This window comes from Macaca mulatta, chromosome 12 (assembly GCF_049350105.2).
Source record: "Macaca mulatta isolate MMU2019108-1 chromosome 12, T2T-MMU8v2.0, whole genome shotgun sequence".
NCBI classification, from domain to species: Eukaryota; Metazoa; Chordata; class Mammalia; order Primates; family Cercopithecidae; genus Macaca; species Macaca mulatta.
This window is the reverse complement of record NC_133417.1, coordinates 50,464,504-50,536,592: the sequence shown is the minus strand read 5'-3', so window position 1 is coordinate 50,536,592 and position 72,089 is coordinate 50,464,504.

The following is a 72,089-nucleotide window of genomic DNA, read 5'->3' as shown; positions in this document are numbered from 1 at the left end:
GGAAAACAAAGAATTGTGGACATGTTTGTAATTGATCTACCACAATTGTGTTGAGTTCTTCTGAATCCTTATCTAGTATGAGCTAAACCTGGGTTGTGTGCAATCCATCAGATAATAGTCAAGCTACTGAGTAGGTTTCATATTCCTAGGTTTTTCCATTTCCATTTTTTCTCTTTTTCTTTCAGCCTCTTTCTGGAAAGTCTTACAGTTGAACTCATCCATGTTATTACAACCAAAATTATATCTCGTTAAGAAAATAATAAAAATTATGAAATAAGATTGATGAAAATATCTTGAAAACTCAAGGTTAATAATATTAAATTACAGTGGTAAGGATTTCAATTAGACACTTGGAAGTACTTCCTGATTATTATAGTTTGAGATATTGGCAAGTGATTTAAAGGAAGGCAATGGTTTCTCTAGAGATTAAAAAAAAAATAGACCACTTTATTGGTGGAATGCCTTTAATGAAATGTTGTCAAGCTCTATTGGGTTACATCAGATGAACATTTGATGACCTATAGTTCAAAGAGAGAAAAAAAAATGGCCATTTACAATATTTTAAGTAGCAAGATGGTGTTTAAAACAAATTACGCCATAAAACAAAAAATTCCTCATTATTCCCACTCAAGTGGGAGATATGGAGCATCTTCAGTTTTACATTCTGGACCCACATTTATTAATAGAACTTCCTGTCACCTCTATGGGAATAGCTCAAATAATTAGCCCCGGTTTATCCAGGTGGAGGAATTTCAGCTAAAACTTAGATCAAATTTTCTTGGCTTACAATATGTCAGCTGTTGGGTGAGGCTAAAACCTAAATCCCCAAACCTTTTTTTTTCTAACCTTACTTGTTTACTTGGCAACCCAAGTTTCCTTGTCTTTGCTCTGTCCCTTATCCCAAATCCTTTCCCCTTTCCCTGCTGAGAATTGCAATGAAGTCACTTAGAAAAATAAATGCAAAACTCATGGAATGCTGTACCATAATCCATTGGTCCAAACTAAATGACCAAGAAAATATGACTTCATTATTTTAAATAACTGAAAGAAGAATTACCTATGGAATTTCTATATTTCCTCCTTAGGATAACATAGTTTAATGAAGGGTTAAAATAACAAACCCCTTTGTGTGTGTGTGTGTGTTTTTAATCGAAAGTTAAACAGAGAAAGAAATAGACACAATGTATCAACAACCCGGTTTTAACAATTATCAATTGAAGGCTATTTTTTCTCCCATGTAATTCTGAAGCAAATCACAGTCATCCTATTATTTTATTTTGTTTTTTAATTAGCAATGGCAAATGTGATTTATGATAGAAGAAAAATCAGAATGGCTGTGCTAGACCCAACGGACTTCCCTTTGCCAGTTAAAATTCAAGGCTGAATTTCTGCATTTTTGGTACCTGCAAAGCACTCTGAACATAACATTCTGTCATTCTTTGAAATAGCAAATAGAAGTCATTTACACCAGATGAGCGACAGGCTGGAGAATTGGCATACCTACAGCACAGGATACACAGCACCACGCACCTATTTCAAGGGAATGAAGAGTGGGTGGCCGGAAGAAAGAAACTCTTTTCCCCATTTAACCTGTAATTTGACAACATCTGTGAAGAATTATCCCCAGCATTGGCATCATAATTGTTGTATCTACCATCAATCACCAGGGAGGGGAGACGACTTGAAATAGATGTTAATGGTATTATAGCTTAACAACATGAAAGCAAAAAAATGAGAGGAAAGAGAGCTGTGAGACAGTGCCCAAATTCATCAGGAGATTTGAAAGACACTATATTGTTTAGTACAAAATGAAAACAACATTTGCTTATATAAGAAAAGCTTAAATTCTAGAGACCATCATCTATTCTGTATTCTAGGTGTTAAAAATTCAAGTATTAAGGTTTATATGATGGAGAATAGGTTGTTTATATATTTTCTTTCATTATTGCTTCAGTATGAAAAGCAATATCAATATGAACATTTTATACAGAAGTTGAAAAATAAATGAAACCACTTCCACCTGAATATTATTAATACAATAATGTACTCACATTCTTCCAGGAACCTGACCTCTCAGCAAGCATGAACACATAGAACCATCTCAAATTTGGCCGCTAAGTACTAGGTAATGCCTATTTACTTGCACCTAATATATTGAGAAACTGTTTTTTGGCTTATTGGATTACTGACATTCAGCCAAATACTTTCTCAAGATTGGTTGCCTAGATATAGGATTTAAAGAATATACTGCATGTTACAGTGGAAAAAAAAATTTCTTCTCAAAACATTTTCTTCACTGTCTTCCAAGACATAACACTTTCCTGGTTTTTCTCCTACCTCTCAGCCTGGCTCTTTTTTAGTTCTGTTTCTTGTTTTTCTACATCCTCAGAATTTTTTAATGTAATAAGGCACCTAAACATATATATCAGCTTAGACCTCTCCCTCGAAGTCTAGGCTGATGTATTCAGCTCCTGATATTATCACCTGCAATTGGATATCTAAGAGTGATCTCAAAGTTAACATGCGAAAACCGATCTCCTGGTCTTCTCTCAACACCAAACTTTCCCCTTCCACAATCTCCTCAATCTCAGGGAATGGCATTGCTACCCTTTAAGTACCTCAATCCAAAAGATCTGAAGTTATTCCTCACTCTTTTTCACCCACACTCTGCAAAATATTCTGGCCACTCTCTCCCTCCAGAATACCTACAGAATCTGACAACTTTTCACAAATGCTACAGCTACAGTCATCTTCTTCCGATTATCTCTGCTTGAATTATTATACTAGCCTGATCTTCCCACTCCTGCCCTTGCCTTTCTAGTCTATTCTGTTCTTAGCACAATGAGAAGAGCGATTCTTTTATAACAAAATCAGATCATGTTACCCCTCTGCTCAAAATGACGTATCTCACTAAAAGTTAAAGCCAAGGTCGTTACAATGGCTTAAAAGACACAATGCTCTAAAGGATCTGCTTCCTCTTACCTCTTTCACGTTGACTCCTGCTATACTCCGTACTCTCTTCCATCTCTCCCCCGCTTCACTCTTTATTATTCCTTGAACACTCACCAAAGGTTTTTACACTGGCTATACTGTCTTCCTGGGGCACTTTTCCTCTTGATATTTGCATGGATTATTCTCACCTCCTTCAGGTCTGTCTATACAGACATGGTACATTCTTTGGGTAACGTGCTCACCATGTAAAATTTCATTGTGCTAACCATCACTATGCCTTTTCTCTCCCTTTTTTCTTTCTTTCTTTCTTTTTTTTTTTTTTTTGAGACAGAATGTTGCTCTGTTGCCCAGGCTGGGATTACAGGCACCTGCCACCACACCCAACTAATTTTGTATTTTTAGTAGAGATGGGGTTTCACAAGATTGGCCAGGCTGGTCTTGAACTCCTGGCCTCAAGTGATCTGCCCACCTCAGCCTCTCAAAGTGCTGCGATTACAAGTGTGAGCCACCATGCCTGGCCTCTACTTTCTTATTATAGAACTCATTATCATAGAATCATGTTTTATACTTAATTTATGTTACTTACTATCTGTTTCTCTTCATTTTGCTACAATTTGTCATATTTTAGAGCTACATGGTTGACACGGGCCTAGAAAATTGGATTAAGAATATTAAATATGGATAATTATGTGATTGTTTATAGTCAAAATAGTGGACACTATTCCTTCATTACTATTTTGAAAAATGAGGGAAAAGAGGACCACCAAGCCCTCGAGGACATGCAACCTACAATTTTGTACTTACACGTATGTTCCTAGATGTGGATGGAAGTCAATAACTATGGATGGCGATAGTCTTTTCTTCCCAACCTCTGTTTATATCATTCTGTCTATGGGAATATGCTTTCATGATTAGTGTCTTTGGTGGAATAACAGTGTAGTTATTCCTTTCCTTCTTCCATCAGTCTCATAGACAACATTTCTTAACATAAGAACAATTACTCAAACTCTTTTATAATGACTTAATGCAATTTAAGAGTTAATGTATTTAGGTCATATTTAGTAGATAAAATGTTTTAGGCTGGTGATTTTGGGGTACACCACTCACATCTCTCTCCTTACTTCAAGACTGTGTACTCATTTCCCAAGATGCCAGGAGGGTTGGCTGCTGTTGGCTCAAAGCCAAGACCCTCCCTGCGAATTATCCTAGGTCAGGAGGCTGCCCTATCCATATGCATGCCTTATTCTCAAGAGCCACTGACAGCCAATGACTAGGCAATGAAGTAAGGAGGGGACTGCAAACACTCAGGTTTTTCTCTTCTGTTTGGGCCCTCTTATTTTTTCTACTTAGGACCCTAGCCCCAGGCTCCTTAGTATGGGTGGGGGATTTTGGATGTGGTCCATAGTTTATTTTCTCCTTTTGTCCAACATTGCTTTCTTCACTTCCGTACTATGTTGACTTGAGGACACTTACCAACAAATTTCTTGCACACAAATCTTTACCTCAGAGTCTGCTTTCTAGAACATGACCACAACAGTTAGTGATAGAAATGAGTCCAAGGAAACACACTTCAAAAGGTATTTGGATCTGGAATACCAGCCATCAGCCTGGCAGGAAGGACCCCATTAGTGGCCATGGTTGAAGTAGTAGTAATCCCTGGCATGTGGTTTGGTACAAGTGTTAAAACTCTCACCAGAGCTACACTGATATGGGATATCAGTGGAAGGGAATGCATTGATGGGTTCAATATCCCAGGTGATTGTGAAGGTCAGAAGATGTATTAATTATGAAGACTTTAGAATCAGAAAATTGTTTCTGGGCACTATTGATGAATTTTAGAAAAACAATAAAAGGCCGAGGATGACTAGGCACAAATTTAAGAATAATTGTAAAAATCTGAGAAAATCTGAGGATATTCTTAGCTGTGTCTAAAGAGGTTCTAATCTCCTGCAGCCAGAGCAAAGCAAAAGCTGAAGATCTCATGCAGCACTTAATCACTAAAACAGCAGAATTCCCGAAAAGTTGAATTCTCAATGCTGATACATCAGACACACAAAAGTCAGGGTGCTGACTGGAAAAGAGGATGACTGTAAAACTTTACATTAGAATACCTGGATGGATGCCCTTGATAATCTTGAATTCCCAGTCCCCTGAAATCCTGCATGAACAGAAATGTATCTCTCTCACTTCCTAATATCTAATATTAACCCCTTTGCTTGAAGATGGTATAGACAGTTCTGTCTTGCAAGACAACATACATTCACTCAGAATGCATTCCTATCACCCTTTCTCTATGCTGGTGAAAGGGGACTACCCAAAGTTTTCAGGGATTGCTTGACATAGAGTATGAGTTGATGTTAAAAATCAAAGGCCTATTTAAGTGAGGGTATGGAAAGCAGGTAATAAATAAAGTCCTGGTCTAGGTCAAGTTTACTGTGGGTCATTTGCACAAATAGATGCACCTGGTGATCATAGCTCCAAACTCTGGGTATCTAATTGGAGTAGACACATTTGGTAGTTGGCAGAACCTTCCCATTGTTTCTTCAGTAGAGGTAACGGAAGCAAATTCTTCTGATTAGAGACAATACTTATTCTGTGTGTAATTTGCCTTTTCTGCCTACAGGGCCTTGGCCAGAACCTACTGAAAGCTCTCAAAATAGGAGATCCATAGACACAGAATCCCATATAACTTTACATCAGAGCAAGGTCATGGGATTAGCCAATCAATCACATACTGTAACCCAGAAACTGTCTGCCTGTAAGAATAATGAAATAGTCTCCTGCAGGTACAGATGAAGACCAGTTTGGTGATAATAATGTAAAGAATGGGACACCATACTTCAGGATGCAGTATATATTCGAAACTAATTATCATCGCATGGTGCTGAATTCCCCAATATATTTAATGCATGGGTCCAAAAGCCAGATAGACGTAGGAGTTATTTCACTTGCCATTATATCTGGTAACCCATTGGAGGAATCTGTGTGCACTGTCCCTGTAACTCTGAGATTTGTGTGTTTAGAGAATCTTTTTCTCAGAATAAGAATGTTACTATTGGGGGACAAAGAAAGAGTCTCATTAAACTTTAATCTATGACTGTCATCCAGTTACTTTGAGCTCCTTTTGCCAACAGACCGGGGCAAAGAAAGGAGTCACCATTCTGGCAAGAGTCATTGACTCTGATCATCAGGAGGAGATAGAGCTGATATTGCTCAGAGGAGTCAGGAAAACACACCTGTTTTACTTTGTGATCTGCTGGGTCATTTGTTCAGACAATAAACGGACGAGTGTAGCAACTTTTTTCTGATACGTGTGTGATTATCAGGGGTTCATACCTCTCAAGATATGTCTCAAGTCTGTGTCACCCTACTAGGGAAGTCATTGAGACTAGCAGAGGTGCTGGCCAAGGCGTATGGAATCTAGAATGGGTGTTTAAGGAGGGTAATGGTATCATTGTAGCCCTGAGAGCAGCTGCATTAGTGAAGACTGTATTTCATCTTACTAATCTTATTTTTGGTAAATGCTTACAGGAAAAGTGACCAACCAGAATTATGAAAGAGCTAGATCTAGTTTAGATAAATTACTATAATAAGTAAGTGGGTCTGAGTGATATAAAAGATCAACTTTAGTGGATTTTGTGGTGTAAGGCCCAGATAAACCCTTGGAAATTGAAGTACAGGTTCTCTGACATCCTAGGAATATTAGTCAACAGCTGAATCTCTCTCTCAGGATTACCCTAAATTGAAAGGAGCTGCCTCACCCAAGGTCATCAGCCTGTCTTGGGGATTGGGCCACATTCAGTAACTGTAGCAATAACCACTTAATTAGTCTACAAAATTCAGCCCTTCTGTGTCAATTTAGGATAGGTCTGCAAGACCATACAAATATCTGAGTTCCCTGTAGGACTTGCCAGGGCCTCTGTTATGACAGCATAATAATTCAACATCTCCTTCTACCCAATCCCTTTGTCCATATTTGCTCTAAGGTGTTTATCCAATGATGAAACTTCATAGATACTTCCTGCTTTCAAATTTTTGTCTCAAAACCTGTTTTCTTGAAAACCTGACATAAGAGAGATGGTGATGATTGAGTATCAATTCTCATTATAGACATTAATATTAGTGCTTCTTAGAGAGTTCCATTCTACAAATATACATGGATATATGGATATATTTACACATCATATACATATCTATGTGTTTATATATTCACACATATAGACATAAAACTTTGCTAATATTAGCATTGATTTCTATAGTGCTAAAGAAAGTTGGTAATCCTTATCCTCCTCAAACCATCATCCCCATCCAAACCTTCATGATTCCTATTTCAAAAAGCATGACACTATTATCATCCTAAAAAAAATTAGCTAAAATTTACTTTTTGATGATTATATATCAGGCATTACATTGATCAAGACAATGGCAGTAACAAAAGATAGATCTTAGACAATTTCTTGCTCATAAGAGACCATTTTAAGAGAACACATGGTTCTGACAGCAGCATGGAAAAGTAGGAAATACAACTACATGTATCTCAGAAAACATACACATACTCTAGGGCCCTATTGTCATAGAATAGCTTTAGAGTAAAACAAATTCAAATTTTATACTATTGATTTAATATCTAAAGTGTGTTTATCCTTGAAAAATATAGCAAATATAAAATTCAAGCTCTATTTAAAACCATGTAGCTGTAAGCTAATCAATTGCACAAAGAAATGCCAGGTCTTAAAAACACGAAATCTGTAAGCCAAATATTAATTGACCGGGCCAAAAAATGTTGATGTAAAGAAACAATGTTCTCAAGAAGACCAGTAGTCTGTTCCAGTAGCCTGCGAAGAAGTGTGAGGGAAAATGTTGAAGATCCTCAGACTAGAGATGTAAGAATCTCTGCTAGAACTGTGAAACTAAGAATTGGTTGTTGCATAGGTGGTCTCTGGAACAAGTTTTAATTAAATTGAGTAATAAAAAAACACTGCCCTTTATGGTGAGAAAGAGCTCATAAAATTTTTGTACAAATGCCAGGTAATGTTTGCATTAGTGTCCATGAGGGGTTTCATTTTTGCTGTTTTCGGCTCCATAAAAGTTCCACCTAAGAAAATAATGAAGATCTTAGTCTTCCCGAAGTGTTTTGTGCATCCGACCTACTTCACAAGTTTGTCCACAGTAACTTTGATGTCTAACAAAATCTATCACATACTAAGAAAAAAACATGAGGTGACTTCCAAAACTCCCACTACTTTGTTATTTCTATCCTGAAATGAAATACATTAAAATATTTGTTTTTTAGGGACATTATAATCAACTTTCTGTTTCATGAATAATATTTTTTAAGAAAATATTTTTAATAATATTTTTAAGAAATATATAAACACATTTTTACCCCTTCTCTAAATAAATATGCTTATTTATCCACCCCTTCAAAAACCCAATAATTTCTCCAATCAAATATGTCCTTTGCTTGGACAGCTAAGTTATTTCTCTGAAACCCAGATCTGATCATGACACTCTCCTACATAAAAATATTTCCTGAATCTCCACAACTGAAGACCAACCAGCCTTTTATATCCTCATCATCTCCCTCTCCCCAGATTGCATCACATATTCCAGTCATCTGTAATTATCTACTGTTCTTCAGTATTGTATTTTATCAAACCCCATTATATGTATACAAATTACCTTCTCCAAGGAGTGACCCTTTCTTATTTGTCTTCCTGTACATACAGTATAACAGATTAGTCAAGGACGTAAGTTTTGGACTCAGAAAGAAATGGCTTAAAGTCCCAATTTGCTAGAAATGTAAACTTTAAAATAATTTAATTCATCTTAGTATTTTAATTGATAAAATAGAGGCTAAACACTGCCTTATAAATCAGTGGTGATTGACAAGGTATTTAATACATGGAAATTTTCTATTATGTCTTAAACTTAATGTGTGTGCAATAAACAGTAATTGGCTATTCTCATGATAAAAATAACAGCCCCTCTGTAAATACTTCCTTGATTCACGCTTGCAAAGTTAGATGTTGCTACTAGCATTTCTAAGTTTCTTTAGCACTCTATATAAACTTCTATGATGGAACTTATAATATCATGTTGTTTCTTTATATGATATTCTATCTTACCTCTGCAGTAAATTTCTTGATTTCACCACTCTTAGAAATCTTTAAGTAATTCCCCTTCCCTGCCTCTACCCTTCCTGTAGTATAACTCTATTAAGTAAATCAACAGGATAACATAATTTTTTTTACATATTTGTTTGTCTCTAATTGTTAAGACCTTTTAGGGAAAAGATTATAGCAGAGGCTGGTAGCTGATGGCTAAATATTTTTCCTCTTATTCCTTGTCATACAACTAGATTGTTTCCCAGTCTCACCTCCAGTTAAGTGTGGCTACAGGATTGAGTTCCAGCTAAAACATTGTGAGCTGAATCTATGTGTACCATTTCCAGGCCTGGTTCAAAAAAATTGCTCATACATCATTCTCTATGTTCTTTTCCCTATAGCCTGTTGCAAATAAGCACGGCAATTGTGAGACAACATAATTAAAGACAGCTACTAGAAACCAGAGGTAGACAAACTCTAGGTTCCTGAATCGCTGTTTTGAGGAGGAACACTTATGGCTCGGGACAACTGCTTTGTAAATAAGAAACAAACTTATCTTATGTTAGGTCAGGACTCAAGAAATTTTTTCTACAAAGAACTAGATCGTATTTTCAGCTGTGTGGGTCCTGTGGCCTCTGTGGCAACTACACATCTCTGCCATTGTAGCTAAAGACGATATGTAAATGAATGGATGTGGTTGTGGGCCAATAAAGCTATTCATAGAACTGAAATTTGAAGCTTATATAATTTTCATTCATCATGAAATAGCATTCTTGTTTGGATTCTTTTTTCAATAATTTAAAAAAGAAAGAGTCATGCTTAGGGCAAGTGGTGAACAAAACCAGGCAGTGACCCTTAAGCTATAATGTGTCCACTCCTGTAAGGCCATCAAAACTTAAGGGTTCGTCAGTTACAGAAATTGTTACTAGGTCACAAATACATGATCTGTAATTTATTCATTTTTGTATTCCCAGAAACAATTAAGGCATAGAGTAGGCAGTCCAAAATTGTGCAATGAACAGATAAACAAATGAATGGATGAATTTAACCTACCTCCACCTTCGTCTTACAAACTCATTCAGAGCAGGAGCTATGGCTAAACAAAGTCACATAAATTTCTTAGTGTCTCAATTCTATGTTAGGTACTCTGAATATTTTATATATGTATTTGAGGATAATAAAAATGAATTTAAATTTTAACATGATTAAAAAACACGTAAGAGTCAAAGTACTATATGTGTCAGTATGAAAACCACGAGGATTAAAAGTGGAGTTTCTTCTAATAACCAATGCACTAAGATGATAATATAATAAAAGTTTATTATCTATTTTGATTTTAATATGACCTTAAAATCAAAGACCTCAGACAAATTAAGATAGATGACATTGGGAATTGTTTGCTCTCAGTGTATCCTGATCCTTCCTTTTTAGCACTTTTCTTGATCATAAGACACTCATTTATTTTATTATTTATGTAATACATCTTTGTTTTCCATAAGATATTGACCCATGTGGTGGTAAGTACCATGTATATCTTCTATATTCTCAGTAATTAACCTAGTTCTTGGCATCTGTCAGACCCAATACATATTTGTAGGTGAATGAATAAACTATACATATGATTCTCCTGAATTAGGTAGAGACTAGTTGGAAGAATATTTTAATCACATGAAAATTGTATAAAAGGCAAGTTTTCTTCACTTGACATGGTGCCAAGTAGCTCCAAAAAGGAAATAGTCATTTTCCAAATTCAGAAATAATATCTCTAAATTAAAATGAACAAAAAACATGATTGTCATTCTGAATAAAAACAGTTCTTACATATTTCTAGTAAAGAAGTTCATGATTCTTTGTGAGAAGCAACTATGTCGTTTTATTATATATAAAATGCGGAAAAACAGCTGTTGTTGAAATAAGCTCAAGCAAGTCTGAAGTCTTATAACAAATATAGTGGTCACATTAAGTTTGCTCCATGAGTTAACTCGGCCAGGCCAATAGAAGACATCAGAGGAACTTCAAAAGCCTGAATCACCTAAGCAGGCTGGCAAAGAATGCCATTTTTTAATCACCTTAGGTCGATTTATGAGCCTGGAACTCTATCAAACATACAGCAATTCCCTGAGCTTAATTCAGGTACATACAGTTCCAAGCTCATAAGATTTTAGCCTCAGTGTCATAGAATCAGAACAGAAAATGAAAATACTGCCATATAAACAGAGCATAGTGTTTCAGCCACACATCTCCCTGTTAAGAGAGTATATGGGTATGTAGGAAGGAGAACAATTCTCAGATATATAGCCCACCTAGGTAAAGCACTTTCAAATGTACTTCATTTATTTATTTTAGGCCATTTTTGGCTCGAAATCATGCAAAATTACTGTCTCTAGTTTCATTCTGCTCTTTTGAAATAGTCCAGATTTTGCGCTAAGAGTTTAAAGCCACAGCAAAGAGCTAGGCCAAGAGGGAAAGCTTTTGAAGAGTTCTCACAGCTGTGAAAACACAGGCCTCAGGCTGTGTGTAGAGTTACTTCAAACAGCTGCTTCAGGTGACTAAACACCTTGAGTCTCATTCATCAAGTGTTGTTTATACTGGCTGACAGACCAGACTTGGAGAATTAACTCAGAGAAAAAAGATGTACTACATACCAAGTATGGGAAAGGAACCTAGTTCTTTAAATGTGAAGGAAAAAAAAAAAAAAAAAAAAAAAAAAACCTGAGTAAATGTAAAATAAAGCAGAAAAGGACTAATTTGATTTTATGTTAATACTTCTCATGATATCCTTCACATCTTAATAATCAAAGGGGAAGCAATACTGATGGTTTGCCACTTTTTGATCCTGTAAATAAAATTAAGATGGACAACTCCAACATGCAGGGAAATACCTCAAATAAGTGGCCACAAGACTTCTCATTAATTATCAGTGAGCACAATATTGAAATAGTAGGTATAAATAATGCATTTTCATTATTTTAAAAAGGAAAATATGGCTTTCTTCTTGCCTGGATTCACTGCTTTATTGCAAGTCTCATGAAGGCTTGGCCATAGGGTTTATCACCCAGTATTAAAAAATTCTTTTATCTAATCTATTCAAAAAGGTGACATGATAGTATATTTTAAATCTTGTAACTATTTGCATGGATCAAAAGAAGAATGAAATAAAATGACATGAGTCAGTGTTAAGCAAGTATTACTAGTTAAGTAAGCTTTAAATATTGAAAGCCAGTTTTAATATTTCCTTTTAATCTAGAAATATGTCACTTGGTAATTCTTTCTTTAAAACATCAGGCTGGTTACTAACAACATTTTTCATGGCTTCAGTTCAGCTCTAAGCAGAAAAATCTACCTTCTCCTTTGTGTTAGTAGATTTCATCAGTTTTCGCTTATATTGGCAATTAGTTTATCATTTACCTTATGGGAGGTTTCAAAATTCAGACCTCTTTTCAGCTCTCCCCTACCTTCACCATTCCCTAGTTCATGAATGACATTTAAATATTGCCTCTATTTTTCTGACTTTTTTTTCCAGTTAAAAAATTGCTTTCACTTCTTTTAATCAATGGTCTGTAAAGCAGTTCTCAAAATCTGCTGTGCATAGAAATGACCTGGGATCATATGATATTCAGATTCACCAGGTCTAGCTAGGGCCTGAGACTCAGCATTTCTAACAAGCTCCCATGCAAACACTGATGCTGATGATCCCAGGACCATGCTTTGAATAACAGGGCTCTAAAGCACTAACAAATACTAGTCTTCACTTTAAAGGCTGTTTTCTTTTCCAGCCATACAGAATGGAGACAACTATTTGTTGTCCAACCATTAGAGAAAACAATGATGGGAAACATCATTATCAGTTATCTGATATGAATCAAGAATTCTCAAGAATCAAGAATCAGTACAAAGTTCTACTATCTATGGTAGAGAACTAAAGATTAAAGACAAACATTTTCATACATTCAATGCCAGATCATCCAAAAATATAAATAAGACATAAACATGACAAATCACTTTGCAACTTTCAAGTTCATAGTTCATAATAATGATAACTGGGGAGCTGTGGAGGGAAATCGCCTGGAAAGGGGAGTGCTTGCCACATCTGGGCAGAAACAATGAGGTTAAATGAAAGGATGTAATATTCATGGGTAAAGAAACAAAAGAAGCCAGCAAATTATAAAATCAGGAATGAGGGAGGCAACATAAATAAGAAAAGTATAAAAAAGGCTATGTATTGAAAATTGACTATTCTACAAATAAGAATTTTACAAGGCAAGTATCACTTCATTTCATAGATGAGGACAGTAAGTCCCTATAGGATTTATCAGCTTTTTGATGTTAACACAGGTAGTAGCTGGCAGACATTTAAACCTCATTCCTTCTGACTATAAAGTCCTCCCTCTATTGGCCCTAGGTCTGACTCTCAGAAATAGGACAGATGAAAGGATTTTGTAGGGGCTAAAGACATAGCTAATAACAACAGTGCTCCCAGGAAAACTGAGAAATCAAGCAACTCGAGAGCTTTGGGAAGTGATAGAAAAAGTCCACTTGAGGAATGTAATGGGAAAGGAAGGTGAAAATGCAGTAAGTGATTAGTAGAGGGAGACGAGCATAGAACGAATGATAAATATTCTGCAAAGTGGGTAACATGTGCTGGTTCCTGATAATTAGTTATGCAAGTTTGGCACTGGCTTTTCAGACTTAGACCTTTAGGCATGCTCCCATTCAATCTCAGCTGCTTTATATAAAATAACAGACCAGTGCATTCAAAATATTGAGTAATTACCATTTACCAGTTGCTGAATCAGGGAGTGTGTTAATAAAACTCTATATGGCTCACCTAAATATATCTGGGAGAAAAAACAAAAAAGGTTGGCAAATAGATTCTTGGTGATATTAAAATAACTTCACAAAGAATGCTTACAGGTGGAGTAATTGAATTATTCTCTTAGATCATTTTAAGAATGAAGAGTGTTTCTGGATCACAAATACATCAAAATTTCTCTTGCCCTTGACTTGTGAGACAAAGACATACATTTTATGTACAATGCATAACTATGATTTGGAGAATTGAAGTGCAAAGGGAAAGCAATGTAAATAAGAGAATGACCAAGATATCCTACATGAAAGTTATCTACAGGGACAAATCTCTCTTTGTTTAGTTACAGATATAAGCAAGGCAATAAGGCACTATGATAATTGGAGAGGATCAGCAATAAGGATGCTGTCATATAATGGGGAGGAGGAGTTACAACACCAAAACCAAACAGACAAATGCAAACTATCCCTCTTTATGACATTTCAGTAAATATTGAATAATATTGCTGAATAAAGAATGCTACCATAGTAGCTTGCCGCTACTATGTTGCGGAGTCAGTGGTTTCAATGTCCTTCTCTCTTCATTTCTGTACGGGGTTTGCAACATTAATGGTATCTCATATATTTTGGTTCCTTTTGCCTGATGGCAGGGAAAGAAAATAAAAGTCGGACTTCTACTATATCTAATTTATTTCTCTAAGGTTTTGGTTGATACTTTTTTTTATCCTCTACAAGAATGAAACTTGCTTTACAAAGTAAAATGTAAGCTGGAAAGGAATGCATTCAGGAAAGTCCTTGTAGGGTAGAGTCTCTAAGGAACAGACGGGTCTCAGCCGTCACCCACTTTAATGTGCTCTTGTTTCATCTCAACAAAGGATTTTCTTTCTGCTCTTCTAAACTCTCCATGCGTATCAGGAGACATATTTGAAGCCCTGTATTTTCTTCCTTCCTATTTAAATTCTTAGCAAAAGTTAATTTGCTTGGAGAACTAGTACTTCACAAGAGAGCTTGTCTCACGAGGAGCTATTACGATCACCTGCCACTAGAATTTTTAGAAATTGTGGAATAAATAAAACCCAGGGAAGAATATTTGTGACAGCAAGGAGAGAATCATGTCTATGATTCCTCCACCGAAATAAACAACTGACTTAAATCTTATACAAAGTTGGATTCCAGTTTGTATGAAAACTTTGGTTTACATCGTGGAATTTCTTCCTTTCTCTTGTTTCTTTCTCTAATTTTTTTCCTGCCTGTGCACCTAAGAATATCCCCAGAATGTCACTGAGAAAAACATTTAAGACTGCTGTGTGTACCCTGTAGTCACCAACTTGCAAACAGATTGGCAGTCAGTAGCTTACATGTGCTTCTGATTATGTTAATGAATTAGAGGTCAGGCCCTTTGACTCTTCAGTTGAAGCAATCTGAATCCAGTTAAACGTAAAATTAAACTAAAAAGAGTTTTGGTTACCTCATAATCTCGGCAAAAATAGCTCTTTTAATATATCATGAAATCTGGCATAAATGAGGGTCTCTTCTTTGATCTACGTACAACAAAGCTAGAAAACATAAATTTCCCTAACTTTAAGAATAATAATAAAATATATATTTTACTCACTGAAGCAAATGCAATTACTCATATTTTCCACCTAATGCATGGTAGTAAATTCCGTCACAACTTCACAAGGTGAAAATGGTCAAATATGGACAAGCTTGGCTCCAAGTTTCAATCTGCTCCTTTGAAAGCTCAGCAAGACAGCTGCCTAGTTTTCTAGCCACATCTCGTTAACACATATCAATAAAGTGTGGGTACACTTTAAAGTGTGAGTACAGAGTAGCGCTCCCTAGAATGAGTTTCAAGCCAGCTCTATTCACACATCAAGAAATCGACATTTAGGGGCTATTGGTCATTCCTAGACTCAGTGGAAAGTTTCTGTATGTGGGTGTGTTTGTATTCAACATAGCTACAAAAATTTTTTTTAAAAGAAGACATGATTTTTTTTTTTGAGACAGGGTCTTACTCTGTTGCCCAGGCTGGAGTGCAGTGATGCTATCATAGTTCCCTATAACCTCCCTGTAACTTCTCCTGGGCTCGAGCAATCCTCTTGCCTCAAACTACCAAGTAGCTGGAACTACAGGCACATGCCAACATGTCTAGCTAATTTTTTTTTTTTTTTTTTTAGACACGGAGTCTTGCTATGTTGCTCAAGGTAGTCTCAAACTCCTGGGCTTAAGGGATCCTCCTGCCTCAGCCTCCCAAAGCACTGGAATTACAAGCATGAGCCACTGTGCCCAGCCAAGGAGATGTGATTTTTTAAAAGCCTTAATCAACTGGTAATATACTGACTGACCTCTCAATTTCTCAGGGCCAAACCCACTTATCCAAATCCATGAAATAAGGGAAGGGAAGAGAATAATGATTATCTTAATTTTGTTCATTGTCATGCTGGTTAAAGCAGATAGGCAAGGCCAACTTCTTTAATAATAAAATCAGTTTAATAAAAAATTATCCCATAGGGAAAGAAATGATAATGTGTGGTATGGAAACGGTGACTGATAGCCAATATAACATTTTCTTTTAAAAATCAAGCTATCTTTAAAAGGCAAGAAAGGTTAATTTTACTAATCATGAGGACTTTGATGAATATTGAACAACTAAATATTTTTGAGTAAATTTCCAGTGTCATTATATTACACTAGATTTATTAGCCAAGATTTATTAAGCATAGCAGTGATCTAAGTACTATGTTTGAAATAGTTAATACCCATACCTGACAATGATTATTGTCCCCATTGATAGATGAGAAAGTTGAAGTAGAGAGGCTGAGTAACTTGTCCCATGGGATGTAACTAGAAGGAAGATGAGTCATGGTGTAAAGACTCTTAGGAGTCAGCATTTTTCACTATTAATCACACTCTCCCTCCTAAACAGATAGTGACCCAAATCATTTCTTTACCAGTTTTATTTACATGTTACTCCTAAAGTGGGTGAGAGAGGGAAGAATGATGTCTCAAAATTACATGGTGGTCTGCTGTGGCACCACTAAATTTTGGCAGAAGGTAGATCTCAAACAATAAGTAGGTCACCGAGGTTAGCCACAAGAGACTTCATTGGATCCAGGACAACAAGAATAGTAAAGAAAAGCAAACAGTTAAACACTTTTCAGTCTACATCAGCCACGTGAATCTTATTAAAACCATTTGTGGTGGCTTTATAGTATGTCAGCTTAGCTTAGCTAGAACTACATTTCCCAAAATTCCTTTTCCAACCAGTGCCTGGGTGAGTTGGTCACAACAGAAATTTCATGAAATTAGCTAGGTGCAAGTGAAGGAGCAGCCTTTTTATGGTCTAAGACATTGTCAGGAAGGCCCTGTTGCCACTCTCTTATGTAGTTGCCAATGTTCCAACTCATCTCGTGAGTGGAGAGAGCAGCTAGGCGTATTGGAGCTCTTTCTTCAGCTGTGCCAAATCCTGGGCTAAGATATGTGCAGAAGGGGCTGGGTTACTTACAGATCACCTGCATCGTTGATCCTGGAGGCACTGAGAGACAGACGTGGTTCCAGTTTCACTTACAGGTCCTTATTATTATTATTATTATTATTATTATTATTATTGAGACGGAGTCTCGCTCTGTCGCCCAGGCTGGAGTGCAGTGACCGGATCTCAGCTCACTGCAAGCTCCGCCTCCCGGGTTTACGCCATTCTCCTGCCTCAGCCTCCCAAGTAGCTGGGACTACAGGCGCCCGCCACCTCGCCCGGCTAGTTTTTTGTATTTTTTTTTAGTAGAGACGGGGTTTCACCGTGTTAGCCAGGATGGTCTCGATCTCCTGACCTCGTGATCTGCCCGTCTCGGCCTCCCAAAGTGCTGGGATTACAGGCTTGAGCCACCGCGCCCGGCCACAGGTCCTTATTATTCTTTGGTCTCTTCTACTTTACATCTATTGGCCCTTCGCAGATTATGTCCTTCCTGGCTTTAGGCTTGTCACCAGATGCAGGTATAACAGGCTTACATAGACTGCCTAACTGGAGTTATGTAATGTCTAGTTACTGTACCAAGTTTCTTGTTCTATATTACTTACTGTGGTGCTGCTTCCCTAACTGAACCTTGACTAGGGCACCATTCATGCCTTAAAAATTGCTCTTAGCAAACTTTTGGAATTTGACTATCAGCGATAGCCTATCATGGCACAAAAGGCAAAGGTGAGAAAAATGCACTACTGCTTTAAAATTGGGAGTAGCAAGATAAGAATGCAGCCAGAATAAAGGGCATGCAATATATGAACAATTAAATGAAATGCATCTCATGGCATTTAGAGAATGGTTTCTATTTATCTCATTCTATCTTCGCATGCTGTATAATTTAAACATGCCAAAATTTCATTACAACAACACGGAATTTCCAAGACAGAAATTATCTTGCTCATGGAAAAATAGAGATAACTATAAATATTATTTATTCAGTGATTTGAACCTGGCTGGCCAACTTCACCTCCATGTGGGTGTACCTACACATTAAATAAAAGCGGCAAAAAAATGAATTTGATGTCATTAAACTAGTTAAGTTCCATCTGCAGGGACCCTCAGGACAAATTAAATTTTATCTAACACCACCTACCTACAAGAAATGAATAGAGTCTGCCTAAGGCAGTCGTGTCCATCCTAGCTGCCAGAATCAAACTATATGTGATGACTAACTACTTGTGAAGAAGAAAAAAACAACTTCAAAGAGTTAAGAAGCTTAATTTGTTAAGCACCTCCAACTCTAAAAGGAAACTCACAGCAAGTATCAGTACGGCTAGGTAAACCGTATGGCCTGACGTGCCCTAGATACTCTGCTTTGTGTTTTATTTATCAGGGTAAATATTTACAAATGTCTCTTTCACTATTAAACATGTCTATTAAACATAAAAATTACAAATGTCTCTTTCACTATTAAACATATCCCAGTTTTGAACTAATTACGTAAAGATTGGAGGCCAGAAAAAATAATAAAAATAGCTAACTTGTCTCTACTACAATCCCAGGCATTGTCCTGTGGGATTTAAAGTATTACTTTACTTCTTCCTAGAAAACCCCTTCGCACTATGGGGAAAGTATCGTTAGCACCCACTTTGATAAGGGATCTGATACACATAGGAGTTAGAAACTTGCCAAAGCCCACATGATTGGGAGGAACAGGTGAAAGCAGAGGCCCTTAACCACTCAACAAACTTCACTGACTCTAACTAATGTGAATAGATCTAGACCCCTGCCTTTGCATATAGAGACTGTCAGTCTTAACAAATGAATGCAGGAACAGAAAAGCAAATACTGCATGTTCTCACTTATAAGTGGGAGCTAAGTGATGAGAACACATGGACACAAAGAGGGGAACACCAGATATTGGGGCCTACTTGAGGGGGGAGGGTAGGTGGAGGGAGAGGATCAGTGATATGGTTTGGCTTTGTGTCGTCACCCAAATCTATATCCCACATTTCAGGGGAGAGGCCTGGTGGGAGGTGATTGAATCATGGGATCATGGGGGCCGACATATCCCTTACTTTTCTAGTAAGTATGTTCTCACAAGTTCTAGTTGTTTGAAAGTATATGATGCTTCCACCTCTCTCTCTCTCTCTCTCTCTCTCTCTCTCTCTCTCTCTCTCTCTCTCTCCCCTCTCTCCTCTCTCTCCTGCCACCATGTGAAGAAGGTACTTGCTTCCCCTTCAATTTCTGCCATAATTGTAAGTTTCTTGAGGCCTCCCGGTCATGCTTCCTGTTAAACCTGCAGAACTGTGAGTCAATTAAACCTCTTTCTTCATAAATTACCCAGTCTCAGGTAGTTCTTTATAGCAATATGAAAACAGACTAATACAATCAGAAAAAAATAACTATTGGGTACTAGACTTACTGGGTGACAAAATACTCTGTGCAACAAAGCCCCATAACACAAGTTTACCTGTATCACAAACCTGCATGAACCCCTGAATCTAAAATAAAAGTTAAAAGATCTAAAAAACAAAACTATTAACAAAAAAATAAAATGCATGAAAACTCTTCTAATAGACAATCTTCAGAAAAATAATTTTTAACTCTTTTAGTAGCCTGGGCTATTTAACAATCTTGTTAAACTACCTCCCCCAAAGTAAAATCAATGTACTTTATTGCATAAGATTTTATATTACATTCAGAATATTAAAATAATTTTTACTATTGTTTTTCATAAACAATTTATTGACCCTTTTCTGAAAGCCTTTGAAATTAACTCATAGAGTGCAAATGAACTAAAATTAACTTTTAGTTTGCTTAAATATAATAACAACAACAACAAAATTGTGTCCAGTTTCTGCCACCAAAGTACTCTAATTCCCCAACAACTTTACTAGTTGTCTACACCAAAACATTGGATGATGATTTTTATGGCTTGGCTAGGCCACAGTGTCCAGTTGTTGGGTTATCTATCAAGATATCACTGTAGATGTGATTAACTTTTATGATCAATTGACTTTAAGTAGAGGAGATTAACCCCTTTAGCTTGGGTGGGCCTTATCTAATCAGTTGAAGGTCTTAAGAACAAAAGCTGAGGTTTCCAAAATAAGAAATTCTGACTCAGGAATGCAACATAGATATCCTGCCCTATCAATTTTAGACTCACCAGCTCCACAATCATGGAAGCCAATTTCTTAAAATAAATATTTTCTAAAATGAACAAATAAAAGATTTATTTTATTACATAGAGAGATAAAACTTCAACAGGTTTTATATATACAGTTGAACAATGCAGGGGTTGGAGCACCAACTTCTGCTACTGTAGAAAATTTGTGTATAACTTTTGACTTTCCAAACAGCTGCTAATCGCCCTCTGTTGACTGAAATCCTTGCTAGTAACATAAACAGTTGATTAACACATATTTTATGTTATATGTATTATATGTTGTATTCTTAAGGTAAAAGATGCTAGAGAAAAGAAAATGTTATTCAGAAAATCATTGAAAGAGAAAATATATTTACTCTTTATTAAGTGGAAATGGATCATCATAAAGGTCTACATCCTCATTGTCTTCACGTTGAGCAGGCTGAGGAGGAGGAGGCAGAAAAGGGGTTGTTCTTGCTGTCTCAGGGGTGGCAGAGGTGGAAGAAAATCCACATATAAGTGGATATGTGCAATTCAAACTCATATTGTCAAAGGGTCAACTGTATATGATATATGATATATATACAAACAATATATGATATATGATATATAATTAATTCATTTACTTGGAGAACCCTAACTGGTTCGCATGATCTAGGTAAATTCTGCAAGGTGAGTTCTGCTAGCCTCAGTGGAGTGTCGAGCATTGTTCTTTATATAACATTTATATTAGTCTCACAAATTGAAATATCATTATAGTCGGTTTCATGCTACCCATGTATGTAACAATAAAAAATGACAACATGTGGAATGACATAATTAAACCCCCAAAGTAGTTGACTTAGTGGTTCTGCCTCTTAATATCATCATCAATAATAATGATGATAATTATGACTAACATTTAATGAGTTCTTGCTATAGGTCAGGTATATCCCTGTTATTTCACTTCAAAACAAGAACTTATCGAGGATATGCTATTATTTTCCCACTTTACAGGTAAAAAAACTGAAATATTAGAGTATTGGATAATTTACCAAATCCATGTTACACAAATACAAAATGGCAGAAATAGAATTTAACACAAATCTATCTGATCTCAGAGAGTTGGCACTTGGTCACTAAACTATTTTGAAATTCAGTGCCATGCTAGCCCGAAAGACAGCAAAGTAGACAGGGACTTGAAGTCAAGATTCCAAAGTTTCAGTCAAGTTTAAAAATCTACCAACCATATATCTTTTAAAAACTCACTTCCCTCTTTTAGCTCCAGATTCTCTATTTATAAATAGAAGAAAAAAAGCTGCCAAAAATCTTGATAGAGAGATAAAAATATGTCAACATACAAAAAATAAAGCATCATTTTATTTTATTATTTGCAAGATAAGAATTCATATCTTGGGCTGTTTCTCCCACTGACCACAAAGTGTCCTGGGATATTGAACATTAAAATAACTCTTCCATCGGAAGACCTTAGTTCTAGCACCCAGCATCAACATAATCCCTTTTCATTTGCTAATATTGACACAAGGATCCTCAGAACATTTTTATCAGCATAGCAGTTCTGGGATAGCACCAACACTTAAAAAAAAAAAAAAAAAAAAAGACCTCATTAGATCAGTTGTGTGTGTATAAATATATTTATGTAACAAGTTAAAATTGAGGATTTAAAAAGTTATGAAATGGAACTAGGAAATGGAAGAATAAGACTAAATGGGTAAAGTAATTAAAGGTCAAAACAAAGCAAAAACAAAAACAAAAAACTTTAAAGAGCAATAAATATCATAAAACTAATAAAATGTTCATGTTCAGTAAAACAAGGAGCCAATTTAAAAACAAAAACAATACTATGTAAACACTGTGGTAGGCCTGGGATAAGAGAAGTTTTACCAAATTAGGGAACACACAGGCCCCTTTAGAGAAGAATTTGCCAAGTGTTGTTTCAAACATTCTTCACAATGCACTTACTGACTTCGTTTAGAATATTTTGAGCTCCTGTGAATGTATATGTTCACGATATTGCATTTCCATTATTAGAGTCAAGATGCAATAGCTTCTTTACTTAAATAGCTTGGCTTTTATTTCTCTCTTTAATTGACCAACAGTACAGCCTGAAGGTGTGTTTACACTCAGCAGGAGGAAAGGTAAGAATTCAGAAGCAAGCACAAGGGTAGATGAAATGAACAGGAAAATCAAAGGAAAACACAGGGGAAGCCAAAACAAAGAGAGAAAGAAAGCAATTTATTTTAGCAATATGATGAACTGAGTGGGGAAAAGGTTCTATAATACGGCAACTTGCAGGGACAGATCCAAGTGAGCTTATTAAGTCATTTTATGTGAAAGTCAAATAATAACTTTAATAAATGTAGAGCACTGAAGCCCGTTTGGCGTATCAGTTAAGTATAGTAAATGAAATTGTCTGTTTTGCTTCTATAGACTCAAGATACTTGGGAATAGATTAGGTAAATAGCATCCAGAGAAGATTAGGTAAATAGCCTTACACCAAGGGGATTGTTCCTTTTTTTTATCAGTATATTGAGCCAATGAAGTTCACCTTATAGAGTCAGACTATAGACATCTACATACCATCAGATCATTAACGCTAATAGAAAACGAGTATATGTAAGAGATAGAGATGGAAGGTAAGCTGGGTAAGAGAATACAGCTTTGTGTCTTTGTTTTCAGGACAAGATAGAATGGTATACTAACTAGTTTCCTCAGCTCATTTTGTAGTAATGTTTTTCAGACCTTAGTTCATTCCTCCCTTTTCTACTACAAAGGGAGCATGTGGTGCCACAGCCTCACACAAAGAAAAGAAAACATGGTAGTAAATTATCTTAAATACACCTGAACTTGTGATAGCCAGAGTCAAGCTTTCCCTAGGTTTTTATTTTTTTCACATAATTCTAAGTTTATTTTGCCATTTAAAAGTTTATTTTGGCTGGGATTGAAATTTAATTTGTTCTTCAAAGAAACATAACAATGGAAATACAAAGAGGAAGCTTTTGTTCACTCCCTAGGAGTTCTGAAAAGTAATAATTATAAAATGATAAGACTCTAAATGAAAATGCCGCTTGGAAAGGTTGAGGTTGACAGCAGCACAGACCTATGCGAAGTGAAAAAAGTCACATTATAGTCATGAACATAAATATAACCAGATGATGTAATTTTACATCTACAGATGATTTATTGTATAAATGTTTCATAAGTTTGAAATAAAATCCTTTCTAAGAATAAACGTTCATTCAAAGCCCCAGGAAGAAATGCTTCTCTTGAAAAAAGGTGCTCAGAGATGATATTATTATTACTAAATTAGAATTAATAGTATATTGATAAGATAATATAAACTAAGAAAGTGGATACACGTGCACATTGAATCCGAGAATAACAAATAAATTATTTTGGAAATTTTCATTCATTTCCAGTCACATCATTAGGGCTGTACTGAGCAGGCTGATCTGACCTCAGCCATTGTGCTATGGATCCAAATAACCCTTGGAATTACATACACATTCACATACATACTAAACTCACCATACAAACATACCACCACTGCCGTAGTGACAGCAAGGTTAGCATTTGAATACATCCAATGTCAGCTGTATAATTATACAGGCCGATTAGACATTAGGAGCCAGCTTTTGCCAAAGAATATGGCCTGAGGGTATTTTCTCACTCAGAGTTTCCAGGATGCTTTATGTGTATGGTAAAGTTAAGCCCAGTTCAGAACAGCTAAGTTGTGTAAACGTTTTTCAGCTTTACCTTTCTAGATTTATAAAACTTGCATCTCTTGATTCTTATGTTTTAGGAAAATGGATGGTGCATACACCTGCACACGCACATCCACACACAGGTGCATGTCTTAGAAACCATGTGTTACTTCCTTGCACATATGTACCTCCAGCAAAACTCCACCGAAAAAGCTCTGTGTGGTTGTGCAGAGGCTCATTCTGCATGGAAGCAGCAGGAGGACTGGTTCCCTAATCAAACTTTGTCACTGTCTTTAAAGTTGACAGGTAATATCTCTGCATTACGTGATGGACACAGGGATGGTTTTTCCAGTCTGATTAGCTGATAGATTTCTTTATGACACAGACAGACTCATCTTTCTCTATTTCTATTGTTTCTCTCAGCTGTTTACAGTCTTTGACAAATCAGGACAAATACATATGTCAAACTGTTCCGATTTGTCTGTGTCCCTCAGTATTAGCTGGTTGCTCGCTAAGAAGAGGATTCTAGTTAAGTTTCATTGAAACTGGCTGCTACAGGGTATAAGAAGTATTGAGAGGAAATTTGAATGTTGTAAGAACAAACTTCTTGATCCTCCTCAAACGACCAGATAAAGATAATATGAAGTGTGCCCTCAGCAGTTGCAAACTCATTTAGGGGGTTAGCAGAGTTTTCTATTCTGAATGATACCCACAGGAATCACATGCCTTTATCTTAAGAAGGAGCATAGCTCGATAATTTAACCCTGTGAACAAAGAACTCCAATTTTCATGTTATATAATTTAAAATGTAAACAAATATCTATAATAGCATATCAAATCTAGTTAGGGTAAAAGAGTATAAGTGGGAATAACGAATTATTCTTAATATATAATTTTCTCCATATAGCTTAACATTGTCTCTAGAGTTGCACCCAAATTAGTTATTTTGACTAGTTTTTATACAGGTAAGTTGCCAAAGAATCAACACACAAATCAGAACCATTTCAATTTTAGTTAATATTTCTTCTTGTCATGAAACTACTCTCATATAGATTAGTTAAAACAAACTTTATTAAGATTATATTGTTTATTATTTAGAAACAGGAATTTGTTTTTCTTTTTTTTAAGTAGTTGAGCATCTTAACTATTTAGAATTGAAAGAGGCTTCAGTGGTCATCTCAGAGTAATGCCTACTTTTATGGAGAAGTTGATGTCAGGAAATTTGAAGTGATTTCTTTATTCTTACATCTAACAACAAAATCAGGCCTAGAGCCTTGATTTCTGTTTCCCAATTCAAAAGCACTTTACGTTACTCCATATTGCTTAATTTAAATGTCTTATTTTTGCACCTAGGAGAAATTAGAAAACTTCCAGAATGTGAGGAAGTAGTGGTTAAATGAATTGCTTTTAAATTTCAAAAATAAATCTACTTTTCAGTTGGATCTCTATGCATGCTGATTATGCGACATTGGGCTACTTATTTTATCTCTCAATTTCTTTTTTTTTCCATTTCTAGAAAAATTATAGTAATGCATTGTAAGTTTGTTACAAGAATAAAATTATATCATGCATTTAGTGTATTTACCTCAGTGCCTGACAAATAGTAAGTGCTTGATAAATGTCAGTCAATCATATAGCCCAGGTATTGAAAAACCTTTTTCATAGAAGGAAAGATTGTAGATATTATTATTTCTGAGCCATTGCAGGCCAAAAGCAGCAATAGAAAATACACAATTAAATGGGTGTGGCTGTGTTTCAACAAAGCTTCATTTCCAAAAACAAGAAATGGGTTGGATTTGACCCCTGGACCAATTGTCAATTTCTGATATAGTCTGTAACTGTCAGGTCAGGTATGCTATAATTAACCAAGTGGTAGAGTGGTACAATACCATACAATTCCGATATTTTTTTTTCTATGGAATCCACACTTATGTGGAAAAATATACCTTGACAGGACGTATATTACACGGTTGAAATCAGTTGTGTCATTACTTCTCAAAGATCCATTTAATTGGATTTTATGGTTGTGATTCAACCTGTCAAGACAAATAAACAATAAACGGAAGTTCACATGTTTAACCAAATACATATGCAACCATGGAGCTCACTGAAAATTCCATGCATGTTGTTGGTCACAGAGTTAGAATAGATAGATGTAATAAGTGGCACATGTTCTCTGAGTACTGTGTTGTTTTGTCTATTTCTCTAAAAGATGTATGATTCAAATATGTGGCCCTCTAATGTACCTTGTGGTAATAAAGTTAAAGGTTAAGAAGTTAGCAATTCTACCCTTGCAACTCTCTGCACCTGGAATGCTAGCTCTATGTACTTCTTACCTATAGGACCATGTAATAACACTTTCATCCTTACACACATCATTTAGACAAAATGCATAAATAATTTTAAGGCAAATTGACTAAATTGTGCAGCATCCATTCGCCTCCACTTTTTACAGTAAAAAAAAAAAAAAAATTCTTTTGGGAAGCCACCTCTTTCCATCTCTTATCTTCTATGGCATGGGTACAGTTAGCATAGGCCTTCCTTGGCTTGAGCCACTGAGTAGCGAACAATCTGCTAGGCCAAAGCATGGGTTCAGAAAAACATGGGGCCCATGTCAGAGAGATCAAGACACAATAAGAGTTTTACTGAGATGTCTGAGAGAAAAGCAGGTATCTTTCTTCCTGAAAGAATATAGAGGGTGGAATTGCTGTCATCATGTCATCATGCTCCTTCCACACAATGTGGGAATTGTAAGAGCAGGGGTTGTATACTCTAGGTCCTGGCAATAGCATATGCATTGTACATAGAGACCTTTAAAACAATACTAAAAACTGCAAAAGGAGTGCCTTGTATTATCACTATTCATTGACAATGCTAAACAATACAATCATAAAATAGTCTTCCTGTTGAGGGTAGACTGCTCTGTGGCATTACCCCCAAACCACCAATCAACTCCTTAGTACCCACTGCTTCCACATAGAGGCTGGAATTTCCAGACAAAGGCAACAAATACAATAAATCTTGTCTCGATGATACCACGGAGCTCTGATTCTGGCCTTACCAAAACCAATCCCTGACTGTCAACATTCTGTTGCATAAGAACCAAAATTGTTTTTGTGCTTAAGCCAGTCTAGGTCCAGTTTTCTAACATTTTAATTCAAATTTTTTTGTTGTTTTTATTTGAAATCAAAATGGTCAAGTGTCAAAGTCATCAATGCATTATACATTTTAATGATTGTCAACTGCTCATAATCCGGTTATAGCGTGTTTATACATAACAGTTACTGGAAACATGGCATTGGCACAGAACACATGACGATGCTTCTCATTAGAAATGTCTCACTCCGCTACTGCCTGGTACATTAACGATTTTGTATACTGAAGTTTCTTTAGGCTTAAGATACTAAATAAATGAAATAGTTATTTGTATCCCTCTTTATCTCACTAAATAACAAAGTACTCAAAACCAAAAGGATACACTAAACTAATAGTGTTCTTCATATATATGTATACACATATGTGTATATGTGTATCTATACATACATTCATACATACATGTATAAGTATATATAGATACACACACACACACACACACACACACCCCTACATGGTCCTAACTTTTGATCAGAGTTCATAAACTCTTTCAGACCACTATATTCTTTCCTCTAGGCTAGATATCATTAAGAATATCCTTCAAACAGAATTATGTTATGTTCTTGTTTTGTCCAGGCAGCAAGTATAAAAGTATGTTCCATTTGATTTTCTGCTTAAATTTTGGGGACATTACTGGAAAAAATTCTGGTTAATAATTCTCTGCAACCTCCAAAGTGTGCTCTTTGTGACCTACCCTCAGTGAAAGAGGAAGAAGGAGAGATGGTCTGCTCTTTTTTCCACATTATAGCATCAGTCTTCTGATTGTTATCTTCATCCTGAGGAAGCTTGGTTTTAAGTTTCCTTTGAATGCTGGCTGATACATGACTATCAGCCTCTGCCCTCTGCCCAATATTTGACTTTCTCTGAAATATGTACATCAACGATTAATAACCTTCTCAAAGTGCTATGAAATTAGCTTTCTGATTATGTGATTTAATTGCTACAGTGGTGAGACTGGGTCATTCACACTGCATCTTCACAGGACGATCTTATATAATGTACTGAAGGAAGTAGTAAGGATAAAAGGGAAAGTGGCAACCTAAACTAGAAAGAGATCATCTGCATTTTTACAAAGTCTTAATGAACAAAGTGATTTCAGATATATTCCAACATTTCTACTATGTACAGTGGATATTCTCCAGATTATACAATTAAGATGGTAAAAAAAAATCCTATACTTTTTTATTTAAAACTAGAGGAACAACAAAGTTTATACAGATTCCCTGAGTGTCAACTACTAAGAGGAGAACTTACATATATTAACTAAGTAACCTACTGAAAACAAGATACTACCATTATTGTTGTTTCCTTTAAAATACGAGAAGACAGGCAGAAGGTGTTCAAACAACCTGTACATACCCTACATCTGCTAAGTAGTTGAGTTAGCATTAGAACTAAGGCAGTCTGGCTCAGAAGCTAATCTACATAAAAACCACTCTGCTGCCTTTTAGTAAATATTTAAGGATTATACAGGGATACAATTGTATTAAAAATGATCTACTGTAGTTCTTGTTTTAGATGAGATGGTGTAAGTACTTGCCATGTAGTTTATAATATGAAATGCATCCATAAAATAGTACAGCATCTATGGGATGACTATTCAATGACTCTAAAAAGTAAATAGTGCCATGGGGGGGGTGGGGGTGGGCATGAAATATGAATGAGATGGCAGTGAGTTTATAATTTTATTTTTCCTCTGGTATCCTCCAATTTGATCTCAATGACACCCAAAAGTCAGAAGTGGACACAAGGCTGTGGACACCTTGTGGTCCTTCAGGAGAAGGATTCCAGTTCTGGCTTGAGGAGGAGGACAGGGAAGTCCTAACACTCAGAGCAGTAATAATATGCTGATTTTTGTTTTGCTTTTTGTTTTCTTTCTTACTTTTTTTTTTTTTTAAAAAAATATCATCATTCTGTTGTGTGCCAGCCACACAAGCAATCCAGTAATGAAGGCAATATTAATAGCAATGGAGGCCCAATAGGGCCACATCTCAGAAGGAAGAAAATCTTTCCCTCTGATCAAGGAAACTATGATCCCAGAAAGGTGGGGCAAGCCTCCGTTGCTTTCAATCTTTCTGTCTGTCTGTTCTCCTGCCTGTGGGGCTCAGATGTGGGCATAGCCACAAAAGAGCACAGCAGGGAAGGGCCATCAAATTCCCAGATTACAGGTCAGAGGACCAAAGAGGAGTCTGAGACATAGACAGTATCAGAAAGACCGTGATGAAAGCAAAGCAGGCCGGGCGCGGTGGCTCAAGCCTGTAATCCCAGCACTTTGGGAGGCCGAGGCGGGCGGATCACAAGGTCAGGAGATCGAGACCACAGTGAAACCCCGTCTCTACTAAAAATACAAAAAATTAGCCGGGCGCGGTGGCGGGCGCCTGTAGTCCCAGCTACTCAGGAGGCTGAGGCAGGAGAATGGCGGGAACCCGGGAGGCGGAGCTTGCAGTGAGCCGAGATCGCGCCACTGCACTCCAGCCTGGGCAACAGCGTGAGACTTCGTCTCAAAAAAAAAAAAAAAAAAAAAAAAAAAAAAGAAAGCAAAGCAAACCTACAAAGTTGTTTATAAGTTCCCGGGATGAGCTTCAGGCTGTGCACAAATAGTTTTATTCCAGTGAGCATAACACAATGTGTGAGAAGTCAACTAACAGTTAGACCAGAGCCCAGGTACCAGACTGACCAGTACATGACTGATACTTAGGACAAATCCAAACACATTTGAAAACTACATTGACATTGGATGCACTGCCCACAGAAGGCAGGTTGGAACTTATAACCTTAAACCAACTGTGTCAATTTCCTTTAAAAATAATCAATATTCTCCCCAGGATTTAAGCAAGGCTCAGAGACTTGAAAGATAATATATAAGTGTCAGGGTGTAATCGAAATCACTTAGCAAGTTGAGAACCAGAACAATCTCAACTCATGTGAAAAAAAAGGCCATCAACAGATGCCAATTCTGAGATAAAACAAATTGTAGAATTATCCAACAAAAGTTTTAATGAAGCTCCCATAAAAATACTTTAACAAACAATTGTAAATATCTTGAAGTCAATGGAAAAATAGGAAAACTCAGCAATAAATAAATAAACGCATGTATAAGTAGAAGATAAAAATATTAGATTGATTACAGATGAAAGTTAGTAAACTTGGTGATAGATAAATAGAAATTATCTAGTGGAAACAATTGACAAAAATCTTCGGAAAATAGTTAAAGCCTTGAAATGTCTAATATTCATGTCATCAGAGTACAGGAAAGGAAAACAAGATGTGATGATAAAAAAAATTGAAATAAACAATAGTTAAAATAGTCTAAAATTTGGTAAAAAATCTAAATCTACAGATAGTAGAGGCTGATCAAACCCTGACCAGGAAAAAGTCAAGTAAATATGTGTATGGAAACATCAAAATGAATCTGTTAAAAACAAAAGTTAAAAATTTTGAAAGTAGCCAATATACAGGAAATATGTGGAAAACAAACAATAAAATGAAAGAGCTAATTGTAAACATATTAAAAATAATAAGTGTAAATGGTCCAAGCAAACCAACTAAAAGATGTGGATTGTCAGAATGAATTAAAATGCACGGGTTAATTACATGATGTCTACATAAAACTTAATTTAAATATAACAATGTAGGTGGGGTAAACATAAAAGGATGATAATCAGTGAAAACAGCAAAATAAAGACCTCTAATTTTTTTTCTCCATAAAAGCAATGAGAAAAGTGGCAAACTATAATATTTAACTTTTCAGAATGCTGAAAATTAATCAAAAATTTGCAGCAATCCAGAGGATGTTCTTTTCAAGGAAAAACAAATTGCAAAACTCAGTATGAACAGCAAACTTGGTGGTATTTTAATTTGCTCTATTCCCACCTCTGTCCAGCTTAGTAATTATCTTGAAAACCAATAACTTCAATCATAGTGAAAACAAACACTCTGGCAACTACTGAAGGAAGCAGAATAGAACTAGAGCACTTTTATTTCCAAACAAAGTTATTATTTGGTGTCTCTAGTGGTAACCTGGAAATCTCTACTCACGAAGCTGTTTGTATTCGATCTGAATTGGGGGTCTCCCATTATGAACCATTTTGTCTCCAAGGGCATTTATGGAAAGCAATTAGGCACAATTCATGAAATACATGGCTACATGAAGAAGTGGTTGATCACTGGAGTGAACAATAGGCTAACCAAAAAGGTTTTAAAGGAAAAACTAGAGAATGAGATGACTAGAGAGGTTTTGAAGCTCGATTATATTCCTGGGAATCTAGAAGATCACCTGGAAACATAGGAGAACATCCCCAGGACTATATGCACAGACAATACAAACCTGACGATGTCCTAAACCTTCAACTTGGGTTAATTTTGAAGGTCTGTGCAAGCAGGAAATGACTGTTGAAAGACAAAAACAGAGAGACTTTTTAAAGCAACAAGACAGAACTGAGTCAACACTTACAAGTGATCATCAACAAGGTTATGGACTGATTTTGTTATCAGACTGTGAATGTCAGAAGCAGTGGAATCACATATTCACATAGATGAAAGAAAAAATACTATCAACAAAGAATCCTATATTTAGCAAAACTATACTTTAAAAATGAAGGAGAAATTAAATTAGAAGAAATATGAAATAAATATAATAAAATATTATTGACTATGTGATTAAAATACTGATTCTTGCTGTAACATGGCCGAGTATTCAAAATATTATGCTAAGAGAAAGAAACCAGAAACAAAAGGCCACATATTCTATGATATCATTTATATGAAATTCTCAAAATAGACAAATATCCAGAAACAGGAAGATTAGAGCATGTCAAAAGCCAGCGGGTAGGGGATTACGGCATGTCAAAAGTGGGGGGTAGGGGGCTTACTTTCTGCAGTGGTGAGATCTTCTAGAACAAGACAAAGATGATGGTTGCAAAACTTTGCAAATATAGTTTTTAAAAAATACCCTTTAAAAAGGTAATTTATATGGCATGTTAATTTTATTGCCAAAAATGTTAATTCACTGGGAAGGAAGGAAGGAGACGAGGGAAGATGTTCCATTTGTTATATTAATATATAAAAAAGAAGACTTCAAAGTAATTTAAAAGGAATAAAAAAGGACATTGTATAATGATACCAATATTAATTCACTAAGAAATAACAGCTCTAAATGAGTACGTATATAACAACAGACTTTTAAAACATATTAGACAACTTTTAGAACTGGGAAAAAATCTACAATTATAGTTGGGACATCAGCATTTCGGTATTAATTTCCTAGGATTGCCATAATAAAGTACAATAAACTGAGCTGTGTAAACAGCAGGAATTTATTATCTCACAGTTCTAGTAGCTTAGAAATATGAGATCAAGTTGTTGTCAGGGTTGCTTTCTTCTCTTGGTAGTGAAGGAGAATCTTCCGTCCTGCTTTCTTCGTTTCTGGAGTCTTAATGATAAGTCTTTGGCATTCCTTGACTTATGCTGTATCATCCCAGTTGCTGCCCTCATCTTCACAAGGCATTCTTCCTGTGAGTATGTCTGTATCCAGATTTACTCTCTTTATAAGGACACTAGTCATATTGAATTAGGGGCCAACCCTACTCCACTATGACTTCATCCTGACTAATAACATACACAATAACCCTATTTCCAAATAATATCACATCCTGTGGTATCGAGATTTGAGAATGCAACACAGAATTTTGGTGGAACACAATCAAACCCATAACAGTTCCTCTCTCCGAGTTCCCAGACATAACTTCAAAAACATAATACACCAAAAAAGATATTGATAAATATCTCCATCTAAAGGAAAACTTTTGCGCTCTGAAAGACATTGTTAATGGAATGAAAAGATTATCAACAAACTAGGAGAAAATATTTACAAGTCACATGTCCTCCAAAGGACTTTTATCCACAATGCTAAAACTCAACAGTAGGAAAGGAAACAACCCAATTAAAAGCTGGGCAAGATAGTTGAACAGGTGCTTAGCAAAGAGGACGTGTGAAAGACACATAAACTCATGAAATGATGCTCACAACAATGAGTCATTAGGAAAATACAAATTAAAACCGCAGTGAGCTACAACACACCTATTAAAATGAACGACTGAAAAAATCTTAGTAATACCAAGTGCAAACAATGATGCAGAGAAACTGGAACTCATACTTGGCTAGTGAGACCACAAAATGCTATACCATTCTGGATAATAGTTTGACAATTAAACATTCACTTATATGACCCATCAATTCTACTCCATGGTACTTACCCTAGAGAAATAAAAAGGTAGGTTTCTCAGAAAAACCTGTTTACAAATATATGAAGCAAATATATATGAATAAACTATTCATAATGACCAAAACCTGGGAAAGAAAAAAAAATGTGTTTGAATTAGTGAATGGATAAACAAACTACAGTATAGTCCTGTAATATAAAGGGATATACTACTGATACATACAGTCACTGGGATGGCTCTGAAAGACAATATACTGAGTGAGAAAAGCTAGCCTCAAAAGGTTACATATATAGATACATACAATTCCATTCATGAACAGACAAAACCATAATGAAAGAGAGAGAATAAATAAATGGTTACCAGTGTAAAGGGTTGGGATTAGAATGAGACTATAAAAGCAAGAATGGTGGAGTTTGGGGGGCTAATCAAACTACTCTGTCTCCTGATTGTATTTGTATTTAATAGTTACATAAATCTATCTATCCATTAAAATTTGTAGAACTATACAACAAAATTCAATGTTTATGTATGATATTCACAGATATCTTAAATAATTAAGGAGGCTATGATCTATTCCCAAAGGAAAGCGGAGGTTTTGACACGAAAAAGTGATATTTAAAACAAAACTAAACAAAACAAAATAAAAAAGTGAGCCAAGCACCGGCGGATTCACCTGAGGTCAAGAGTTCGAGACCAGCCTGGCCAATACAGTGAAACCCCATCATTACTAAAAATAAAAAATAATTAGTCGGGCGTGGTGGCAAGCGCCTGTAATCCCAGCTACTCAGGAGGCTGAGGCAAGAGAATTGCTTGAACCCAGGAGATGGAGGTTGCAGTGAGCCAACATCTTACCATTGCGCTGCAGCCTGGGCAACAGAGCAAGACTCCGTCTCCATCCCCCATCCCAACCCACCCCCCCTAAAAAAAAATGTGTTCCTTGGAGATTTCACCATGAATTTCAGGTCCAGGTGATAAATAAATGTTAAGTCACAAACACATTTTGTAGTCATAACATTGAGATCTCCACCTTTAAATGGAGACCCACACACATAAATAAGCGTACAGGGTCGATCATATAAAATCTCTATGGTTCTGGTCGGTCGCAGTGACTCACGTCTGTAATTCCAGCACTTTGGGAAGCTGAAGCAGATGGATTGCGTGAGGTCAGGAGTTCAAGGCCAGTCTGGTTAACACGGTGAAACCCCGTGTCTACTAAAAATACAAAAAAAATTAGCCAGGCACAGTGGCACACCTGTAGTCCCAGTTACTTGGGAGGCTGAGGCACAAGAATCGCTTGAACCCAGGAGGCAAAGTTTGCAATGAGCAGAGATTGTGACACTGCACTCCGGCATGGATGACAGAGCAAGACTCTGTCTCAAAAATAAAATAAAATAAAAATCTTATGATTCTGGATGTTGGCATTTTCATCAGTACTAACTGAAAGAACCATACATCTAATGTCATTATGATAGACACATAGACCCTAACATCTCCTCTATCTACTCAACACACTTTTCAGCACAAATTCTTTGCTACGGTCTTGCTGTCAATAACTTCATTCAAATCATTTCTCACTTTAGAAACTTTTTTAAAGATAAAATTAAGAGTTATGATAATAATTTCATAAGGCCTGGAAAGATTTCAAACATAGGCCCTTCATGTAGTCCAGTGAAATCAATGAAGAAAAGTCTAGCTCAGTTTTTGTCGTCAGATTTAGCAAATAAGAATCCTGTGTATTATATGGTAATTTAAATTTCAGTGAATATATATGTATTCATTTTTATCTGTAGTCTATCATTCTATCATTAATCTTGTAATAACATTTTGAAGAGTCCATACAAATGCTGTAGGCATCTTTAAATGTCCTACTCCTAAAGAATATAGCAATTGTATTTGTTTATCAATAATTAGCAAATTCTTACGCTGGGTGTCAATTTGATTACTTACAATAGCTTCCTATATACCACTTTGGGCCACTGAAATTCTAGCCCTAGAAAATGTATTACAACGGTCTAATCTAACTTTCGTTTGATATATGAGGAAAATGCAGTCCATAAAAGTTAAGAATTTTTTTTTAATTAGACCATGACTTCAGATTATTTTCAAATTTAAGCACCCTGACTCAGAATCAAAAAATTTCAATGAACTTTTTTTATTCTTTCCTTTATTCTATAACTAATCCCAACCAATTTTCTATTAAAATACTATTATTTCCCTCTAAGCTACTTCACAGACCTGATTCCTCAAAGTCTGATGAGCAAATATGCATATTGTTTCTTTTGGTATTTGTCTTTCTTGAATTTGAAAATCTGGCACATTTGATACTAAATGTACCCAATTTTTTTCTCAAGTTTATAATTTTTTTGAAGAGATTGTAAGCTCCTAAAAGACAGGAATTATACTGTATTTAATTTGGTTATCACTCTATATAACATGACCCATAGTTATTGTGTATTGAAAATACTCAACAAATGCTTGTCGGTTTTAATCTTCCATATGAAAGATTGCAATAAATTTGCTTTCCAGAAAAGGCATTTTTTAAAAACACATATGTGAAAATAAGCCATGTAGGTAATATATTGTTACATTTGTCTTAAAATAAGCCTTAGGCATTCTCCCACACTTTTCTCACCATTATCTCCATCTGTAATAATAAAACATATCTTCTGATTACAGCTATTTCTGTTATCTCAAGTCTGAATCTAATTTATTTGCTATTCAACCTTACTTTTCCTCTGTTACAAGATTTGTTTTTCCTGTAATGCAATCCAAGGTTTTGATTTAAAAGGTAGAAAACATTTTTTTCCAAAGACGTGATATTTTAAACTGAAAGGAAAAATAACTTTAATGTAGGTTGGGAGTATTTCACAACAAAAACATCAAACAAATTTTAATTTGAATCCAATAATTTGTATTTAAATGTGTTTTGGAATAGATGACCCCTTGGAGGAAATACAGCAATGCATACTCTGCCAAGAAGTAGAAATCTCAAAAATGCTTTCGTAACAATACTTTTGAAATACTTATTTACAGAGAGCAAAGGATTTCTTAGAAAGCCTGTGGCGTTTCTAAAGTTGCATTGTGTTTCCAAAGCTATGAAATATGATGCTCCTTCCATGACACCATCGTTAAAATTTAAAAAGCTAATTTAGTAACCACCAAACTATCAGGTACATTTTCTTAGAGACTTGTTCTCTGGATACTGTCATTCGTTGGTTTACTTATTAGTAGAAACATAAGTTTAATTTGTTATACCCACATACAAGCTAATACCACGTACATGGCAATAAATCATGCAGTTTCCCCACTTACATTTTGCCCAGAGGGCAATTTCTCAACTTCTACTTTTCCCCAATAGTTACATTGCTATTCCTTCTCTACACACAATACAACTTTGATTGCTGGCTTAAATCCTCTAGTGAAATAATTATACTATGGGGTAGATACATTACACTCTGGAATTTGAACATTGATGACTTTCTTAGAATAAATTTTGTTATTTTCATCTTTTAAAAAGGATATATTTAGTTTAGCTGTGAAAAGTTAAATAAAGTGTCATTAAGAACATTTAAAAACACAAATCAGTGTCCTAAATGAGAGATGTAGAAATGAAATATTCATGGCGGATAGGTTATTTTAAAATTTTTATGAGAACGATTAATGTGATATCCAGCCATACCCTGGGCATCCAAGGAGGTGATATACTAATTTTCTATTTTGAAAAAAAATTGAATTTGACTCATTTTCCTTTGATTTTTTAAAAACGTACAATAGTTAGAAACAAAGCAATATTGAAAAGCTCATGGAATAATACAATTTTTTTTTCCATGAGCCTTTCATCTCTCAAAAAGCCTTCCCCAGCTCTTTTAAATTTCTTTATCATCATGGTTCTTTGGAATATTAAAGGTACTTTTTTGAGTGACATTGAACTACATTTGTTTATTCTGTTAAACTCTTAAACCCGCATAGACAATCAAATCTAAAATATTAGCAAGAAAATTGACATTTTCCTCCTGAATTACCAAGCGATCTATCTAACATGTTTTCCCTAGAGAAAGTTGGGTTGAACTTTTACCTTAAATAACTGTTCCAAAACCTCAGTACACTCACTTAAAATAACTCTGAATTAGGAAAATAGCCAAAGGCACAAGAAAGTACTTTATAGACTTAGAGAATTAATATCAGTTAGCAAAAAGAAAGCAAACCGAACAACCAAAAAATACTAAAATGTACACATATGAGTTGTACTTTCACTAGAATTCACCCTTTTATTTTTGTTAAATAAATTTCAAAAACAATTAAGTTCATTCTTGTAATTTTCTTTCTCTCTTTTTCCTTTATCTTATGATTTTTTGGGCGGGGGTCAAAATGATACTTTATTTTCTGGAACCATTTACTTCTCTTCATTTTGACTTCAAGTATTTCCCCATGCTGTTTTTATTCCACACCCTCTGTTGCCAGATAGCCCCTTTCTATCTTGAAATTCACTAGCAATTCTTTCTCTAGAGAGTTTTCTATTAAAATGGAATTGAAATAGAACTAGTGGAAAATCTCCTTGGACTACAGCAGTCTTTTGCTCTCTCCTTGCAAGCATGTGTTTCTATGTCTGGGTTTGTTTTCTGAAGACAGCAATATAATATTCAGATATTAAAGCAACCCAATCACAAGGCAACAATTTAAATCACAGAATCATATGCTCCAACACCATATTTTCAATGTCAAAAGTATATTAGCCCTCTCAGTGAGGTCAACTAGTCAACCACATTCAGCCTATTGCTACTGTGATAGTGACTTTTCCAGGACAAGACACTGTATAAAACGTGAATATTGCTGTTTATAGATCTTAAGTCAGTAGTCACATTTGGGAATTCTAAAGGCAACAGAGTATTTGAAATACCAGTATTATTCCTCTCCTATAAGGAAGCTAACTTACAATAGAATACCGTTAACTAATCAAAGCTGAAGATGCTTTAAAAATAATAAAACATTCTAGAGTAGAGCTGGATGTCAAGCAATCCAGCTAAGGGATTTATATAAACATCCATGGAAATTTATACATCTCTATATAAATTAGTCGAAGTCCAGTTGTGAGACAGAAATTACACCAATTATTTTAATAAAGTATTTTGTATATAAAGAATTGTTAACTAGCCATAAATTTAATCATATAATTGAAAAGTCCAAAAAAAGAACATGAAAGTATGAATATGGCAACAATTTGAGGAGCTACAACCTGCAGGCCTGGAGGAATGAAGTACAAGGAAAAAGGATACACTTTTTAAAACTTGGGAGCTTCAAGTAGGAACTTCTTAGAACTGGCTTCAGACACCTGAGAGGAGTGGTTAGCTGCCTGGCATTTGAGTCTCTGGCTAGGAGGATGGTTCCTGTGGTCTTGAAAACTAGAACTCCAGAGGCTTCACTGTCTAGTGGCTGCTGGTGTCTCTAAGGGGATGTAGTAATGCTAATTTTGCGAGTGCAAAAAATAAAATAAACCCTGCAGATTCAGCTGTTGCTATGGGAAGAAGCTGCTGTATCATGGTGAACAAGTGTGTTTCTGGGGTCCTCCCATAGGAAGAAAGCAGAGGGGGAGCCAACCAGGAGCCTACCTGAGTGTTAGGCGCCATCAACACCTCCGGCTTTTCATTCTCTCTCTATTGGCAGCCTCTAATGTACATCCATCCAGCAAAGCAGACATCTGATTTGCTAGGTCCTAGGATCAGAAAGTAGAATGTAGAAGGGAGATGTCGTGCTGAGAGACAATGGTTTAATGATTAATGCATAAATATCACCGGATTCAGTCTTGGAGCAGAATTGGATAAGATTTTTAAAGTTAAGGTGTCTAACTGAATGGCACTTCTATTTTAATGAGGGATACAGGTATTTAAAAAGCAAAAAAAGATAATATCAGACATAAACTCTATGAAGTAAGGAAAATCAAAACGGTATAAAAAGTAATCATAGAATGCTATGTAGATTGATGTAGAGAAAGTCCTCTTCAAAGAGCAAAGTTTGGTGTAAATGAGGAGAAAAAGACAATCTTGCAAAGAGAATTGCAGGCAGATAAATAAAAAATGTAAAGGGTGAGACTCAGAGTTGGAAATTGTCAGGCATTTTCAAAGTTCTATGTAGAGAAGCCCAACATGACTGTTGTAGGCTCAACAAGTCAGGTGGTACTTGTGGGAGCTGAGCATGGACAGGTGAGCAAGAAACAGGCTCTGAAGGGAGCCATGTAGGGCCTTGAAGGGCGAGGTAATGAGTTTTGCTTTTGGTGGAAAGGGAGGGGCAGATCATGAAAGGTTTTAAGCAAGGGAGTGATATGATCAGATTTACATTTTCAGATTTAAAATCAGCCAGCTCATCAGCACTTATTCTGTGTTTTCTATGTTCATATATGATATAGTATGTTCACATACAATGTGTGGCATGACAGGCGCATGTGTCTGGGTTTATATAACACCATTGAGTCAGAACCCATATTTCATGGAGTTGAACAAGAAGTGGCATGTGCTGTTAAGGAAAGGTCTATTTTCAAGGATCACTCCAAGAAGGAAGTGGTTCTTGTTTCTAAAGTGTGCTCTTTCCCAGGGTGCAAAATAATTCTGGATCTGATGATAATACAAATGCTGTTGCAGATAATTTCTTATTCTGAAAAATTAGAATTATAACATTACATGATCAACTTGAATGTCATATTAAATGGTAGCAAAGCTTTTCCTGAAAGGCAGTAATAAAGCACATTTCAAGCAATTGCTAATGTAAAATCTAAGCCTGGTAATGAGAGGCTCCAAAGCAAAGAGCTGACATCATAGCATAGTGTCTTTAAAGAGCAAAAGAATAAAATGGCACTATGAGAAAAGGATTCTGAAAATAGTCGCTATTCTTTTATAGCAACGTGGGTTAAATGTCACCACCAACCTTTTCTCCAATGTACATACAACATAAGACAGACAGGTGAATATAGGAATCATCCCTATAATCTCTTTAATTAATTTTATTCCTTCATTCTTTATTTATTTTAAATAAATAAATAATATTTTTAGGACTCTTCTATATGATAGGATTGTTTTGGATACTGGGAATACAGAGATGAAAAAGATAGTAAAAATACCTGTATTGATGATGTATATAGTTTTGCATGTGTTACTTACAGCAAACTAAAATGAGTTCTCATAACAGATTGTAAGATGTCATTTTCAATAAAGCCTTTCATGTGTGTACATATTTGTACACATATATACTAACTATGTATGTATTTATATGTATATATGAATATGTATATATATTTGCTAAATTGTCAGGGAAAACTTCATGCTAGTAGCATAAGAGTTAAGCTTTAAAGAAAGTGTAAAATTTGGATAAGGAATGGAAGAAAATATCTCAAGCTAAGGGGAAGGATAAGCAGAGAGTGGGAGAGAGGAGGCTCAGAGATGGAGCTGCATCTAGTGTTTATAAGCAAAGTGAAGCTCGTAAAAATTAATATGAGAACTTTTAATTGTTATTCAAAATATACTTGAGAAGAAATACAAAGGCTGTACAGATTTAAACAAAACATTTGATAGCAATGAGCTTGACCATCATAAATAAACCATAAATGAGATAAAAACTCAGTAGTTTCCAAAGCCTGTTTTTACAACTTATTAACTTAGGAAGGAATTAAGACAAAAAGGTAAAAAGAAAGAACCACTGTGCTCATTGGCTCTCTAGTCTTCTCAGGTGTTAGTCATGTTTCATGTTCATGAGTCCCATCCTCTCCCGCTTCCCCACTAACCCTAAATACTTCCTTGCTTATTATCCAAGCAGTGCAGTTCTATATATACATTATAGATCTTATTTTTATCTATAAAAGCTATTAATATGCTCTAGGAAGGTATATATACTCCAAGTATGCACCCATAGCCATTTAAGAACAGGGAGATGTTTTAAGAATAGAGAACTCACTACTTTACCAGTCTATATAGGTGAAAGAGAAGTAGCAGAGAAACTGGTGGTTCCCTAGATGTGGATTAGTTCATCACATTACCTTTGTAATTGTTATTATCTACAATTCTAGTTACAAATTCTTTTACATTGAAAATCTGAAAAATTATTGGATTACATACATTTGCTTATCTAATATTTCAATACTAAGGACTTCCACATGTCACATACATTGAATGAGGACAGAAAGTGAGGACTAATTACATGTTTCATAGATAGAAAAATAGAAATTAGGCATCATTAATATCCAATGTTGGTCTGATTTGGCCTATGGAAAGGATTCACTTTTCTCTTTTTAACTCATATACAAAAAACAGTCATCATGGAAGTAAAGCCTTCTTCATAATGTAATCTGAACTAAACAAAGGAGGGGATTATTAAATCAATGTTACCTAAATCTTAGCCAGTATCAAATGTTACTAATGATTTTAAAATTTAATTAATAGGCTGGGTGCAGTGTCTCATGGCTGTAATCCTAGCACTTTGGGAGGCTGAAGTGGGAGGATCACTTGAGCTCAAGAATTCAAGTCCAGCCTGGGCAATGTAGTAAGACCTCATCTTTATTAAAAAAAAAATTTAGAAGAATTAATTGATACAGAAGTACAAGCAAAATGAGGAGAGATCTGGGACAACCACTGTGGATATTCAAGGGTCTTTCTATCTACATTGGAATGCACTGTCTGTCTCAGAATGATATCTGAGGTCCCTGTACACATAACATATATATATATATATATATATATATATATATATATATATATACACATATATACATACACACACACACACACACGCACATATAATATATGATGTCTCTAATAGATGCTGGATACCTTACACAGCATGGAATATTTAAGTTATGATATATCTTCATCTTATTTTTGTGTATATCTTAATATTATATATTATACAGCTTGTATGACATTTAGGGAGACATAATTACCTAGATTTAGGCTGATTGTTACTGTTGTTGTTTTTTCCATAAGCAGCCTTCAACCAGGAACATCCTACTCAAAACGTTTAACAGTTAAGAATTTTTTTTCTAGTAGATGCTGTTTGTTAGTCTATTTGCCCATGGGTCCAGGTCACTTTCCTTCTGTTTTCTTTTAGCCTGTGAACTCTCCCTTCACCCCCATAATTGGGGATAAAATGGAACATAGGTCAGCTGCCCACACTTCTTCCGCTCCATATTTAGGTAACAATGCTTTATAAAGGAAAGAAGGGAGAACAATCTATACATACTTTAGAAATAACCATTTATCATCTTATTAAAAAATAAAGGGGAGAATTAACCTTTAAATTGTTAGCACAAGTGTCTGCTAAGTAAGTTCCTTTGGCATCAGGCAAATTTTGCTCTTCAAATTACAGCCAGTGTTGCTATGAAAGCGTTAAATGTATTTATTGAAAAAATTCTTTACTTTTAAAAATAACAAAAACAGGTTCTTAAAGAGATGTATCTATGACTTTATGGGAGGCAACATTTTGCAACATTTTTCTCAAATGCAGAGAAAACCTGCCATATTACAAAAGCTTTTAAAATTAAAGAGTAGTAGATCTTTTAATTTTAGTTAAAAAGGTTGAAGATAAAATATGCTAGTCACTATTTTAATGATGTCAAATATATGTCATTCTTATCAAGTAGATAATTTTTGCCAGATTTTACTTACATTTTAAAAATTTCAAATCCTGAAGAAAATCCCAGGACTCCTGGGATTTTTTTTTAATATTTTAAATATTTGAGTCATCTGAAATACAATAATTAATATTTGAACATTTAGAGTAAAAAGAACTCAGAAAATCCATTTGCAAAGACATCTATGTTCAAAACAATTATAAGATTATTATCCCCCTTTTACATCTTAGTTAACTGAAGCCAAGAGAAACTAACAGATATGTCTGCCAACATAATACTAGCTATTAGAGGGCGGATGTGCTGAGTTTAGTTTTCTTTTATCTAGTCCTACAAGAAAAAACAAATGTGCCTTATTATGAAACAGGGACTGTGCTAAGTACATTTCATAACCTTAAGCCTCCAATATTATTACTTTTATTTATAGATTAAAAGTCCCTAAACTTCAGATAAATTAAATAAAAGATCCATGATGACATAAGTATTAAAGTACAATTGCTCTTCAACTTAAAGATGGAGTTATTTCCTGATAAACTCATCATAAGTTGAAAGTATCATAAGTCAAAAATGCACTTAGTACACTTAGTCTACAGAACATCATAGCTCACCCTACCCTACCTTAAACATTCTCAGAACATTTGCATTAGCCCACAATTGGGCAAAATCATCTAACAAAATGCCTAGTTTATAATAGCATTGAATAGCTCATGTAATTTATTAAACATTACTTAAAGTGAAAGACAAGTTTTTATGAGTACTCAAAGTACAAATTCTACTGAATGCGATTCATTTTGCACCATTGTAAAGTCAGAAAATTGTTAAATCAAACCATCATTAAGTCAAGGACTGTGTGTATGTAGCTTATATACACTTAGATTTGACACCAAAGTAATACTTCTTTCATCCTAGCTAACACATTTTTTGTCCCCCTGTATATTCATCAGCCAAACTAAAGCCCAGCTCAATGAAGTTCTTTTTTTATTTTTTATTTATTTTATTTTTTTTGAAATAAAAATATTTAAAAATATTTCAATCTGTCTACCAGGCTAGAGTGCAACGGCACAATCTCAGCTCAAAGCAACCTCTGCCCCCAGGTTCAAGTGATTCTCCTGCCTCAGCTTCCCAAGTAGCTGGGATTACAGGCACCTGCTACCAGACCCAGCTAATTTTTTGTATTTTTAGTAGAGATGGGGTTTCACCATGTTGGCCAGGCTGGTCTTGAACTCTGACCTCAAGTGACCCACCCACCTTGGCCTCCCAAAGTCCTAGCATTGCAGATGTGAGCCAACACGCCTGGCCAAAACCAATGAAGTTCTAATACAACATTGTCCAATAGAAGTATGATGCAAGCCACAAGTACTAGCTATATGCAATGTTAAAATTTCTAGTAGTTATTTTTAAAAAGTAAACAGAAACAGTTGAATTGAATTTTAAAATCATATCTTGCTGAAATAAGAGTATTCATATTATCATTTCACGTGTAATCAACATAAAATTATTAATGTGATATATTACACTATTTTTTTTTGCATGTAATCTATATCAAATGTGTATTTTGCACTTACGAAACATCTCAATTCAGACCAGCCACATTTCAAGCATAGCATGGTCACCTAAGATTAGTGGTTATTGTTTTGGACAGAGCAATTCTAATACCTGCTGGGACATTTACTTTCAATTTGTAACTATGATTTTTTTTCTTCCTTTATTATGTAGGGTGTTAGTGTTCATATATATATATATATATATTTGATGAAACTCACTGATCAGGGGCCAGAGGATCTGAGTCATCAGGTTTTGTTACAACCTCATCATGCATTTCTGCTAAAACAGCTACAGCTTAACATGCCACCAGCCTTAGTTCCATTCCTTGTCCTCTCCTGAGTAGATGCCAAAAACTAGGTATGATGCCAAAGTGAATGCCAAAGATCCAATACAGATGCTCTGCAAACTGTAGGTATTTTATGTAGATGAGATAAACAGAAATTACATGAGTCTTCATAAATAATTCAGAATTTCTTTTCATGATATATACAGTTCTAACTTGCCTGATACAGGTATTCATATGTCATTTCATGATAAAATGGCCGCCTATTTTCTTTGATTTTTCATGTACGTACATGTATTTTACATCTGCCATCTATTTTTAAATCTTTTTCTTATACTATCCTACTCAACTTGCTTCTCTAATGTGTACAGTCTCATTTTGAGCCTTGATTATATATTTTATATCTTGCTTTTTAAATAAATGAGTACTTGCGTCCGAATATTCATGGGACTTTGCCACCGGAAAGTATTTGCTTAGATCAATTTTAATAATTTTCTCTCTTGGCTGAGAGGCCTTCTGAACAAGGCAAGACTGTAAAATAAAATATCTCACAATTTCCCAAATGAAAACAAACCCCAATTCCTGCTCTAGCCTCAAATTTTAAATATTTTGTTTCCCCACATACACCATGCTGTTCTCCATCTGTATGTTGCAGAGATGATAATGACAAAAGTTGACCTCTGAATATTTCTTTTTCTTTAATGAGGAGCATGTGTGACTACCAGTGTTTGTGGCCACACAAGATTATTGGAGAAAAAGACAAATGATATTTCCAGCAATGGAGCAAAGTCTACGTGAAATAGATGTGTAGACCCACATTTATCCATGATGCTATTTCCATATCTGGAGGTTGTGTCCTGAAGATACATATATTGTCCATAAAATGCAACACTCAGGATTTAAAAAACTCTTCCACTCCCTTTTAAAGTCTGCTACTCAGAGGTACCCAGTATCCTCAAACAGTAAAAGGCATATAGCTTCTCACACCAGTCACTTATTCCATTTCCTGCTGGACAGTGCTAAAATCCTTTCCTTGGCTTTACAACTCCATTCATCAATTAAACATCCTACTCTATACCCCAGGGATCAAAGACAAGTTAGCTAACATTATTATCTGAACAAAATCTTCTAATAACTTCTTATCTCACATAAAACATCATCCAAAGACCTTACTATGGACTCAAAACCCTAATAGTTGCTGACTTCTAAGTACCTCCTAACTTGTTTCTTTCTGGTTTTATCTCCACTTTTGTTTTTAACCATGCATTGTTCCTTTTGCTTCTTGCATAAGCAACCATGTTCAATCCTCAATGGCTTTGCACTGGGTTTTTCTACCTGTAATACTCTTCTGCCAGTCATTGGAACGTTTACCCCTTCAATTTTAGGTCTCTTTTCAAATACTCCTATGCAGATAATATCCTTCTCTGTTCATTATATATAAAATGGAACCTTCCATCTCTCCCCGATTTTTTTCTATTTTTTCTTCAGAGGAAAAATTATCAGATGTATTATATACCATATATGCATTTGTTTATATTTTCCATCTAATCTTTTCAAAAGTTCACTTGTAGAATGAAGACAGCCTGCATAGTAATTTCTTAAATGCAAGTAATTCTTAATAATGTTTGACTCTTTTTCCAGTGATAAAGATAAAAGCTATTACCATGTATTGAGTACCTATTATGTACAAGACATTTATTTTACATCATCTATTGGATCTTAAAATAACATATCCTTCAACAACCCTGTGAGGTAAATATCATAATCTCTGTTTTACAGATGAGAGCACTGAGGCTACATCCAAATCTTTGTCTTCTCTATTCCTCTATAATATAAACCCATATGAAGCTCTTTTAGCCTCATTCATCAGTTAAAAAGATCCAGAAGACCTCTCATAGGTCTTACTGAGTAGTGAAGATTTCAGGCACCATGGTAGGCATGCAAAAGTGTTTTGGAACTGTTTTGTCTTTACGTAGCAAATAGCATCATGTAGATGTCTCCTTGCTTAGTCTGGCCACCTGTAATAGCACTTCCTGATAATAGGTTAATTTTTTCTTTCATTGCTCCCTCTTGATTTAAAGAAGTTGTGTTTTAAATTGATATCCTTCCATCCCTGCCTCTGAGTGTTTATTTCAAAATTAGTTTACATTTGCCTTATTGTAGTTGTCATTCCCACTGCATGGTTTTGAATGACTTTAATCTTTCAGGCTGATACCTGGATTAATCCTGCCACTTGGATTAGCCATGTCAAAGCATGTTCTTGACTCATCTATAATATTATTTTTTCTCATCCTAAAAACATGGCCCCTTGACAGCAGGCCTCATCTACAAGTATATTTAAAAATGGTTAGGACATCAAATATTTATTCCTTTCAAAAAATTTAATATGTTCTCCTGGGGCCTGATTACAGAATATTTTAATGCTTATAGATTTCTTCAGTGGCACAGTAGTAGTTTGTTTCCTAGGAAACAAATGCACTTGTACTGCACTGCACACATCCTTAATCACTAAATTCTATAATTTCTTTGTGAATGGATAACTTCTAAGGATTGTTTGTTTTTATAAGAGTTACCAGCTACAATATCACTGCAGGTAAATTTCCAAATATGTTATCACTGAAAGATTATTTCAATTTACCCTAAAATGTTAGAGGGAGGCTTTATGAAGCAATCTAAAGATGCAAATGTGTATTATTTCATGACTGAGTTACATGCATAAATATGAAGTGAATTTGAGCTATGTATGTACTTGCCTCTGTTGTCAGTCCTAGTATCACTCTCTTTTTCACAGAAAATATATAGGCTAGTTATTCCCCATTCAGGAAAGTAGATTGATTTTAGATGTCTTTCTTTCTTAACCAAATATTAACTGAAATCTAATAGGAGCCCACAGAAGGGACAATGCATTTTTAAAGTGACATTTTAGCATTCAAGTCATTCATATTCTTCAATGCGAATATAATTTTTATCTAAATGATTTCAGAGGAAAATGGATTCATTTTACTACAGTGCTTCTAAGACCAGTGGGAAGCTCATCATCTTAATATTGAATCTGTAAATCCTTTCCACTAGGGATGATTAACAGCTTTGTCAAGTGTTTATTTTACTTTAAGTAGAATATGTAATTTCCTGGTATAACGCAGACAGATTTCAGTTGATTCCTCCCATCACATGTCATGCTCATCCTATGGGCTCACATGATCTAGCTTACTTCTATTAGACTTCTAATTTGCATGGTAAGATGATCACCTGACAAGTTTTTATAGTTTAATGAGCATACATCAGTCTGTTATATGATTCATTTATACTTGATTTTTTAAAAAAAGTTCTCAGCAGTCCTGATAAGAAGCAATAACAGTGAATTACTTCCAGATGGCACTTTTGCTGTACTACACGTGTGGTCTGAGCTATCCCGGGATAAAACTTCTCTTGGTGCAGTGTTGACCTAGTCATATTAGTTTTTTTTTTTTTTTTTTTTTTTTTTTTTTTTTTGGTTAAAGCATTGGTGAACTCTACTTAGGACAGTTCAGCCATAGGTACATAATTAGGTAGCTGAGCAGGGTCACTTACATAGTCAGTTTACACACAAATTTCCCTATTAACCAGCACACAAAAGTAAAAGTGGGAGACAATTTATTGTACATAGGTCCATTACCAAAATGTGATGTAGGTGACTCCCTTGGTGTGTCAAATCACTTATGGATCCATAATCAGATGGAGTTGGCAATAAGAAGTTATTGCAAAACTTCTAGTGGCCTTTGTTTTCCTAAGAAACCATGAAATTAGCCACATCTCTTGTCTTTTAAAAAAGTTAAGTCAAGAATCTAGAGTTACTGTTTTTAATAATAATGTATTCTTTTTTGAGTTACTTATAATTTTTTAATAAAACTAAGTGAATTCCAACCAATAGAAATCCTCCTTAAATAATAAGATTTAAAGAGAAATTTTCTATACTTTTTTTCTGAGGAGGAAGCCAATAATCCAGGAAAACAAACTGATTCAGGAATTTGTTTATAAAGCAGCTTCTCATGTACATCCTGAAGTTACAGCATTAATAGCCTAATATTTTCCATCTAGCTTTGAAAAATTATAATTCATGTTCAATTTGACAACCCTGAGGTACAGTAAAAATCAATAATTTACACAAAAATGTTAAATTCAGTATATTAAGATAGAAAAAATGACAAACATATTTTAGAAACATTTTTACATGTTAAAATCTAATCTTATCATCACCCTAATTTGATCAGAAACTCAGTTAATTGAAGTACAACTCAGACACTAAGAAGGGTGTTTACTGGGATTTTGCTTCATTTCTTAAACTTCAGACAGAAGAAGACAATAAATACATGCTTAAACTGTACTCTATGTAAAAATGAGAGAAAATAGAAGCCAAAAACATAATCAAGGAGCTTAATTTGTTCACATCAAACAATCATATTAGGAAAGGGAAACTTGCAAAGTTTTATGCATATGTCCAATCATCACCTGGTTTCCAAATCTAGTTTATTATTCAAATCTATGTACCAGATTGCCCCAATATTTGGAAGTAGCAAATATTTATTACATCATAATTTTCAGAATGCCATTTAATTAGTGATAAACCATTTGGAATTCTTTTTATTTTTATTTTTTAAGTCAGAGTTTCTCTCTTGTTGCCCAGGCTGGAGTGCAATGGCGTGATCTCGGCTCACCACAACCTCTGCCTCCTGGTTTCAAGCGACTCTCCTGCCTCAGACTCCCAAGTAGCTGGGATTACAGGCATGAGCCACCACACCCGGCTAATTTTTAATTTTTAGTAGAGTTTCTCCCTGTTGGTCAGGCTGGTCTTGAACTCCCGACCTCAGGTGATTCACCCATCTCAGCCTCCCAAAGTGCTGGGATTACAGATGTGAGCCACTGCGCCCATCCTGAATTTTCTTCTTTTATGAATAAATTAAATGAACACGAATGTCTTAATAATCCAAGTACCATGAATCCATTCCACTTTTGAAAGAGTATCAACTATTTGCAGAAAGTCCTATGTGTTATTTCTTTTTAATATCTTGGTCAAAGTCTTAAATAAAAATTGCAAATTAGAAAATCCTTTGAGAGTGGAGTTCAGCCAGGGAACTGTTTCAAGGTAAGTTTTATATTAGTTTCACTCATTTTAATGAGCCTTTGTTAGAAACCAAGCAAGTAAATGCTCTAGACTGAGGAGTTACATGCAAGCCATCTTTTAAGAAAACCCGTCATAAATCAGAACCTCTATCTGCTTATATTATCAGGTTGACACAACGAAAGCATAGACTGGTAGCTAAATGAGATAGCTTTTATTAAGAAAGAAAATGAGACTTCAAATTTGAATATTAACTTAAACATGAGGTTTGAAATAGGCTAGCGACACCTCCAATCAACAATGCATTTCTATTTCTATTAAAAAAAATTAGCACTGCTCTCTAATATATATATATATATATAAATGGATGGATGAAATTTTATTTTAAATATATGTACACAAGTTGGTGTGAAAGCACACACATACAGGAAAATATTTTTCTGTATATTTTCAGAAGTGTACTGTATTTTCTGTATATGTACATACAGGAAAATATTTTCTGTGGAAAAATATTACATTAATCAGTAAGGATTAGATGAGTCATTTTAATTCTTAGGAGGCTTGAAGGTTAAAAAAAAAAAAGTCTTGGATTCAAGGGACTGATTTTTTCTCAGTACTAGCTAACCTTGGGCTGTCTGCTTATAACTACAAATTGTCCTTAGCTTGAAAAGAGCCTTTTAATATTTAAAATTATTGGTCTATGGTATCCATGTAATTTTTTCAGCCTAGGGCTTCATTTCCTTTGATGTGTATCAAGGTTCCAACTGATATTATTACTACTACTGCTGCCTTTTAGCCCTGAGAAAGGTTTCTGTCTCTTTAAAACTGGTACCAGTGATTGCTCTTCTCTGAGAGGAAATTTTATCCACTTTTGTGGGAGTGAGGCTAAGGCATATATGGGACTCTCTTCAATGACAGATTCTACTTTCTACATTTAAATTTGATTATGATTTCATCACCTTCAGTTTTGTTTTGTTTCTCTCTCCAGGATTCAAAGTATCTCGGCAACAAGTGTCTCTATTAAACAAAATTATATTAAGTTCAGAAGGAACCTGGCAGTTTCAAGATCTCCTATGTGGTTATACAGTACATTTATATATACTCATGGTGAAGTGGCAGAAAACACTTTCAAGGGAGGGGAATACTTTATTCCCTATTACTCACATATTTGTCTTCCAAAAATAAACAAAACTCGTAACTCTCAAGCTTAACCAGAAAAAAAACCACCATATATGCAAAAATGTAGTAATCTGATAAAGTCACAAATACTCAAATTCAACTGGGTTTCAAGTGCAATAATAAAATCTGTTAGATTTTAGCTGGGTGCAGTGGCTAATGCCTATAATCCCAGCATTTTGGGAGGCTGAGGCAAGAAGACTGCTTGAGCCCAGGAATTAAAGACCATCCTGGACAACATAATGAGACTTGTCTCAACAATTTTCATAAAAAAATAAAATAGCCAGGTGTGGTGGGATGTGTCTGCAGTCCCGGCTACTTTGGAACCTAAAGTAAGAGATTTGCTTGAGCCTGTAATATTGAGGCTGTAGTGAGCTGTGATGCGCCCACCACTGCATTCCAGTCTGGGGAACAAAAGGAGACCCCATCTCAAATAATAATAATAATAAATTAGATTTAAACATTTAGAGTTATTTTTTTAAAGATAAAGATTCCAAAAGATTTTGATATATAACATTAAAGCAGCTATTGTTACCTTTATTTCATATAAATTATGAAATTTTTTTTAGTTTCCACTTGATGAAATTGCATTAACATAAAAATATTTTCTATCCCATATATAGTTGAAATAGTCTTTAAAAGTCATTTATTTTTGATTGTTTGCTGGAAGTTGTTAAGAATGTAACAATATATATTTTATAAAGCACTTTTATGTAGGCACTTTCCAATACACTTAACATTTATCATATTTTTAAATGAAATATACCAACCACCTAAAAGGAAAAATCAATATAGTAAAAAGCAATGTTTAAGTGATTTTAAAACAGATTTTAGATAAAATATTAAAAATAGGAAAAGATTTATTAATGGATTCCTGAAGATAGAACCATATAACAAAAGCACTTTTATTTCGCATGATCACCAGCTGAACTTTGACAACTCTAGTAATACTATGTCCCAAGAATGAAGAATCGGTAGTAATTACTTTCATGAAATACAAAGAAACAAAGCCTTCAATCTTATAATCCAAATAAAACCCTGAAGAACTAGAAGATGCCTTGAAGTCAATCCTTCAGCTGACGAGAAATCAATGGATGGATAAGATTGCTGTGATAACTCTGGTGTGACTTTATTTTGAGTTAGAAAAGGCCTGGAACATTTTGCACCATCGAATGAGATGATTGTTGGCAGAATAAACAGTGAAGATTTACAATAATTAGTGTTTTGGGGGGACAAAATACGTAAGTCATTCTGCATTATCAAGTAATAATATAATTTGACTAACATCGTAGTTTCTATACTACTACCTTTCTAAAAATGGATATAAAGAATAAGGGAGACATTGTAAATAAGATATACAAACAAAATCTATTTTTTCTTTTATACATATTAAATTTTCACAAATAGGCACAATGCATCTGCACATGTAATGAAAATCCCCCTATAATAAAAACTTCTAATGCTATTTTAGTAATTTGCCATCATTTAGTATCAATCTCATCATTAATCTTGACCTATAAATCGGGCAATAAATTTTCATTGTCAGCCACTCTTTTAAGAAAATAAATCTTAAATATTATTTGTTTACATTTCATTTGGAAAGTTACTATTTGTGGTTTGCCAGTAAATATATTTAGCAACTGAGATGATGGGGTTTTCTAAATATACAATCATGTCATCTGCAAACAGGGACAATTTGACTTCTTTTCCTATTTGAAGACCCTTCATTTCCTTCTCTTGCCTGATTGTCCTGGCCAGAACTTCCAACACTATGTTGAATAGGAGTGGTGAGTGAGGGCATTGTTGTGCCAGTTTTCAAAGGGAATGCTTCCAGTTTTTGCCCATTCCGTATGATATTGGCTATGTTTTGCCCATTCCGTATGATATTGTCATAAATAGCTCTTATTATTTTGAGATACATTCCATCAATACCTAGTTTATTGAGAGTTTTTAGCACGAAGGGCTGTTGAATTTTGTTGAAGGCCTTTTCTGCATCTACTGAGATAATCATATGTTTTATCATTGGTTTTGTTTATGTGATGGATTATGTTTATTGATTTGTGTATGTTGAACCAGCCTTGCATCCCAGGGATAAAGCCGACCTGATTGATGTGGATAAGCTTTTTGATGTGCTGCTGGATTTGGTTTTCTGGTATTTTATTGAGGATTTTTGCATCGATGTTCATCAGGGATATGGGTCTAAAATTCTCTTTTTTTGTTGTTGTTGTGTCTCTGCCAGGCTTTGGTATCAGGATGATGTCAGCCTCAAAAAATGAGTTAGGGAGGATTCCCTCTTTTTCTATTGATTGGAATAATTTCAGAAGTAATGGTATGAACTCCTCTTTGTACCTCTGGTAGAATTTGGCAATGAATCCATCTTGTCCTGGACTTTTTTTGTTTGGTAGGCTATTAATTATTGCCTCAATTTCAGAGCCGGTTATTGGTCTATTCAGAGATTCAAATTCTTTCTGGTTTAATCTTGGGAGGGTGTATGTGTCCAGGAATTTATCCATCTCTTCTAGATTTTCTAGTTTATTTGCATAGAGGTGTTTACAGTATTCTCTGATGGTAGTTTGTATTTCTGTGGGATTGGTGATGATATCCCCTTTATCATTTTTATTGCATCTATTTGATTCTTCTCTCTTTTCTTCTTTATTAGTCTTGCTAGTGGTCTATCAATTTTGTTGGTATTTTCAAAAAACAGCTCCTGGATTCATTGGTTTTTTTTTGAAGTTATTTTTGTGTCTCTATCTCTTTCAGCTCTTCTCTGATCTTAGCTATTTCTTGCCTTCTGCTAGCTTTTGAATTTGTTTTCTCTTGCTTCTCTATTTCTTTTAATTGTGATGTTCAGGCGTTGATTTGGGTTCTTTTCTGCTTTCTCTTGTGGGCATTTAGTGCTATAAATTTCCCTCTACACACTGCTTTAAATGTGTCCCAGAGATTCTGGAACTTTGTGTATTTGTTCTCATTGGTTTCAAAGAACACTTTTATTTCTCCCTTCATTACATTATTTACCCAGTAGTCATTCAGGAGCAAGTTGTTTGGTTTCCATGTAGTTGCACATTTTTGAGTGAGTTTCTTAATCCTGAGTTCTGATAAGCAACTTTAGCAAAGTCTCAAGATACAAAATCAATGTGCAAAAATCACAAGCATTCCTATACACTAATAACAGACAAACAGAGAGCCAAATCATGAGTGAGCTCCCATTCCCAATTGCTACAAAGAGAATAAAATACCTAGGAATCCAACTTACAAGGGATGTGAAGGACCTCTTCAAGGAGAACTACAAACCACTGCTCAATGAGATAAAAGAGGACACAAAAAAATGGAAGAACATTCCATGCTCATGGATAGGAAGAATCAATATCGTGAAAATGGCCATACTGCTGAAGGTAATTTATAGATTCAATGTCACTCCCATCAAGCTACCAATGACTTTCTTCACAGAATTGGAAGAAACTACTTTAAAGTTCATATGGGACCAAGAAAGAGCCCGCATTGCCAAGATAATCTTAAGCAAAAAGAACAAAGCTGGAGGCATGATGCTACCTGACTTCAAACTATACTACAAGGCTACAGTAACCAAAACAGCATGGTACTGGTACCAAAACAGAGATATAGACCAATGGAACAGAACAGCAGCCTCAGAAATAGCACCACACATCTACAACCATCTGATCTTTAACAAACTGACAAAAACAAGAGATGGGGAAAGGATTCCCTATTTAATAAATAGTGCTGGGAAAACTGACTAGCCATATGTAGAAAGCTGAAACTGGATCTCTTCCTTATACCTTATACAAAAAGTAATTCAAGATGGATTAAAGACTTAAATATTTGACCTAAAACCATAAAAACCCTAGAACACCTAGGCAATACCATTCAGGACACAGGCATAGGTAAGAACTTCATGACTAAAACACCAAAAGCAATGGCAACAAAAGCCAAAATTGACAAATGGGATCGAATTAAACTAAATAGCTCCTGTATGGCAAAAGAAACTACCATCAGAGTGAACAGGTGACCTACAGAATGGGAAAAAAATTTTTGCAATCTACCCATCTGACAAAGGGCTTATATCCAGAATCTACAAAGAACTCAAACAAATTTACAAGAAAAAAACAATCCCATCAAAAAGTAGGCAAAGGATATGAACAGACACTTCTCAAAAGAAAATATCTATGCAGCCAACAGACACATGAAAAAATGCTCATCACTGGTCATCAGATAAATGCAGATCAAAACCACAATGAGATACCATCTCACACCAGTTAGAATGGCAATCACTAAAACGTCAGGAAACAACAGATGCTGGAGAGGATGTGGAGAAATAGGAACGCTTTTACACTGTTGGTGGGAGTGTAAATTACTTCAACCATTGTGGAAGACAGTGTGGCGATCCCCAAAGGATTTAGAACTAGAAATACCATTTGACCCAGTGATCTCATTACTGGGTATATACCCAAAGGATTATAAATCATGCTACTACAAAGACACAAGCACACGTATGTTTATTGCAGCACTATTCACAATAGCAAAGACTTGGAACCATCCCAAATGTCCATCAATTATAGACTGGATAAAGAAAATGTGGCATATATACACCATGGAATATTATGCAGCCATAAAAAAGGATGTGTTCATGTCCTTTTCAGGGACATGGATGAAGCTGGAAACCTTCTGTCTCAGTAAACTATTACAAGGACAGAAAACCAAACACTGCATGTTGTCACTCATAGTTGGGAATTGAACAATGAGGTCACTTGGACACAGGGCAGGGAACATCACTGGGGCCTGTTGGGGAGTGGGGGACTGGGATAGCATTAGGAGAAATTCCTAATGCTAATGACGAGTTGATTGGTGCAGCAAACCAACATGGCACACGTACAGCTTTGTATCAAACCTGCACGTTATGCACATGTACCCTAGAACTTAAAGTATAATTTTAAAAAATATATGTTTAGCAACTGACTTTCATGGGGAAAGGAAGAGCTTTGATGTGTGGCTTGACAATTTTTATGGTGTAAATGCTCCTGCTACGGCTTACTTCAAAATTACCAATGTTTGAACAGATGTCTTGCAAAATTCCTGAAAATATGCAAATACAACCTTGAACCTGTATAAGCAAGTTCCTCATACCACCAGACAATTTCTATATATTCAAACAAAATAAATATTTTAAAAATTTTGTTTAACATATAATTTATTATGGATTCTTTCTATGTTTTTATGCTATTACAATATGCACATTTGAGTTTATGGCAGCTCTGAATTTTATCTTTGTTTTCTATTTAATTTTAATCCAAATTCCACCAACACAACCATTAAATACATCTTCACAAAGGTGAGATCAAGCTCTATTTGTGATTATCTAGAAGATAATCCCAAACCCTAACTGCATTAGGATATGCTATTGTTTTAATTTTCATCTTTCTTACCTATTCCTTACCCTTGCACACCAGAACTTATGCTACTCAAATAGTACGTGGCTATCATAATCCTTGTCTTAGTTCCTGGTTTTTAGAAAACTTGAGCTAGAGTCATCTGATTATAAAATACATTAACTTTACAAATATTTTAATAGAAATATAAGCCCTATTGTAAAGAATAAAGTTATTAATAATAATCTGAATTCATAACACCATATTGTAATTTTTAGATCAAAGACATTGGGGCAAATAACATGAGGGTAAATAAAAGTTTCTTGCTTCCACTCTTTTTATTTTTTATAACACTTTTACAATGGCTTTTTGCAGCATGATTTTCATGTCATAAAATCTGCCATTTAAAAATGTATAACTCAGTGGTTTTTAGTATATTCACAGAGTTATGCAGTCATCCATTGCCACTATCAAAGTTTAGAATATTTTCATCATCCCACAAAGGAGTCCCATACTCACTGGCAGCCACCCCCACTCTGTCATCCCTCCAATCCCTGGCAATTGCTAATCTGCTTTCTCTCCCTATGGAATTCCCTATTCTGGAAATTTTATATCAATACATTCATATAATATACATTCTTCTGTGACTGACCTCTTTCTCTTAGTATAGTATTTTTAAATTTCATTTATTCTGTATGATGTATTAGTACTTCATTTATTTTATTGCCAAATAATATTTCTTATATGAATATACATTTTTGTTTATCCATTTATCAGCTGATGAACTTTTTTTTCCCACTTTTTGGCTACAATGCAAGATGAACATTTGTGTACAATTTTTTTTGCAGAGATACATCGTTTCATTTCTCTTGGGAATGTACCTAGAAGTATAATTGCTGTGACATATGGTTTATGTTTAACACTTTGAGGTATTGAAACACTGTTTTCTGAAGTGACTGCACCGTTTTACAATCTCAACAGTAATGAATGAGGATTTCAAAATCTCTGCATTCTCATCAGCATTTGTTGTTCACTAACTTTTTTTATTTTAACCATTCTAGTGAGCATAAAGCAACAGCTCATTTTGCTTTTGTTTTGCATTTCCTAATGGCTCATGATGTTAAGTATATATTCGTGTGTTTACTGACCACTCATATATCTTCTTAGGAGAAGTAGCAATTAAAAATTGCCCATTGTTAAATCGGTTGAGTTTTATTGTTGAATGGTATACATTTCTTTTATAGTCTGTATAAAATGTTATCAGATGTATGATTTGCAAATCTTTTATCTTATCAGTTGTCTTTTTCTTTGCTTGATGCTTTCCTTTGAAGAAGAAATCATTAAATTTTGTTCAAATTAATTTACTTGTTTTTTTCTTTTGTCACGTATGCCTTTGATATCATCTCTAAGAAACCATTGAAAACCCAAGGTTATAAAAGTTCAATTATGTCTTCTAAGATCTTCATAGTTTAAGCTATTGTATTAGATCTATGATGCAGTTGGAGTTACATTTTGTATATAGTGTGAGGTAGTGCTTCAGCTGTCTTCTTTTGCCTATGAATTCATATGGATATCCGATTCCAGCACCATTTATTAAAAGGACTATTCTTTCACCATTGAATGGCCGCAGCGTCATTGTCAAGAGTAAATTGATGATAAATATGAAGATTTATTTCTGAGACTTGTGGTTTTATGTTGTTGATGTATATGTGATTTTTATGAAGTATTACCTTATATTGTTACTATAGCTTTTTAGTAAGACTTAAAATATGGAAGTGTAACCCTTAGTAAATCTTGAAATCTAAAAATGTTTTTTCATTTATTTAGATATTCTTTATCTCGCAAATATCTCATAGTTTTCAAAGTATGTTTTGCATTTCTTCTTCCTCCTCCTCCTCCTCCTTCTTCTCCCCCCACCTTCCCCTTCCCCTTCCCCTTCCTCTTCCTCTTCCTCTTCTTCTTCTTCCTTCTTCTTCCTTCTCCTTCTTCCTTCTCCTTCTTCCTTCTCCTTCTTCCTTCTCCTTCTTCCTTCTCCTTCCTCCTTCTCCTTCCTCCTTCTCCTTCCTCCTTCTCCTTCCTCCTTCTCCTTCCTCCTCCTCCTCCTCCTCCTCCTCCTCCTCCTCCTCCTCCTCCTCCTCCTCCTCCTCCTCCTCCTCCTCCTCCTTCTTCTTCTTCTTCTTCTTCTTCTTCTTCTTCTTCTTCTTCTTCTTCTTCTTCTTCTTCTTCTTCTTCTTCTTCGAGATGAGATGGAATCTCACTGTTTCCCAGGCTTGAGAGCAGTGACACAATCTCGGCTTGCCACAGCCACCTCCTCCCAGGTTCCAGTGATTCTCCTGCCTCAGCCCCCTGAATACCTGGTACTACAGGCATGCACCTCCATGCCTGGCTAATTTTTGTATTTTTAGTAGAGACTGGGTTTCACTATGTTGGCCAGGCAGTTCTCAAATTCCTGACCTTGTGATATTCCCGCCTAAGACTCCCAAAGTGCTGGGATTACCGGTGTGAACCACTGTGTCCAGTCTTGCATTTCTTTAAATAAATTTATTCCTAAGCATTTTGTTTTTATGTTATTATAAATTAAATTGTTTCCCTTATTTTTGTGTGCTTATTGTTAATGTATAAAAATACAATTAAATTGTTTCCTTAATTTTATTTTTGTATACTTACTGTTAGCACATAAAAATACAATTGATTTTGTATTTTGATCATATATACTGCAAGTGTGTTGAACCCATTTACTAGTTCTTATACTTCTTTTTGTGAATTCCTTAGATTTTTCTCTATATAACATTATAGGCCGGGTGCGCTGACTCACGCCTGTAATCTCAGCACTTTGGGAGGCCGAGGCGGGCGGATCACTAGGTCAAGAGATCGAGACCTTCCTGGCCAACATGGTGAAACGCCATCTCTATTAAAATACAAAAAAAATTTAGCTGGGCATGGTGGCACACACCTGTAGTCCCCGCTACTAGGGAGGCTGAGGCAGGAGAATCGCTTGAACCAAGGAGGTGGAGGTTGCAGTGAGCCGAGGCTGCGTCACCGCACTCCAGCCTGGTGACAGAGCGAGACTCCGTCTCAAAAAAAAAAAAAAAAAAAAAAAAAAAAGAAAGAAAGAAAAGATTACACACAACCTGCACGTAGAAATAGGGTTACTTCTTCCTTTCTAGTCTGGATGCCTGTTATTCCCTTTTCTTGCTTCATTGCTCTGGCCAGAATTGTCAATACAATGTTGAATAAAAGTGGTAAGTATTAAGTTTTTCAGTATCAAGCTACAGTATTTTTGTAGATGTCTTTTATCAGATTGAAAAAAATACTTTCTATTTCAGTTTGTTGATCTTTTTTTAATCAGAAAAGATTTTGGGTCTTTTAAAATACATTTTCTGTATCCATTGATATGATTATTTGAGTTTTTTTCTTTTATTGTATTAATATAGTGTATCACATTGATTGATTTTCATATGTAGAACCAAACTTGCATTGCTGGGCTAAATCCCAACTAGTCATGCTTTATAAGCCCTTTTTATATGTTGCTGGATCCAATTTGCTAGTATTAATAATTTTTACATTTATGTTCATAAGAATTATGTGTCTATAGTTTTCTTACGGCATCTTAGTCTGGGTTTGGTGTCAGAGTGATACGGTATTAGGATAGAATGAGTTGGGATTTGCTGTTGTCTTCTATTATTTGAAAGAATTTGTGAAGAATTCATATTAATTCTTTTTGAAGTTTTAGTAGAATTCGCCAGTGAAACTATCTCATTCTGGGCTTTTTAATTGTTACTAATTCAATCATTTTACTTTACAAGCTTATTTATATATTCTATTTCTTCTTGGGACATTTTAAGTAGTGTTTGTTTCCCTAGGAAATTGTCCATTTCATCTCATTTATTTAATTAGTTGGTATACAATTATTAATAGTATTTTTATAATCCTTTTATTTCCGCAAGGTCAGGAGTATTAAATTTTCCAACTGCTATTGTTGAATTGTCTATTTTTCTTTCTATTTCTGTCAGTTTTTGCTTTATCTATTTGAGATATCATCCTGATGTATTGATCCTTTTGCCATTATAAAGTATCATTTATATCTAATACCATTTTTCTCTTAGCATCTATTTTGTCTAAAGTTAATATAGCTACTCCAGCCCTCTTTGCTGCATAGTGTATCTATTTCCACTTTCTCACTTCAAACCTATTTTTGTCATTGAATAAAATGTGTCTCTTGTAGACAGTATATAGTAAGATAATATTTTCTTCATCAATTCTGTCAATATCTGACTTTGATTGCAGGTACTTAATCTACTCATATTTAGTGTTATTCTGGTAAAATATGATGCACATTTGTCATTTTGCTATTTTAATGTATCTGATACACTCTGATTCTATCTCCATTATTGGCTTATTATTGTCTTAAATAATTTTCTGTGTGCTTTTTAAATTATTTTGCTGTTTATATTTTATTTTATTTTATTTTTCTAATGGTCTCTTTGAGGCTTAAAATATGCATGTTAACTTAAAAGAATTTAATTTGTAGTAAATTTAATTTGTAGTGTACACAAACATTGTGTCTGAACAGTTCCATTTTCCCTCTCCTCCTTTGTGCTCCTGTTGTCATACAAATTAAACCTTCTTCGTTATACACACATCAATACAACTTTCTAAATATTGCACTGTAGTTGTCTTTTAAATTATATAATGAAAGAAAGAATTATAAAAAACTGTATATTTAGACTGATTTTTACATTGACCTATGGAGTCATCTGTTTTTAGTGCTTATTTCTTCATAGGAATTCAAGTTGTCATTTAATATCCTTTCATTTCAGCTCAAATATCCCCGTTTAACATTTCTTGTAGGGAAGATCTGATAAAGATTTTGTCAGTTTTCTTTATCTGGAAATCTTTTAATTTCTTCAGCTTTTGAAAGATGTAGATACAGAATTTGCTGGACATAGAATTCCTGAGTGAAAGGTTCATTTTTGCTTTCACCACTTTGGACATGTTATTCCACGGCCCACTGGACTTGGTGGCTCCTATTGAGGAGTAAGCTATTTAACTTGAAGAGCCCTTGTATGCAACAAATTGTTTTCTTCTTGCTGTTTTCAAGACTCTCTCTTTGACTTTGGATTTTGACAGTTTGTGTTTTACCTATATGTGCAATAATTTTAGTTTATCCTCCATAGTTTGTTGAGTTAATTAGATGTGTAGATAAATGTGTTTTATCCAATTTGGGAAGTAATCATCTACTATTTTTTTTCCAAATATTAATTTTACCTTTTGTTTCTCTCCTTTTCTGAGACCCCCATTATGCATAAAGTTTATGGAGTTCCATTGGTTTCTGAAGTTTTATTGACTTTTCTTCATTTATTTCCTGTTTGTTTATTGAACTGAATAATATGAATGAACTATCTTAGAGTTTGCTATTTATTTTGCCATATTAACCCCTTCCATTTTAGAATTTCTATTTCATTTTTAAAATTTCTGTCACTTTATTGTTATTCTTAATTTGGTGAGACATCATTCTCATACTTTTTGGACAAGTCTTTGAACATATTTTTAAGAACTTATTCAAGTCTTTGTATAGTAAGCCCATCATCTGGGCTTCCTCAGAGACAGTTTTTGTTAGCTTTTTTCTTCTTGTGTATGGGACTCTATTGCCTGTTTCTTTATACTCATTTTTGTTTGCTTAAAATTGGACATTTTTACTAATGTGATTTGGCAGTTCTGGAAGTCAAATCTGTCTTAGTCGTCAGATTTCTTCTCACTTTTCATCATCAATAGTTTTCAGTATTGACATTGTTCAATGTGGAGGATCGTGTTTTTTAAATTTCTTACTTCACCTTTTAAGAAGTTCTTCTAATACTTTATTTAAAAGAGAGAAAGGAAATAAATTAGACTAGAATAAAGATGGCTATAATTCAAGTTTCTTAAAACTTAGGTTTACATATTTTTAATCATTTATGTAAAATGTTTGATAATTATCTCTTCAAATATTGTTTTTCTCATTCTCTCATTTTTCTCCTTTTGGTACTCCAGTTACACTTAGTCTAGGCTGTTCAACCATGGTCCATGTCTCTTAAGTTCTGTTTTGTTGTTGTTTACTTTATTTTACTCTTCCTTCTCAGCTTCAGTTTTGATGTATTTTTATTTTCTATTGATAGATCTTTAAATTAATCCTAATGTATATTTAATTTTTAAAATAGATTTTTATAGAAATATTCAACTTTTATTCATTTTCTATTATATTTAATATATGAAGAGATATTTTATTTTATTTTCACAGTCTAAGGTTTTTTTTCAACTTTTACTTTAGAATGAGGGTATACATGTCCAAGTTTGCAGGTTTGTTACCTGAGAATGTACAATGCCATGGTTTTGGGTTGAATAGGCATTTTAAACTCCTGTATTCTAATTTCAACATTAGGATTATCTGATTCTTAATTTTCCCCTTTATTACTTATCACATTTACCTGCCACTTCACACTTGTCCTATAATATTTCATTGTATGCATTGTATATTATACAACATACATTGTATATTAAAGAACTATAGAAACTCTAAATCAGTGATTTCACTCTTCCTTTCTTGCACACATCTCCATATTTCTGTGCCAATATAGCTTTCAGTAAATGGCCTATGAACAAATTTGGCTCTGCATTTGGAGCTTTCAACATTTTAGCATGTCATGCCATCACATGTGATCACCAAAGGCTCCTCTGTTTTTACTTTCCCATAGTAGATTCTTTGGTCCATACATAGCAGCAAATCCCTTCAGGGTAAAAAACTGCCAAAGAGGCTCCTCCTTCTTGGGACATTTTGTATAGTTCTCTGCTTCTGCATCCCTATAATGCTTTAAAAACTTTGTGTGTGTGTGTGAGTGTGTGTGTGTGTGTAGTACAACCTGTTTCTTTTTTTTTTTTTTTCTAGTTTATCCATTAGGAGACATGACTTCAGATTACTCATTACCTTAGTAAATTACCTAAGTAAATAGACTCAAAAAGAAAAATTGTTAAATTTCTAAGACTGGATTGTATCAAAGGCCTTCATCTCTCCTAAAATGATACGCAAAATGTGAGGGCATATGCACTTTTCTGAGTAGTGGGTCCATATAAGAATTATTGGGTTAAAATGCTTTGAAAAAAATCAGCAAAACCAGCAGCAAAATTTTGAAAACTGTAAATAAATATTTTAAGACATATAAGTGTTAAAGTAAAATAAAAATAACAGTAATAAAAACATGTAAGTGAAAATAAAAGAAAATTAAAAACAATTTTAAAAACTGATTCCATGTAGCACAAAATAAACTATAAAGAAACAAGTAGAAAAAATATTGAAATCATAAAACACTTATGGCAGATCTAGAACCAACCTTATTCATTATAACAATACATAGAAATATCAATCATTATCAAAACAAGAATATTAAATTGACTACAAAATTATGTTCTATAGCATGCTTGAATTTATAAAAGATTTAAGAGCAACATATCAAAATAACAAAAAAGTTTTATTTTGATGAAATTACAATTTACCATAAAGATAAAATAGAAACAAATCTTAGATCATGGCACTGATGTTCATCTGGAAAAAAAAAGATAATAATAAATTTTAACAAAACTTTTTAGCAAATTTAAAAACCTATACAAAGAACCCTCACCATAACAAATATTACATTTTAATATATATTTTATTTTATTATGGAGATACCTATAGTAAGCGAAGACAGGTGAACTGGCCCAGAAATATATGAATGGTTAACAAAACATAAGCAATGCAAATAATTTAGAATTTAATGAATGTGGAACTTTAATTAATTGAAAAAAGAATGAATTTTTCAATATCTGCTACAGAGGACATTGACTGTCTAGTCAATTTGTGGAAAAAGTACACACTGATTGCACAATAAACTTACTTTATTCCATGGGATTAAAGAGTTAAATGCAATACAAACTTTAAATAACAGAAATTTAAAATTAGAGGTGATTATTTATATAAAAGTTGAAATATGGATTGACTTTTCATACAAAATATGAAAGATAGAAATTACATTGAAATAAAAACATAACTTGAAAATTTTAAAGTGTAAAAACTTATATCTATATGTATATATACACATCTACACATTTATACATACACATATGAAATAGATAGCATATATAAGTATTTATATATAAAACCAAAAGAAACATGAGAGTTGGAAACTAAAGAAATAAATAGTTGCAATATATATCAGTTACGGGATATGTATTTTAAAAATATAAAGAATTATCACAATTTAAAAAATATAATTTATATTACAATAGAAAGGGAATAATGCTATTAACAAATAGTTCACCCTCCCCCTACACATACAATATAAATGGTCAACGATAAATGTAAAATTATTTAATTTCACCAGCATTTAAAGAAGCTTTAATTCGAAAAGCTAAATACTATATTTTCACTTTATCAAAATGATTAAAGCATAAAATATTTAAAACATAATACTCAACAGTCTCAAGAATAAGAGGACATAAAAAACCATAGATTGCTTTTGGGGCTGTAAATTATACTAGCAAAACTTTTATAACAATCCAAGTTAAATGAGGAAAGAAAAGACACACACTATTTTGAACTGAGAAAGTTAAATAGAAAAATGATTACTATAACAGTAAGTGGGTATAATGACATATTGGCTAGTAAGAAGCAAAAGATGCAAAAGAATGTAGGAGTTACGATTAAAGTAGATCAAGATGACTGAATAGAGGGCTCCACTGATCATCCCCGCGTGAAGAAAGACAATTTAACAGCTATCTATTGCAACAAAAGCACCTTCATAAGAACCAAAAATCAGATGAACACTCAGAGTACCTCGTTTTAACTTTGTATCACTGACAGAGGCACTGAAAAGATAGAAAAAACAGTCTTGAATTGCTGACACCACCCTTCCTCTATACTCTAGCAGCAATGGCATGGTTCAAAGAGTGTTTCTGAGTGTTGGGGAGCGGCAGAACTCAGCAATTGCGAAGCACTCAACTCACTGCTGCCCTGTATAACAGAAAGAAAAACCAGACCAAACTCAACTGATGTCCACCCATGGAGAGAACGTTTAAATCAGGCCTAGCCAAGAGGGAATGACCAAACTCAGAGGTCAGAACTTGAGTTCCTACAAGCCTTGCCACCACAAGATAAAGGTTCTGGAGACATAAATATACTTGAAATGCAGGTTAGACCCCAAGGATGGCAACTCCTAGGCAAATCCTAGTGCTGAACTGGGCCCAGAGCCAGAGGACTGAGGGGACGCAAGACCTACTGAGACACCAGGCAGGACAGCTATGTGAGTGCTGATATACCCCTCCTCTGACCTCAAGCTGCACAGTTTGCAGCTCCAAAAGATACCCCTTCCTTCTACTTGAGGAGAGCAGAGGGAAAGTGGGAAGGACTGTCTCGCATCTTGGATATCAGCTCAGCTACAGCAGGATTGGGTGCTGGTCAGAATCACGAGGCCCTCTTTCAAGGCTTTAACTCTCAAATGACATTTCTAGACACAATCTGAGACAGTAGGTAACCCAGAAATGTCAAGTTCCAACCTCTAGAATATAATATGAGATTACATAATATGTAATAGATATAGCCCCTACCTATACCATGACATCCCTCCACTCTAGTGCTCTGTGTGGCAATCACTGTGATAATGCACCTGTGGAATTTTGGGGAACTTCCTAAGATGATTCCCTGGAGGATAAGGGAAGGGTGGTGACAGCAATTCAAGACTGCTTCTTCTATCTCTTCAGTGCCCTTATCAGCGATATGATGCCTTTAAGGGAAGAACCCAATCTTAGCAGGCTTCATCACTTGTTAACTGAGGAGTCCTTAGGCCCTAAATAACCAGAAGCAATACCCAGGTTATAGGGCCTTGGGTGAGATTCTGACTTGCTAGCTTCAGATGAGACTTCAAACTATACTACAGAGCTGCAGTAATGAAAACAGCATGGTACTGGTATAAAAATTGACACATAGACAAATGTAACAGAATAGAGAACCCAGAAATAAATTCACACACATACAGTAAACTCATTTTTCACAAACATCTAAAGAACATGCACTGGGAAAAGACAGTCTCTTTCAATAACTGGTGCTGTAAAAACTGGATATCCATATGTGAAAGAATAAGGCTAGACCCCTATCTTTCACCATATACAAAAACTAAATCAAAATAAAGACTCAAATATAAGACCTCAGCTGTAAAAACTGGATATCCATATGTGAAAGAATAAGGCTAGACCCCTATCTTTCACCATATACAAAAACTAAATCAAAATAAAGACTCAAATATAAGACCTCAGACTATAAAGTTACTACAAGAAAACATGGGGGAAACTTTCCAGAACATTGGTCTGGGCAAACATTTCTTGAGTAATTCCACACAAGCTTAAGTAACCAAAGTAAAAATGGGTGAATGGGATCATATCAGGTTTGAAACCTTCTGCACAGCAAAGCAAACAATTTAAAAAATAAAGAGACAACCCACAGAATAGGAGAAAATATTTGCCAACTACCCATTTGACAAGGATTAATAATCAGAATATACAAGGAGCTCAAACAACTCTACAGAAAAAAAAATCGAATTATCCTATTATAACTGGGAAAAATATTTGAATATAAATTTCTCAAAAGAAGACATAAAAATGGCAAACAGGACTATGAAAAGGTGCTCAACATCACTGATCATCAGAGAAATGCAAATCAAAACTGCAATGAAATATCATCTTACCCCAGTAAAAATGATTTTTATCTAAACGATAAGTAATAACAAATACTGGAGAGGATGTGGAGAAAAGGTAACCCTCATACACTGTTGGTGGAAGTGTAAACTAGTATAACCACAAACAATAGTTTGGAGGTTCCTCACTAAAAATAGAGCTACCATATGATCCAGCAATCCCATTGCCAGGTATATACCCTAAAGAAAAAAAAAAAATCAGTGTATTGAAGAGATATCTGCTCTTGCATTGTTTGCTGCAGCTCTGTGCACAGTACCCAAGATTTGGAAGCAACCTAAGAGTTAATCAACAGATCAATGGATAAAGAAAATGTGATACAATGAGTGCTATTCAGCCATAAAAGAAAACGAGATCTTGTCATCTGCAACAACATGGATGGAACTGGAGGTCATTATGTTAAATAAAATAAACCAGGCACAGGAAGACAAACAAAACTTGCTCTCATTTATGGGATCTAAAAAATCAAAGCAATTGAACTCATGGACAAAGAGAGTAGGAGGATGGCTATCAGAAGACGAGAAGTGTAGTGGGGGATTGGGGGTGAGGGGGATGGTTAATGAGTACAAAAAATACATAATTAGAAAGAATGAATAAGGCCTAGTATTCGATAGCACAACAAGGTGACTGTAGTCAATAATAATTTAATTACACACTTTAAAATAACCAAAACAGGGGGCGGAGCAAGATGGCCGAAAAGGAACAGCTCCAGTCTCCAACTCCCAGCGCCAAGGACACAGAAGACAGGTGATTTCTGCATTTTCAACTGAGGTACTGTGTTTATCTCACGACGGAGTGCCTGACAATCAGTGCTGGTCAGCTGCTGCAGCCCGACCAGCCAGAGCTGAAGCAGGACGAGGCATCGCCTCACCTGGGAAGCGCAAGGGGGAAGGGAATCCCTTTTCCTAGCCAGGGGAACTGAGACACACAACACCGGGAAAATCGGGTAACTCCCACCCCAATACTGCGCTCTACCAAGGATCTTAGCAAACGGGCACACCAGGAGACTATATCCCACACCTGGCTGGGAGGGTCCCACGCTCACGGAGCCTCCCTCATTGCTAGCACAGCAGTCTGTGATCTCGCGGCAAGGCAGCAGCCAGGCTGGGGGAGGGGTGCCCGCCATTGCTGAGGCTTAAGTAGGTAAACAAAGCTGCTGGGAAGCTCAAACTGGGTGGAGATCACAGCAGCTCAAGGAGTCCTGCCTGTCTCTGTAGACTCCACCTCTGGGGACAGGGCACAGTTAAACAACAACAAGAACAACAACAACAAAATGCAGCTGAAACCTCTGCAGACGCAAACCACTCTGTCTGACAGCTTTGAAGAGAGCAATGGATCTCCCAACACAGACGTTGAGATCTGAGAACGGACAGACTACCTGCTCAAGTGGGTCCCTGACCCCTGAGTAGCCTAACTGGGAGACATCCCCCACTAGGGGCAGACCGACACCCCACACCTCACACGGTGGAGTACACCCCTGAGAGGAAGCTTCAATAGCAAGAATCAGACAGGTACACTCGCTGTTCAGAAATATTCTATCTTCTGCAGCCTCTGCTGCTGATACCCAGGCAAACAGGGTCTGGAGTGGACCTCAAACAATCTCCAACAGACCTACAGCTGAGGGTCCTGACTGTTAGAAGGAAAACTATCAAACAGGAAGGACACCCACACCAAAACCCCATCAGTACATCACCATCATCAAAAACCAGAGGCAGATAAAACCACAAAGATGGGGAAAAAGCAGGGCAGAAAAGCTGGAATTTCAAAAAATAAGAGCGCATCGCCCCCTGGAAGGAATGCAGCTCATCGCCAGCAACGGGTCAAAGCTGGACAGAGAATGACTTTGATGAGATGAGAGAAGAAGGCTCCAGTCCATCAAACTTCTCAGAGCTAAAGGAGGAATTACGTACCCAGCGCAAAGAAACTAAAAATCTTGAAAAAAGAGTGGAAGAATTGATAACTAGAATAATTAATGCAGAGAAGGCCATAAACGAATGGACAGAGATGAAAACCATGACACGAGAAATATGTGACAAATGCACAAGTTTCAGTAACCGACTCGATCAACTGGAAGAAAGAGTATCAGCGATTGAGGATCAAATGAATGAAATGAAGCGAGAAGAGAAACCTAAAGAAAAAAGAAGAAAAAGAAATGAGCAAAGCCTGCAAGAAGTATGGGATTATGTAAAAAGACCAAATCTACGTCTGATTGGGGTGCCTGAAAGTGAGGGGGAAAATGGAACCAAGTTGGAAAACACTCTTCAGGATATCATCCAGGAGAACTTCCCCAACCTAGTAGGGCAGGCCAACTTTCAAATCTAGGAAATACAGAGAATGCCACAAAGACACTCCTCGAGAAGAGCAACTCCAAGACACATCATTGCCAGATTCACCAAAGTTGAAATGAAGGAAAAAATCTTAAGGGCAGTCAGAGAGAAAGGTCGGGTTACCCACAAAGGGAAGCCCATCAGACTAACAGCAGATCTCTCAGCAGAAACTCTACAAGCCAGAAGAGAGTGGGGGGCCAATATTCAACATTCTTAAAGAAAAGAATTTTAAACCCAGAATTTCATAGCCAGCCAAACTAAGTTTCATAAGTGAAGGAGAAATAAAATCCTTTACAGACAAGCAAATACTTAGAGATTTTGTCACCACCAGGTCTGCCTTACAAGAGACACTGAAGGAAGCACTAAACATGGAAAGGAACAACCGGTACCAGCCATTGCAAAAACATGCCAATATGTAAAGACCATCGAGGCTAGGAAGAAACTGCATCAACTAACGAGCAAAATAACCAGTTAATATCATAATGGCAGGACCAAGTTCACACATAACAATATTAACCTTAAATGTAAATGGACTAAATGCTCCAATTAAAAGACAGACTGGCAAACTGGATAAAGAGTCAAGACCCATCCATTTGCTGTATTCAGGAGACCAATCTCACATGCAGAGACATACATAGACTCAAAATAAAGGGATGGAGGAAGGTCTACCAAGCAAATGGAGAACAAAAAAAAGCAGGGGTTGCAATACTAGTCTCTGATAAAACAGACTTTAAACCATCAAAGATCAAAAGAGACAAAGAAGGCCATTACATAATGGTAAAGGGATCAATTCAACAGGAAGAGCTAACTATCCTAAATATATATGCACCTAATACAGGAGCACCCAGATTCATAAAGCAAGTCCTTAGAGACTTACAGAGACTTAGACTCCCATACAATAATAATGGGAGACTTCAACACCCCACTGTCAACATTAGACAGATCAACGAGACAGAAAGTTAACAAGGATATCCAGGAATTGAACTCATCTCTACAGCAAGCAGACCTAATAGACATCTGCAGAACTCTCCACCCCAAATCAACAGAATATACATTCTACTCAGCACCACATTACACTTATTCCAAAATTGACCACATAATTGGAAGTAAAGCACTCCTCAGCAAATGTAAAAGAACAGAAATTATAACAAACTGTCTCTCAGACCACAGTGCAATCAAACTAGAACTCAGGACTAAGAAACTCAATCAAAACCGCTCAACTACATGGAAACTGAACAACCTGCTCCTGAATGACTACTGGGTACATAACGAAATGAAGGCAGAAATAAAGATGTTCTTTGAAACCAATGAGAACAAAGATACAACATACCAGAATCTCTGGGACACATTTAAAGCAGTGTGTAGAGGGAAATTTATAGCACCAAATGCACACAAGAGAAAGCTGGAAAGATCTAAAATTGACACTCTAACATCGCAATTAAAAGAACTAGAGAAGCAAGAGCAAACACATTCAAAAGCTAGCAGAAGGCAAGAAATAACTAAGATCAGAGCAGAACTGAAGGAGATAGAGACACAAAAAACACTCCAAAAAATCAATGAATCCAGGAGTTGGTTTTTTGAAAAGATCAACAAAATTGATAGACCACTAGCAAGACTAATAAAGAAGAAAAGAGAGGAGAATCAAATAGACGCAATAAAAAATGATAAAGGGGATATCACCACCGACCCCACAAAAATACAAAGTACCATCAGAGAATACTATAAACACCTCTACGCAAATAAACTAGAAAATCTATAAGAAATGGATAATTTCCTGGACACTTACACTCTCCCAAGTCTAAACCAGGAAGGAGCTGAATCCCTGAATAGACCAATAGCAGGCTCTGAAATTGAGGCAATAATTAATAGCCTACCAACCAAAAAAAAGTCCAGGACCAGATGGATTCACAGCTGAATTCTACCAGAGGTACAAGGAGAAGCTGGTACCATTCCTTCTGAAATTATTCCAATCAATAGAAAAAGAGGGAATCCTCCCTAACTCACTTTATGAGGCCAACATCATCCTGATACCAAAGCCTGGCAGATATACAACAAAAAGAGAATTTTAGACCAATATCCCTGATGAACATCGATGCAAAAATCCTCAATAAAATACTGGCAAACCGGATCCAGCAGCACATTAAAAAGCTTATCCACCATGATCAAGTGGGCTTCATCCCTGGGATGCAAGGCTAGTTCAACATACGCAAGTCAATAAACATAATCCAGCATATAAACAGAACCAAAGACAAAAACCACATGATTATCTCAATAGATGCAGAAAAGGCCTTTGACAAAATTCAACAGCCCTTCATGCTAAAAACCCTCAATAAATTCGGTATTGATGGAACGTATCTCAAAATAAT